The 72,089-nt window shown below is 38.0% G+C and overlaps 5 protein-coding genes across 6 annotated transcripts in view; 2 read left to right on the forward strand and 3 right to left on the reverse strand.

The window, feature by feature from the left end:
* Positions 1-9,435: 9,435 nt before the first annotated feature.
* Smp_146900 (putative dnaj (hsp40) homolog, subfamily C, member) lies at positions 9,436-14,209 on the reverse strand (the record flags this gene model as incomplete). Its single annotated transcript, XM_018789589.1, has 4 exons — positions 9,436-10,641; positions 10,770-10,985; positions 12,582-12,631; positions 13,822-14,209. 4 exons carry the CDS (start codon positions 14,207-14,209, stop codon positions 9,436-9,438), a joined length of 1,860 nt encoding a protein of 619 aa, XP_018655016.1.
* Positions 14,210-15,713: 1,504 nt separating this feature from the next.
* Smp_046090.1 (putative chaperonin containing t-complex protein 1, theta subunit, tcpq) lies at positions 15,714-29,671 on the reverse strand (the record flags this gene model as incomplete). Of its 2 annotated transcripts, XM_018789590.1 has the most annotated exons (10): positions 15,714-15,901; positions 16,555-16,749; positions 20,247-20,527; positions 20,620-20,881; positions 24,212-24,421; positions 28,837-28,898; positions 28,933-29,061; positions 29,098-29,167; positions 29,201-29,503; positions 29,539-29,598. In XM_018789590.1, 10 exons carry the CDS (start codon positions 29,596-29,598, stop codon positions 15,836-15,838), a joined length of 1,638 nt encoding a protein of 545 aa, XP_018655017.1. In that variant the 3' UTR covers positions 15,714-15,835. The 2 variants fall into 2 exon arrangements, with proteins under 2 accessions (XP_018655017.1, XP_018655018.1); XM_018789591.1 differs by lacking the exons at positions 15,714-15,901; positions 16,555-16,749 and having other exon boundaries at positions 19,876-20,527; positions 29,539-29,671.
* Positions 29,672-42,031: 12,360 nt separating this feature from the next.
* On the forward strand, positions 42,032-42,292 carry Smp_203740 (uncharacterized protein; the record flags this gene model as incomplete). Its single annotated transcript, XM_018789592.1, has 1 exon — positions 42,032-42,292. The coding sequence occupies one exon, from the start codon at positions 42,032-42,034 to the stop codon at positions 42,290-42,292; it is 261 nt and encodes an 86-aa protein (XP_018655019.1).
* Positions 42,293-49,805: 7,513 nt separating this feature from the next.
* Smp_046100 (hypothetical protein) lies at positions 49,806-59,143 on the forward strand. The gene is made up of 3 exons (XM_018789593.1): positions 49,806-49,993; positions 53,986-54,126; positions 59,001-59,143. The coding sequence occupies exons 1-3, from the start codon at positions 49,832-49,834 to the stop codon at positions 59,073-59,075; spliced, it is 378 nt and encodes a 125-aa protein (XP_018655020.1). The 5' UTR covers positions 49,806-49,831; the 3' UTR covers positions 59,076-59,143.
* Positions 59,144-65,697: 6,554 nt separating this feature from the next.
* The window catches only part of Smp_146910 (putative choline o-acyltransferase), a gene marked incomplete at both ends in the record, with an annotated part of 62,811 nt that continues 56,419 nt past the window's right edge, over positions 65,698-72,089 (reverse strand). Inside the window, 3 exons of the mRNA XM_018789594.1 lie at positions 65,698-65,988; positions 68,831-69,027; positions 71,152-71,294. Of these exons, the coding sequence (XP_018655021.1) occupies positions 65,698-65,988; positions 68,831-69,027; positions 71,152-71,294 (631 nt within the window). The remainder of the gene's footprint in view (positions 65,989-68,830; positions 69,028-71,151; positions 71,295-72,089) is intronic.

Consider the following 72,089-nt stretch of genomic DNA (forward strand, 5'->3'; position numbering starts at 1 on the left):
TAGTCGCAGACGCCTTGTCTCGAATAAGTTCCTTAGGAAGCGCGCGTTTCAAAAAGGGCAGTGACTTTCGTACTTGTGATTATCGTTGCTTTTGTGTATTTGTTGCATCAAAAGCATCCTTGGTCTACTTTAACTTGAATAATTTCAGTTTGAAATGTTGTTGAAAACTTTGTCTCGTGGTTCCTTTTGCATATACTCTGACGATTGTGTTATTATTGTGATCATATTGTGTTTTAAACGTAATCTGATTACAATGGTTGGCAGTGCATTCAAATGTGAACAGCCGAACTGTCTATTCCCCGTAGATGAAGGGATGCAGTATGATGAATACAAAAAGTGGTTCCACAAGATATGTACCCGTCTCAGTCCAGCTGCATACAAAAGATGCTCTAAGCCTAACTCGCACTGGCTTTGTATGTTCTGCTGTACTAACAAGACGATGTTAATCCAGGAGGCTATGAGCCTATTTGCTCTAGCCTGTAAAAAGAACGATAGTGGGTGCGCTAGTAACGCAAGTACTGACAGTGAAGACTGTGTCAGTGTTGTAAGTGCTGTTACAAAACGCACTAAACAACCTACTCTAATTAATGACAAAGTGAAACTTCCGTTACAACAAACGTTGAGTAAATCACCACCTGATATTGACATGAGTAATCATGCATCTTCAGTAGAAATTGAGGACCCAGATAAAACCATCACCGTCCCCAATAGTCCCGAAGCAGCTGTCTTGAATGACGAAAAATGGACCGCAGTAAGGGGGAAAAGAAAAGGAAAAAAAGCTAAAGACAAAACACACTTGGTTGACAAGTCATTGAGGAACTCGCAGTCTGAGTCACTCAATGCACTATCGCACTCTGATAGAACGGCAGAACATCATCTTAGTGCGACTGAGAGGAACTGAATATCATCGAATATTATTGTGAGTAAACTGCCAAAGTCTAACGATCCAGATCCTAAGGTTAGACACACCCATGACTTAGAGAGGCTCGGAGAATATATCCGTAACATACTACCAGATAACACTAAAGGTGTTCAGGTCCAAAAATTAGTTAGAATAGATAAAAGGGCCGATGACAGTATTCTACCCCGACCGTGTAGACTCCTTAAGGGAATCCTAGGGTCGAAGAAACAACGTGATCTTCTGTTAAGTAACGCTCGAAGTCACGACAACTCTGACATTCAAATTAGACCGGATGTGTCTCTTGAAGATAGAATAAAAAGGAAGACGGCACTAGCTGAACTAGAAACCCGTCGACAAAACGGTGAAGAAAATCTCCGATTAGCAGGTTTTCGAATAGTCAGGTCTTGGAAACGAATGCTACCAAGGCCTGTGTGGATAGGTCGTTCACCTTAGGAGTTTTATATGCCAACGCCCGTAGTCTAAGACATAAATTCTACGAGCTAGGAGCATTAGTGTACAAATTAAGGCCACTCATTGTAGCTGTGACGGAAACTTGATTAGTCCGTGACTTCGATATTACCCCAGAATTATCCGGATACCATTGATTAAGAAGTGATAGATATAGATGCAGGAAAATAGGTGGCGTTCTTCTGTACATAGCCAATAATATAAATATCCGTTCCTCCGTTTGCGAATCCCATGATAGTGGAACTAGTGAAGTCATTAGCTGTGAGCTCACTGTCGGATGTTGTACATTTGCACTCGGTGTCATCTATTGCAGCCCAATCTGCTTAGCTGACGACTTTATTTTAGAGCACATTCGGCTATGGAGTGCAAATAACAGATGCTTGATATTAGGAGACTTTAATGCACCTGACATTAGTTGGACTGAGATGACCACGAAATGCTCTGTAAACTCATTTGATAGCAGGCTCTTGGAAACAGTAATGGAACATGCATTAGTACAGCATGTATCCAAACCTACACGTTTTGGTGTAAACCAAGGTTCTTCTCTGTTGGACTTGGTAATTACCCATGAGACTGAGGATATTGCCAACCTAAATATTCTTCCCCCGTTAGTAAATAGCGATCACGCTGTTTTATCATTCACGTTTAGAGCTAGCGACATGATATACGATCAGATTAAGCCTCGCCCAAACATATGGAGAGCTAACATACCGGCCATTTAGGATTGTGCTACTAAGATAGATTGGTCAGTAGATACTAGCTCATCAGTTGACGAGGCGTGGCCTGTATTTAAAGGCAAGTTTAGTGCAGTCACGTCCCCGTTCATACCGTACTTGGTACCACGTAGACCGAACAATAGTCCACCGTGGATAAATAAAGAAGTTAAGAAACTTCTTAGGCGTAGGAAAAAACACTGGAACATGTTCATCTCTACTGGCTTAGAGCTGTACAGATCCAGTTATTGTAAGATTAGAAATACTTGTAAAGCGTTAATTAGTAGGACTAGACGGTCATACGAAAAACAATTGGTTAGGGATTGCAAACATAGTCCAAAACGGTTATTCTCGTATATAAAGAGGCGAACTCAAAGAAGTGATGGAATACCATCACTTTTGATACAAGAAAATCCGTTTAATTTTGACAAGAAATGATACTAAAAAAGCCGAAGCTTTATCGGAATATTTCAGTAAAGTTTTTCCTACCAATAATGAGGAACGACCACCTATTCATTGTGATTGTGGCGACTTGTTGATGGACCCTGTAGTTATTAAGAAAGAAACTGTTTTAAGGCTACTTCAGCATCTCAAACCTGATAAGTCTAGTGGTCCTGATGATATTCATCCTCGGATTATGAAAGCCCTCTCAGATGTTATTGCTAAACCCTTAGCGATACTGTTTGATGTGTCTCTGCAGCAGTCCAGATTGCCCAGAGACTGGAAAGACGCAATAATCAGTCCGGTGTATAAGGCTGGGAGTAGAGATTTAGTTAGTAACTATCGACCCGTCAGCTTAACTAGTGCAGCTGTAAATCTGATGGAAAAAATTATTGGGATGGCTGTTATAAACTACGTGGAAAGACATGATCTTTTGTCCAAGGAACAACATGGTTTTCGAAAAGGTCTATCATGTTTGACAAATCTTCTCATTGCAAGAGAAGATTGGGCTGAGGCAAAAGATAGCAATATTCCTGTAGATGTCATTTTCATAGATCTAAGTAAAGCCTTTGATAAGGTTTCCCATTCTGGTCTTAAATTAAAACTGGAAAGTTTTGGAATTCATTATGCAGTCATAGACTGGATAAGTGACTTTCTTCATGGAGGGAGACAAAGGGTAAGAGTAAATGGGGCTCTCTCATCGCGGGAACCAGTGAAAAGTGGAGTCCCCCAAGGCACAATTTTAGGTCCTCTTCTCTTTTTACTTTATGTAAATGAATTACCAGTTATAGCTAAGTCATCCGTCCTACTACTCGCCGATGACATAAAAATTTGGAGACCCATACATAGCATGTCAGACAGAATAGTATTACAGGAAGATCCTAACTCATTAGTGGCATGGATGAACGGATGGTCACTAGAAGTAAACCCTAATAAAAGTGTAGTTATGCAATTAAATAACTACGATGATTCGTATCACTACACAATATGTGGACTAGTGTTGCCCAAAGTAAGAAACTATAAAGATTTAGAAGTCATACTAAGTAATAATCTCAAAACAACCAGTCACTATAAGGCTGCTGCTGCAAAAGGCTATAGGGTATAATGGTCTATTCGTAGATCTTTCCGGTATCTGGATGGGGAAATGTTTAGATTATTATACCCAACTTTCGTACGGCCACATTTGGAATATGGGATTCAAGCAGCGAGTCCTTGTTTCAAATATGAGGCGGATATGTTGGAACGAGTCCAACGCCGCGGGACAAAAATGGTAGAAGGCCTATCTTATGAAGACAGACTGAGACACCTCAACTTATTTCCGTTATCTTACAGGCGAATACGGGGTGATCTAATATTGGCATATCGTATCCTGAACGATGACCTTGGTACTAACATGTCCTATCTTTTCCTCCCGTCTAGGGCTGGTCATTTGAGAGGACATCCGAAGAAAGTCCAAAAACCGAGATCAAATCGTCTACGTCTGGAGTTTCGTTTCTCGCGCCGAGTAGTGAATTACTGGAATTCTCTACCAGAACACGTAATATCAGCACCTTCTGTTGATATATTCAAGACGAGATTGGACCTCCACAGTGTAACAAACTGCAAAGATTAAAATAGGTCACTAGACCTCCTATCCTTATTACTGAAGACTGATTATGTATCGTCGCCAGTCACCACACTGCAAATCAGCGGGATGAAGATTTTGGAGTCGAAATGACATCACTCACGGTGGAGGACTAAATATATAAAATATAGTGAGGGAAAAACAGTCAAGACTAGGAGACAGATTGAAAAGTTTAGAATAATATTTAGTCTCAAGGTTTAGATAAGGCTAACTAATTAGAGCAGTTACGTCACTGCCCAATCTCCCTATTTTGGGGTGACCAATTTCAACCCATTCCAGTCAGGATCTCCAATCGCAGATCATACTAGTATTCCTAACTCTAATTAGGATATCTGTACTTGACCCTACTTATTTTAACAATCGAGAACCCATGTTATATTCTAATCGTATTCCTGAAACGACAATATGTGATTAGTCTGAGACAGTTACCGAAGACTGCAGATAGTTGGCATATATACCTTATATTTTCGAAACCTATTACCAAACCCTTGGTTATTCAATCAGTCTTTACTGGTCAATGTTAAAATCACGTTACTCATTTTTGAGAGGACATTCGAAGAAAGTCCAAAAACCGAGATCAAATCGTCTACGTCTGTAGTTTCGTTTCTCGCACCGAGTAGTGAATTATTGGAATTCTCTACCAGAACACCTAATATCAGCACCTTCTGTTGATATATTCAAGACGAGATTGGACCTCCACAGTGTAACAAACTGCAAGGATTAAAATAGGTCACTAGACCTCCTATCCTTATTACTGAAGACTGGACAGTTTCCAGGGAATCGACCTTCTTAAACTCGCTCAGCTTCAGAAAGAAGACATTGATCTTCAGCACGAGTTATCCTCGACAACTCTAAAACTACGTATTAAACAGATGAGAACAGGTAAGGAAACCTTACTATGTGGCACATCTACAGGTAGGGATCGTCTAATAGTACCAAAACATTATCGACGCAACGTCTTCAATACGTTGCACAATCTTTTTCATCCAGGTGTTCGTGCAACAATCAAGCTTATAGCCGAACGGTTTTGCTGGCCTGGTATGAATAAAGACGTGGGGGAGTGGGCACGCTCCTGTGTAAGCTGCCAGAAATCTAAGGTTATTCGACACAACAAATCTCCCTTAGGTTCTTTCAAAACCCATGAGGCTCGTTTCGATCATGTTCATCTAGATTTGGTAGGACCCTTACCTGATTCAAATGAATACTCATATCTCTTAACATGCGTAGACCGTTTCACTCGATCGCCAGAAGCAGTACCGATTAAGGACATTACTACTGAAACTGTGGCTCGCGCTTTCGTCGAACGATGGGTAGCTAATTTCAACCATCACTACAGACCGCGGACGCCAGTTCAAATCTGGACTTTTCCGTTGTCTGACCTCACTTTTAGGAATCACGCGTTTCCGAACGACCGCCTACCACCCACAAGCAAACGGGTTGGTAGAACGTTTTCATCGACAACTAAAAGCTCCGCCATCAGCTGCAAACGTTTCACAGTGAACAGACGCTCTTCCACTCGTCTTGCTAGGTATCCACCATGCAGTGAAAGCTGACATTGGATACACGGCATCTCAACTCGTTTATGGAACGACACTCCGACTCCCAGGAGAGTTCGTAGATCCTTCAGCTTCTTCATTGAACATGGGTCTAAACTCCTACACCAGCAGGATTACAAGCGCAATGCGTCCAGTTAAACCTGTTCACACTCGACCTCAATCAACTGATGTTTTCGCTCAACCTGACATACGACATAGTACACATGTCTTCGTTCGTCGAGACTGACATCGACGACCTCTCGAATCAGCATACGAAGGACTCTTCAAAGTTCTTCAACGTGAACCTTAGTACTATGTAGTCGATAAGAACGGCACTAACGATAGCATCAGTATCAATCGAATCAAAGCAGCGTATTTAGAAAGAAATCCTACCCACGTCGATTTTCCTTCGGTACATTCGAACGACACGGCTCCTACACTTGTAGTGCCTCATTCGACAGCCAACACACACATCGATACTTCGTCAGTATCTGAAAATAAACTTACAACAACGCGTTCTGGAAGAAGAGTAAGATTTCCAGAACATCTAAACGACTATTGCACGTAGGACACAAACTTAATCTCGAATTCCCTTTTCATTATTTATTAACAAAAATAATTTTTTTCAATATGCTCATTTTCTATATATTTATTTCAAAAAAAACAATTATTTTTTTGAGCGTATTTATATTTTTTTATATATAAAAAAAAAAACAAAAAAAAACATTTTATTTTTCTAATCGCTTTTACGCTGTCGCAAGCGTATTAGTTTTTTTTCCCGCTCATCTTGTGTCCTAACGCAAGTACGAGTGTATTTTCGACATGCACTCACACGTTCTGTTTTTTCTCTCTTCCAGGACGGCTGGAAAAGAATGACGAATTTTCACAAGGAACCGAAATTTTCATTGTACTTTATTACTATGTTGTACCTCATGGTCCCTTAGTGTAAGAAAGACGACCAGACGCTGCTAAACATAGCAAGCTATCAGAAGAAAGTTTTCCAACGACAAACTCGTTGGGTTTAAACTTCTGGCTGGTCACGTCTTAGGGGCATCACTACCTCACTAGGGGGGGAAGTGATCTGTAGCTGTAAATAATTCCGCAAAATCAATAGCTTTCTAAGTGTTCGACATTGGATGCTGAACACGTTGTTTAAGTGGACTTGTTTAACTGAAGGCTTTCGGTCATGCATCCGTACCAAAGCACGTTACAGAACGGCGTGGGAAGCACCTCCTACCATATTTAGGCAGATTAGATCAGTCACTTCTCGATATATTGATAACCCATCAAATACATCTTTCAACTTCCTCGCTTCGGACTTCAACTGAGTGTGCGCGATTCGATTATAGGCGTTACTGGCAAAGAGTTGTCAAACTACAATACCGGCGTCTTCAAGGTTACTGAGTGCCGATGCTTTAATTATGCCTACCAATGCTTCCATTTCGAGTTTTACTCGTCATAAATTTCCTATTCTTGAATGTTGTAATATACTTACCAAAGTTAGTAAATCTACAACAACAAATTATGAGCCTTCCATTGCTGAGCGTGGACTGTCTATAATAGGTCTAGAAGGTTTAAGAATGTTTCAAAGTCAGCCTCCTTCATTGACCACTGGAAACATTCCTAATTATGTGCCTGATAACTGTGTAGTTCACCAAAAACGTAGATGATTTATGTCGGATGATCAAGTGCCTACTCGAGTTAGACGGAAATGGTGTGACCGCGAGTCTATGATTTGTAGACGAACCAACCAGGTCTTTAATTTTGGCGCAAAATGAATTCACCAATGTGGATAAATAGAGTTTTGGCATTTTAGCTGATATGAGTTCATGATGAAAACCCCAAGTTTAATTCCTAACATTAACCATGAACTGTAAATCGTAATTCGAACTCCCTACGCAGGTTTATGACCCTAATTTGGTCCTAACTATTATGTGGATACTCTCAAAGTCATTCTAGCGTCTCTCAAAAGTCGTTCATAAACTATAGTCTCACCGAGGTGAAAAACAGCTAACTCCGAAGTCGCAACTCGCAGTCAACAGCTAACGAGGATTACCATTTGCCATATCAAGGTACTATGGCTGCTTTAAAGACCATATGACACAATGGACGTTACAACAGCAAAGGGACCAAGTCGTTTTTGGGCGCGTAATCTCATTGTGGTGGTGATCATAGTCAATCAAGACTCGATGCCATCGACATGCGTCGGCTGTCTTCGACCTCGACAGGGATGGACGACGTTTTTCGACCCAATTGCCGGATGATTTGTCTAGGGCTCAGTTACATTTCACTAGACCTACATCTTGCAAACTACGGAAGCGAACTGCAGAAAATCATCATAATGTGAAAACGAGGAGTTTCAAAACCTTGAAGATAAACGTCAGCCCCACTACTGCTGCAAAGTCCGAAGACCTGGGCAGAAGAGTGGATAAGGTCCCTCATTGCAGAATCATTAGACTGCACGCAAAATAAACCTTCTGCTGGGTGAAGCTTACATCTTGTAGTGAACTAAATCTTATGTTCCAGTTGTAGGACATATAGAAATAAAAACCATAATAAAACATTCAGCATGAACACTGAAATGTCAGCTTTCTGGTCAAATGACTTGAGTTCTACGCATGGGATTGATTGTATAGTTTGATTTCAACGAGGCTACACGGAAATATTGAACACTGTGACTATGTTGTTATGTGTAATAGATAAGTTGCGACGTATATCCACCTACAGAGAGAACTTATACTGACAAAAGAACAATGTACCACTTTAGAATTTGTGTCAGGTTTTTTTGATCAATTTCGGTTATAAAGCTATGGTGCCAAGTTTTAAAAAGAAAGGAACATCCTTGTTTCCACCTCGTAGTTTATATCGCCCATAATCAATATAACTGATTAAATTTATTCAAAAATAACGAATGTCGATGTATTTTTTAAACAATAAGATGAAAAGACTATGTCACACTGCATTGTCCAAGTTGGCTAATTATTTTGTATTCCACAAAGTTCTGCTTGTGATCAGATTATTTAACTGAACTACTAAACATCGGAACTGTTTAGCACATTTGGATACTTCATTTTTGACACATATTCCTTCGCGTCTCATTTTTACTGAGCTCTATTTATACAGTGAGTGTATATCTCGATTCTACTACGACTATTATGATACATTTGCCCCTCTCCCACAATTTAAAAATGAAATTGATCATGATTTGTATAAAAAGAGCCAATAAGTATGCTACAGGACTTTTGAGAGAGTCCTTCGGCCCTTAGAGACATTTTGTTAGAGAACACAGAGTATACTATCACTAGGTTATTTTTGACTAGTTTCCACTTTGAAACAAACATAGCAATTCATGAAGTAAATTTAAGAAATAATGAACAAGATTAAATGTTTTCATCTATGAACATTCTTTAATAACTGTACAGCTACCTGGCATAAAACATAAATCAAAATCAACAGATGTCCAATTTCATTACAATGAATTGTGAAAATATATTCAGAATAAAATTATTTTATCTACAAACAAAATCAACAGAGGTAATCACTGGGATTAAATGCTTTCATTTTAAGAGTGCAAGGTTCTAATAGACAGTGTTGAGCTCAATTTCCAAACAAAATGAAAAAACGGTAGGATTAAAATAGAGTAATGACAACAATGTGCAACAGTGAAATACTTCAAGGTTTCTACGAAATGTTGCACGGCGAACATAATATGTTAACTAATTTGAAAGACAACTCGGAGATATTTTACAGGAATTAAGGAATTTCAACTTTATGCTTGGACATTGGGATAGCTAGACCTTGATTTTCATTGACAGTGACCTCGTGAGAGGAATTATGGAAAGTATATGACAGATGAAGTTGACGTGGATTTTCTAACAGACCAACACAGGGGTCATAGAAACCTTGAATATCACACCATCGACCAGGTGGTAAGCGTAAGTGACTTTTTTCTATCATAGCCTGAAGGGGTATAGTCACATCAAATGCAAGCGGACCACCAACATCAGATAAAGTAGTGGGATCAGAGGTCGGTGAAAGACAACCATATATTGCTTGATCGATGACAAGACCAGAAATGGACATTTCATTTCGTTTACTTCGTGATGCAGCTCTCCTCATGAGTTCTTGAGTGGACAAGGCTTCACGACGTTTTCTGGCCAGTTCTTCGCGTAGCTTAGCTCTTCGGGACTTTTGTGCAAGTTTTAACTGACGAGATAGATAAGGTTCATAGACCAACATGCGAATAGCCGAAAATGCAAGTATAGGGAAAATCAAACCGTAACCCAGAGCAACTCTGTCAGGGCGATCAGATAAAATGAAAGGAAAAGAATATGTTTGGGTACCTCGTAAAAGACTAAGTTTAACAGTTACACCTTTTTGAATGCTTAGACGAATCTGACCAGAGATTCTAGAATGAGCGGAAATTTGACATTGTGCACCTAGAGTGAATTCACCAATGTCTGTTGTGTTAACACCGATGGTGCATGATATATTGCCTTTACTGCGTCGCTGTTGTTCCAAATCACAATTATCAGAATCAGCCCATTCACAATCAGGTTGAGGAACATTTTCCTTATCAATTACACCAGATCCTCGAGGTGGATTCAACCAAGTCCATGAGACGGACTTTTCCAGTATCAGGGAAAGGCTTGCATAACCAGATGCGTTAAGTTTACTTGAAATCCGTGCATTATACTCACCGTCAGCAGAAGCAAAGAACAATTCACTCGATATACCTGGGTTCATGAGACAACGTAACTCCAAGTGTGCATGTACATGAGATAACAACTGGATATTTACACCAGCAGAAATACCAGGGATTAGATTTATACTCGACTTGGGAGATCTTTCATATAAACTAGCTAGAGATAAGCCTAAACTACCATGGAAACGCTGTCCGAAATTTCGCCTTGCTCGTATACCAGTACTCAATCCACGACCAGCACGACCGTAAGAAAACTGTGAGAAAAACAAAAATGTAAATTTTTGAACAGTTGAAGTAGTAAATGTAAACCATATGAAAATTTATAGTTTATACAACCAATAGGATATAAAAATGTTTATTCAGTAACGAATTATCATCTCACCTCAGTATCGATTGTAGTTGGGCCGAAAATTGACTTTCTGGAGCAGTGATGCCGCCATATAGCAAGAAATGTCCCTATTCCTACTCCGTTGTGGGCTGTCACCTGACCAGCTAAACTTACTGAGTTTTTTATGCTGATACCAGCATTGATAGATTGAGCAACAGAAAGCTCATAAATTGATGGAATTGGAATCAATGAACGATCTTCTGGTGGCTCCTACAACAATAAATAACCAATAAGGTAAATCAGCTTTACACCAAGCATTATAGTTATGAGTTATCTAGTGATGAACATCACTTCACATGATTTACAGAATTTCTGAAGTACGATAGATAGTTAGGATGAATGGTTTAAATGATACTGTTCACGTTGAACTTGAAGATTCTAAATAGAAACAACTAACGTTTATATGTTTTTGTTTGGATAAAAGACAATTTTTCATTTATATTAATACAGAACTGGATTTAAAAGTTAGCGATAACCATTAGTGAAATCTTAATCCGTGCTATGCAAAAAGATTTAATAATTTAACAGAACTCGAAAATCTACGAATCAGACCAACAATAGTAATGTATATCACATTGAAAAAAATCAAGTCCACAGTAAAAATATTCAAAAATGCCTTCTCAGCAGTAAAGAAAAACAAGTAACCAAACTACTTAATGTGTTACTAAATCTTACTGTGCTGGACCAAGAATCTAATCAAACTGCAAAATTTGTAAAAGGACTCATATCGAACCCGTTCAACACCACACCATATACAAAAATACAAGTGAAGTTGGTGGATCAGAACACGAATTATACAATTATCTACGTCTACCCACATACAAGTGCATGTTATACAAAAAAAATCATCTTTGAACTAAATAATTGATCTTACTTGCATCTGCACAACTGTGGTCGATTCCAGGCAACACAGCCTAACAACTGATTCTAGTTATCTCATGGATTCAAACCAGGTAATCCGGATCTACTGATACAGTTAAGTCCAATAGTCAATAATTTTGTGAAATGATGTCATCTCTTAGTTAAGCTGAAGTCTAGAACTTTCTTCCAATCTCAGCAAACATTGTGCGTTGAGGTAGGTTGTTAGTTATATCCATAACTAACCTATCAAAACCATGCTTAAGCTTCCGCTACGTTAATCTGGTTTAATGTGTCTGTAAACTATCCCTGTTGCATGTGACCTACCAATTGAAAGACATTATTATCCTATTATATTAATGTGACTCATAAAATTTATTCATTTCGATAAGACACGCAATACTGGTCGGTATGTTTGTGCGTTTCACTTAATGACTGTAATTCTTTAACTACTGTACAAATCTAATTGTTTTTATGTTTAGAAACAGATAAAGTTAAAGCCAAGTTGTCCTTGTTCTGACTATAGCTTTCACATAGACTCTAGGATCGCCAGTATCGCGTTTACAGTTCTAGCAGTATATATGTAGGACAAATTAAATCCTACAAGGTGGTGTTTAGGTGTAGATAATACGTGTCTCAACAATTTCAGTTAATGAAGATTTACAGTACTCTCGACTGATTTAGCACATTTATTCATTACAATACGTTTAGCCTTGACACTAGTAACTTAGCAGTATCAACATACACGAGAAATGACCTAAAAGTATCTATGAATAAAAATTTGACGTCTACACAATCCTCCTGACTTTCACAACATGCTTCACGAATTCTCACAGATAAGTGAATAAAGTCATATGTTCTACACATTTATCCTAAGCAGTTTTAACATAATCAGCAAAGGATTGAAACATTTCTGGGACCAATCCAATGTCTATGATACTAACTAACCTTCAAATAACGAATCAAAACATCCGTTAAATCTAAGCCAAGAGAAAATTCTGAGGGTTGGTTGTGTCATTGAAGTTGCTTTGAAACTCGAGCTTTTTCTTTCAAAAGAAGATATTCCAGACGAAGTTCAGGTGCTGATTTTTGAGAACTCGTTATTTGCCACCCTTGCATTTGCAACCCTAGAAAGTGTTGTTAAATTAGTTGATTGTAGCGTTTCGATTCACATAGTCCATAACAATTAATGACTAAGAGGAAGGAAAAACACCTAGAAAATGTTGAAAACTTTCGATAATTCTTGATGAAAGACTGAGGAAAATACAGCGGTACATCAGACTGAGGTCTGAATAGAGATATGGATAATATTGTTAAGAAGATAATACAATAGGAGATTAAGAAATCCATATTTTGGGCATGACTGAAGGTAAATTTTTTGCAATAATAATTGGAAAACTTGCGTGTTGTGAATTTTTTTTACACAGAAAACAACTAAACCTTTGGGAAAATATCTACGGATGTGAGTTCATTCTGGCTAAAAGAAATAGATACTTTGGCATCAACATGATAAAATAGGGAGCTATTGGTAAATAGAAATGATTAAGAATACTGTGTACGATTTTCAATTCTACTTCGATATTTGTCTTGATAATTTTTTCGTGGTGTGCTGCTATGGGACGACTTGGGGTGACACATGTCCTGCGTTCTATTTTAATTATGATTAGCTTGCATTAATAAACTTGGACATTAAATACAATTTCTCATGGTGAAATATCATCAAATACACAGAGAAATTTCTAATCACAGCAATCGAAAAGTACTGAGATACTAAGCTAAGACTATCGTTGTGCGAATAACCCACCTTTTTGAAAGTCAGAAATATGGCTGAATATCAACAAAAGACTAGGCATAAAAGTTGAGCAATTTACATATCCAAAATAACTTCATCAGATTAAATTTCTCAGATCCTTAAGATTCTAAAAGATATGTATATATTTGAGTTTTGGAACAACTGGGAACCTAGATTAATCTTGTATCATTTACACACCATAAATATCGATCTTACTGAGAAAATTATCCTGGTAATTTACACATTATGAATGACGGTTAAAAACCTGTCAACATATATGTAAGGGGGACGAATATCTTAAACAACGTATGCTAAGGTAGTATAGTGAATTCTTTGATTTTTAATCATTCGTTTCATCGGTCAAAATAAAATCGGCACAAAATCCAGTTAACTAACCTTTATAACCAAAACTATCATAAATAGCACGTTGTTCAGGATTGCTTAAAATCGCATAAGCTGAAGCAATCTGACCGAATGCAGCCACCGCATCAGATGCACTTGAAGTAATTTTCTCATTATCTTCTGGTGTAGAGATAGAATGCTTATCCGGATGGAACAACAGAGAAAGACGTTTGTATGCCATGCGCAGATCAGCTGCCGATGCACTTTTGTCAACACCCAATACAGAGTACAGATCGATGTTCTCATGTTCATTACCTTCAATATCTTCTAAAAGATTAATAAATTCAGGATCGACTGCTTCATCCGAATCGTCTGCAGAATCAACAGCTTCATGTCCTTGATAAGAACTGTCATCAAAATTTGAGTTATGGTCTGCGTACATGTATGGGACAGAAGATTAACAAAATTAGTAATGTGATTCCCAACACAACAGCGTCAGTTTGAATCTTTAAACAAGAAAGAACCGAAGTATATGGGATACATAAAGATGAAGATTTACAAATGGCAATTGTTTGCAAGGCATCGTTTACTAGCATATCAACAACTTTAATTAAACATATAACTCACACTACTGTGAGAGGGGCTCACCGAATAATCTTGGAAAATGTTAGTTTGATGAGCACTAATGACCATTTAATCACAGCATTGATTCCCAAATATCAGTAATCTGTGATCAGATAACTATGAACTTAATAATTCTTCAATATCATAATGAACGTATCTCAAACCATTCATAAAAATAGTTTCGTGGGGGAGGAGGAATTCGAGAAATTTAAAATCCGGATTTCTCAAAAAGGGGAGGTGTTATATCCCCTGGTGAATTATGAATGGTAACTCTAAGGATTATTTATCGACCAATGTAATATGCCTATTTCCTATTGTACAATTATTACGTAACTAAACTATTCATATTCGTGTTTCTCTTATCATTAGCTTTATTTTGATCTTTGATTTATTATCATACGATTCTTGAGTTATAATCAGTTTATTGATTACTTTGGTTGTATAAAAACCCAGTATGTTTGTAAATAATGATTCATATTGCCGAGGCTGTATTTGTGTTCTGGACTTAACGGGCTGGGCTAGGCAGATAGGAAGGACCGGATTGCACCCAAGACTGCTCGTACGATTTCAAGTATCATTTGCGTCTGATCAACAAAATCCACTACCTCTCCAATTGCACATTCATATATATTACGAAGCCATACGTTATAACACAAATGTACAACCTTTTTTTAATGTAGTCATAACATGGAAAACAAAACAAATGGACTGATGATTCTGGGACAATTATCAAACACCAGCCGTCAAGCTGTTTTTGATACTATTTGTATACAAAAAATTCGGCTACGTAAGCGTAATCGGTAAAGCCAAAATCTGACCACTTGGACAAGGGTGGATACAACCACTTTTCGCAACGAACTATTTGCTTATAAAAAGTGCAGTAAAGACAGGAGCTTGTAAGACAACTCGTTGTGCTCATAAAGGTTTTCGTGTTGTTAAGGTGAAATACACGTATTTGGACGCGATGGCATTCGAAGAGAACGGTACTGGGTTTGAGTCCCGGATTGAACACCAACTCTGGGACACAGGCACATCCAGCTGATAAGTCCCAAATAGGACGAAGTGCATGCCCTGAACATCACTGCTAGCCACTATACATCTCTGCTCATAAAAATCCCATGTTACAAACGATCCTTCTAAACGAGACCCTCCGTTACACATATTCATCACACTGCCGATATTATTTCTTTGCTCCGTAACTTATTTTTAACTTAATTTCCGCATATGTAATACGAAACATCGTAATATGTTTATTTAAGTATTCAAACAATCAAACTTTAGGATGAAGCCAGGTAATGAACATGGCTGAAAACCAGGAAAAAAGTGCAGATTTTTCACAGTAATTTATTCGAAATATACATCACAATGAAACAATCGAGAAGCCAACCACAAAAATGCAGTTAGAAACCTATTATTGTTATCAATGGGCTTATTGTGTTTTTTATTAGTCTTCATCCATAGCTCCTGGTTGACGAGGTTTCGGTCCACCAGCTGGGCGTGCCATAATAATCTGAAAAGTTTTCCGAAACAACAAGTGAGTTAGAAAACAGGCATGAAGAGAGAGAGAATAATCTTTTGGAAATCTAAAATCAGATATACGTCAACTAATAGTGTCTCAGTGGTCTAATAACCATTACAGAATGTACCACACTACCCGCAAGAATAATCGAAGAGGGATATATAAATGATGGACGGTCCATCCTATACATTGAAAACGATGGTATAACAGAAGCATGAAATGTACTGCTTAAGGGATAATCCAACTGTGTACGTGGTTACTGAAATATTTCCGATATAAATATAGCAGTGGTGTGAAATTCGAATAAAGATAAAAAATGAATTCGTATATCAAAAGAAATATAACTAATTAGATATGAACACATTTCTAGCGACCAAAACTCGTAAATTTGACATTAATTTTTTATAATTTGCTTAGAACTTATTTTTACAATTACAAATAATAATGAGTCAAATCTCTATTCTAAACTCAAAGGGACAAATATTAAACGGAACAAAAACTACGTTTTGTAAGAGAATAGATTCTTTAAATAAAGGCATCGAAGCATTTGTAAATGTATTTACTATCAATCGAGTTAATATTTACTAGATTAATATATTTAAACGAACATACCTATATAAGACAATTTATTTTAAAATGCTTACCTGATCGACACGCAGTATAGTATTCGCAGCATTTGTTGCAAGTCGAATAGCCCAATGTTTTAAAAGATGGAGATCCAAAACCTCGAACTTGACAGAATCGTTCACAGATACTTCACCATTTGGTTGAGTGACTAAACCAGTATGTATTTGACCAGATTCATGTTTAGCGTACAAAACAGCGACTATTTCAGTGATCTTATAAAAAGAAGATAGGTGAAAAGAAATTAATTATTCTTTGCCAGCATGAGGTCAACTCCGCCGGTAGCTCTTCTAGAGTTACCGCCGGTCCCAAGCCCGGGTAAAGGAGGAGGGTTGTGCATGGGGTTAGTGACTCCATCCCGCAAAAAAACTAACTCGCTAAAAAACGCTAACCAGAAAAAATAATTCAAACCATTTAAACTCTGTCCTCCGAGTTGAAGAAAGAATTATGACGCCTGAGGATGAAAGCCGAGATTTTTCGGAAGTCACAAGGCCGATACCCCTTCTAACAACCAGAGCAACACATTTCATAGGTACATGGAACGTCCGGACAATGTGGGAGATAGGGAAGACCAGTCAAACAGTAATGGAAATGAGGAGATACAACTTGGCAGTACTCGGAATCGGCGAAACCTATTGTACACAAGTTGGACAACAAAGGCTAGGCACGGGAGAGTTGCTGCTGTACACCAGTCACGAAGGGGAAAATGCTCCACACACTCACGGAGTTGCTCTAATGCTGTTCAGAGAAGCACGAAGAACACTTGTAGGATGGGAAACTCATGGATCCAGAATTATCAAAGCATCATTCAAAACAAAGGAGGGGGTCACAATGAATGTTATCCAATGTTATGCACCCACCAATGATAGAAACGACGACAATAAAGATCAGTTCTATGAGAGGCTGCAATGATCATAGCTAAGTGTTCAAGAAAAGACCACACTATTTTGATGGGAGATCTAAATGCTAAAGTCGGAGTGGACAACACAGGATATGAAGATATAATGGGACGACATGGACTAGGAGAAATGAAAATGGGGAGAGATTCACAAATCTATGTGCATTCAACAAATTGATTATGGGCGGCACAATATTTCCACACAAACATACACAAAGCTACATGGATCTCGCCGGACTACACCACAAAGAATAAGATAGATCATATTTGTATCAACAAAAAATTCAGAAGGACAATGGAAGATATGAGAACAAGGAGAGGAGCTGACATATTTTTAGATCACCACCGCCTGATTGTGGCCAAGATGAAACTGAAGCTAAAGAAGCACTGGAAAACTAAAGAAACAGCATTACAAAGGTTCAATATAGCCTTCCTTCGAGATACTCACAAACTTAACTAATTCAAGATAACTCTCAACAACAGGTCCCGATTGTTACAGGATCCACTGAAAGAATAAGAAACTACAATGGTGGACCACTGGAAAGGGGTCAAAGAAGCATTAACTTCGTGTCAGGAGGTTCTCGGCCGCAAGAAGCATCATCATAAGGAATGGATCTCTATGGGAACGCTGGACAAGATTCAAGAAAGGAAGAACGAGAAGACAGCAATTAACAATCGTCGAACACGAACACAGAAAGTCAAGGCACAAGAAAACAAGGAAGTGAAGAAGAGCATTAAAGCCGACAAGCCGAAATACATGGGAAAACTAGCAGTGACGGCGGAAAAAGCTGCAAGAGAAGGAAATATCAAACAACTATATGATACAACGTTGAAACTGGCAGGGAGATATGGTAAACCGGAGAGACCAGTTAAGGACAAAGAACGAAAGACAATCACTGAGATTCAAGAACAGAGGAAAAGATGGACAGAATACTTCGAGGAACCGCTGAACAGGCCAGCTCCATTGGATCCATCGGGCATCGAAGCAGCACACACTGACCTTTCTATAGATGTCACTCCACCAACGATCGAAGAAGTCAAGATGGCCATCAGACAAATCAAGAGTGGGAAAGCGGCAGGACCTGACAATATAACAGTTGAAGCACTGAAGTCAGAGATTGAAGTAACTGCAAACATGCTTCACCTTCTATTCAAGAAGATTTAGGAGGAAGAACAAGTGCCAACGGACTGGGAAGAAGGATACCTCATCAAGATACCAAAGAAAGGAGATCTGAGCAAATGTGAGAACTACGGGGCATCATACTACTATCAGCACCAGGAATCGTTTTCAATAGTGTTGCTGAACCAGATGAAAGACGCAGTAGATACTCGACTTCAAGATCAACTGGCTGGATTCCGTAAAGATCGGTCGTGCACAGACCGAATAGCGACACTACTGATCATCGTCGAACAATCAGTTGAGTGGAACTCATCACTATACGTCAACTTCATTGACTATGAGAAGGCGTTTGACAGCGTGGACAGGAGAACATTATGGAAACTTCTTCGACATTATGATGTTCCTGGAAAGATTGTCAACATTATTCAAAACTCATACATTGGCTTCAGTGCAAAGTCGTGCATGAAGGACAGCTGACAGATGCATTTCCAGTAAGGACCGGAGTCAGACAAGGCTGTCTACTCTCCCTCTATCTTCCGGTGATTGACTGGATTATGAAGACTTCGACATCTGAGGGGAAACAGGGAATACAATGGACATCTCAGAGTCAATTAGAAGATTTGGACATCGCAGATCACTTAGCCCTCCTATCTCATACGCATGAACAAATACAGACGAAGACAACTAATGTAGCAGCAGCCTCTGCGTCAATAGGCTTCAACATACACAAAGGAAAAAGCAAGATTCTCAAATACAACACGGAGAACACCAACCCAATCACACTTGATGGTGAAACTCTGAAAGAGGTGGAAACATTCACGTACCTGGGAAGCGTCGTTGATAAACAAAAAGGATCGGATGCAGATGTAAAAGCGAGGATTGGCAAAGCAAGGGCAGCATTTCTACAATTGAAGAACACATGGAACTCAAAACAACTGTCAAGATAGCCAGTCCTACTGTATGGAGCTGAAACGTGGAGAACTACTACATCCATCGTCAAGAAGGTACAAGTTTTTATAAACAGTTGTCTACGCAAAATACTCAACATTCACTGGCCGGATACTAACAGCAACAGCGTTTTATGGGAGAGGACAAACCAGCAGGTTCCAGCTGAAGAGGAAATTAGGAAAAGATGTTGGAAGTGGATCGGACATACATTGTGGAAATCACCAAACTGCATCAAGAGGAAATCCTTAACTTGGAATCCGGAAGGGAAGCGGAAAAGAGGAAGGCCAAAGAACACATTACGCCGGGAAATAGAAGCAGATATGAAAAGGATGAATGTGACTTGGAAAGGATTGCCCAGGACAGGGTTGGACGGAGAGTGCTGGTGTGCGGCCTATGTTCCTCCATGAGGGGTAACAGGAGTAAGTAAGCATGAGGTTTTCGAGATTGTAGAAGGTTACTAATATTATGAACCGATCTAAATTGGACAATTATTGAAAACATGGAAGTACTGGAAAGCTGTTTCGTGCATGAATAAGTAACAGCACTCTCATTACAAATGGCTGTCTTGTTACAATGTTTACAGACTGGTTCAACACACTGGCAATTACTATCGTATGAAAATAGAGTTCCTTTATACACAAAGTACAGTTTTTGATGTGCCCGATAAAATTACAAAGCAGTCATTGTGACCCAGCTTTATATAGACTTGTGGTAAAAATTAGGCAAATATATTTAAGTTCACAAACCTTCTGTCCAGAGTTTTCGGCAAGTACTTTTACAGCAACCTCAAAAGCCCGGGCAAATTCTCTGATGGCATACTGTTCAAGACCAGGAACTGTACCAGCATACGATAAGAGACGGCGAGCCAGCTCTATTTCTGTTGCTCCGGCACCTGCAACCAATTTAGGACTACGTGTAAGGCACTTGAATGTGTTGACACCATCATCAATAGCACGTTCAACATCATCCATTATGTTTTCCGTACTTCCACGAATCAATAATGTGACAACAGTTCCTTCGTGTGTGTCTGTTATAAATCAGAAACAGAAATTTTTATCTGTAACCGTTGTAATTAGAACTTTTTAAAAATCAGGTGGAATGGTATCTCAGCGAACTAACCTTGTTCAAAAATAACTACACTTGCGTCAGCTATTTCGTCCGAATAAACATGACTAATGGTCCCAAGTTCCTCAGGAGTGGGGGTTACTAATTGAGGAAGAGCTGATGCGCCAGTTGCTTGACACAGACGTCGAACATCGAACTTGCTACTGAGCTTTACTACCATCATATTCAATTTGTTGGCGTAATGCAGTGCCAATTCACCAACTTTGCCTCCACTAACGATAACTTTCACTCCAGCATCCGAAAGAGAACGCATGTGCTGAAAAAATAGTATAAGTGACAAGTGAGTAAATTACAAATCATAAGAGTTATAGGTTGCGACAGTATCTACAGTTTATAATGTTAATAAGATGTGGAAGTTATGAAGATGTAAATAAAACAGAATCCTATAACGGAATAGTAAAAGTGTTATAATTGTATTTTTACTATATAAACGACCCAGCGATTCCTATTGCTTAGTATTCTTATACGATGACACTCGACAAGACCCCAAATCAGAACACGTTGAACAGGAATCAAATTGTATTCAAATAATAATGATAAGTGAACAGCAATCCGCAATCAGCAATCAATAGTTTAAATATCGTTCATATATTTATAGTATATGCATAAGAAGCTTATAGATTTTTCTGCAATAATATGCCCGGGCTGATCGGTTCAAAATTAACCAATCAGCGCGCAGTAACACCGTCATGCATAAAACATGCTTAGTCCAATCTATATCCCACTAACACCTCCCCCTTGAGCAGATTCGTAGGATCTGGTGTTAGGGTCCAACTGCAACCGCTTTACTGGTTTGCGCTTCCGGTTAGTCCACCTTCTAGGTAATAAGGACGTTGTATCATCCTTCGTTTGCACCTTGACTGTCCTGTCTGTTTCAGGTGTTTTGATCTCAAAGGTGTCTAGCAGAACATCAAGAGGTAATCTATGCTGAGTTTCGTTGTTGGAAATCGAGGTTGATTTCAGTTGGTTAGCATGACGCACCCAGATTTCTGAACCAACGGACACCTCGTAAACCACATTTCCTTTCTTATGCACGATCCGACCAGCTATCCATGTAGGATGTTTTCCTCGATAGTCCATAGCAAGTACCTTTTGACCCACACTGAACAATCGTTTTTGTGCCCCATGATGACTATTGTACTGTTTCTCCATCATCACGTTTCGTTGCGGCTTAAGAGCTGGAGTCGGACGAATGCTGTCAAAATGTGTACGTATTTTTCTGCCAAGTAACGCTTCTGCTGGGGAGACTCCATTTGTTGTCTGAGGGTTCGGTGTCGAACGGTAGATAAACAAGAACCTCTCTAAGATCTCTTCGGTGTCCCCCTCCCCTCTTGATTTTTTTTAGAGCATTTTTGAACGTACCAACAAAACGTTCTACCTGGCCATTCGATTGCGGATGGAATGAAGGTGTTCGGATGTGCCTGATTCCGTTCTGCTGACAAAATGCTGAAAAGTCTTTTCTGACTTCACCTGACAACACTGGAGTGTTTCGAATTGCCGCTGCTGCTACACTCCGTATTTCTGGAACCTTTTTACCTGTCTTTTTTGCATATGAAGTGGTGTCTAATGATGGACACGACACGTTACACACGCTGTTGATGGGTATATGCATTATTCCAAGCTTTTCTAACATATCTAGACCAAGTAGATCAAGGTTTGGTCGTTCTGTTAGATAGCATACTCCTTTACAGCTATTTCCATTGAAGGAAAATTCACATTGTAATTCACCAACTAGCTTCAGTACACCTCCAGATACGTTTTTAGCCGTTTTCTTGGATGGCTTCATTGGCGGTTTTCCCAGCAAGTTATAAGTCTCTCTAGACACTAGAGTAATATCGGATGCTGTGTCAATTTGAAGACGAACCGCTATACCATTAATCTGGATCGTAACATACTTTCTCCGAATGTCATAGTCTGTTTGAAAGGCTGCTACCAGAGAAAGTGATTTAGATTCGGCTGACTTTATGTGTCGAGGACGTTTGTGCTTCTGCTTAGGCTGGGACGTACGATTTGGAGGACAATGACCTTCTTTATGCCCACGTTTGTTACACATCTGACATTTATGTTTCTTGAATGGGCAGAATCGTACATAATGCCAATCACCACATAACCAACATGCAGTCGTTGGTTTGCTACCACTTGTTTTCGGTTTCTGAACTTTTAACCTCGTAATAGCATTGACACTACTGCAGGTTAAATTAGGATTTACCTGTTCAATCAACTGATTGTCGTGTCTGATGTTCTGTAGCCGCTTACACTCATCTGTTAACGTTCTGAGTGTGATGTTAGGATCTTGATCCAAACGAGTTAGAAGTCTGGTTCTAATCTCAGCATCTTGTGGTGACTGGAGAGCTTTGATGAATATAAGGCATTTAAATTGATCTGTCAACGAGCGTAACTTGAACTTTTCACAATCTCTGTTGACGATGTCTGCTAGAACACCATATTCATCGGCTTCTCGTTTCACCAAATTAAGACACTGGTAGCGAATACTAAACAATGAGGAAGATTCACCGAATATTTCTGACAGCTGAGATACTGTCTCCTCGAAACTGAGCTCTCGAGGTAGCTTTGGTAATATATGATCAGCATAGCGTGCATGTTCATGACTTCCCAACTTGCGCATCAACAGTCGAGTCTTCCATGCGTCGTCTTGATTACAGAACTCTATTCTAAATGTGTCTTCCCAACGCTTGAACCACGTGAGAAATATATTGCCACATTCGGGGTCATAATAGAATTCTGGGATGCTGCTGGCAACTGCATCACAAGAAGAAGTACTTGTAGTAGCATGTGAACTCGAGTAGTGTATGTTAAGCTGTTGCGTCAGAGTCTCTAACAGGCGCATTTGTGCGTCAAGTTGTGCTTGCTGTTGCTGTAGTATTCGGCTGAGCTGGTCATCTGATATAGGCATTTTGAATGAATTTTCCTTTTTCCCCGTCGCCAATGTTATAATTGTATTTTTACTATATAAACGACCCAGCGATTCCTATTGCTTAGTATTCTTATACGATGACACTCGACAAGACCCCAAATCAGAACACGTTGAACAGGAATCAAATTGTATTCAAATAATAATGATAAGTGAACAGCAATCCGCAATCAGCAATCAATAGTTTAAATATCGTTCATATATTTATAGTATATGCATAAGAAGCTTATAGATTTTTCTGCAATAATATGCCCGGGCTGATCGGTTCAAAATTAACCAATCAGAGCGCAGTAACACCGTCATGCATAAAACATGCTTAATCCAATCTATATCCCACTAACAAAATGTATGCTTTTTTGTTTGCAGTTGAAAGACAGCTCAGAATAAGTAACTTATTTGGTATACAGTATTCTGATTTTGCAAGAGAAACTTAAAAATTTTGTTGTAGACTAGTTAAGTGAAAACCCACATTCAGAGGACTCACATGAAGTAATTTGTCTTGTTGGTAATAAATAATATGGTTTGAATCAGTGAGACATTAAATAATAATAGCTATTAGACTAAGTAATATACTTTTCATATCTTAATTATAACTAATACTTTGAGTAAGCAGATACTAAAAACGAATTCAAGTAAACACACTCAAGAATTTACTTTTTCCATCAAGTCCTCCTCTCCTTTACTAAATTTTGTGAGTTCATCCGCAGATGTAAGTAAAACTGTTCCTTTTGTTTCTGTTTGAAGGGCATCAAGGGGACAGGAGAAAATTGCAACTTTTCCATTGAAAACCTCCTTGACCTCTCCTTCGGTTTCCCGTCGAAATACCATACCTTTAATCATTTTCGACTGATTGACACCAGCACCCTATGAAGTTGTTTGATAAAATAGGTAATTTAGATAAGGTTACATCAACTGAAATACAGTAACAATAAAAGATTTATTTCAAATAATAAAGCCGAGCATTTGAGGTGCAGTATATTTAGTATCAGAACAACACAATATTTATTGAAGTATTATAGTGGAACTAAAATGTGACAATTAAGGCAAAACAGTGTAAGAAACTTTGTAATCGTTGGCATTTGCGACCAACACGTATAAATCATACTCGCTGAGATTGATTTAATAGGAAGTCTGGAGTTATGCCAAATTATATCAACTATTTCACACATGTGAGAATGAGGAATTAGTGGCAAGAGCATTTACTGAAAAAACCCTCCACATACAACAATCTGGAAATATTAATTTACAAATCCGGACTCATATTAGTTTTATGTAACATTCGAGATAAAAAGTGGTTGTTAGAAATTATTTTGAGAATTAGGGCAACATTGTTGGATGACTTCATGTACACTTTCATCTCGATTCTCCAAACTACTCATAGGCGAGCAGACCCATTAGGAACGTGACTGATAGACAATCTTTCAATAATAATGATAGGACTGGCTAGTGTTTTAATTCACACGTGAATTATTTGGAGCGATTGCGATGAATGCTTGACGTTGACCGATCTAAGATGAAGATATTAAAACTCATGGATATTCAAGAAATAAGACTAATCTATGTCGACACTGAAGACTGTGCAATAGGTATTCGGAACAGCATTTTTTATTTATTTCAAACCGAGCTAGAGATATCATAAGACTGATAGACATTAAAATAGAGCTTCCTACAGATGTGTATTGCCGCGAGTTGGAATACCTGATTAGGACTATGATGTAAGTAACAAGGGATCAAACTAATGTAGTGTCAATGACAAAAAGGGTACGGTCAAACCTTAGGAATATGATTTAAAGACAGTGGAAATGTATGTAGGAAGGGATGCTCGAATTTGAGATAGAGGGGTGAAAGATTTCGACCGTCACCCGAAGTCATTAGTACAAAATCGGTCTGTTCTTAAACTTGGATATGTGGGATTATCTTTTCCCAATGTTTTAGTTTATTGAAAAACAATAATTAAAGATATGCTTGTTGTTGGGATGATCCTGAAAATTTTTTGCGATAGACATGACAATCTCAGGAAACATTAAGAAGCATTTTATCCAATCAGCGTTTGACTAGAAGTATTGCTAGAAACATCGCGAAAATGACATGTCACATGTAGAGGTTCTGATTGGCTGATTACTACATTGCTACTATGTATAGTGGTATTCTAGAATTTTCAGGAAAACCCAAGGACTTTAAAATACTATAAAAACCCCATATTTTCTGTACATAAATGAACCTTTGGAGTAAATTGCTTCCCGCATATTTTGTGCCTTTTCTTTTGTGTTTGAGTCGCTGTGTAGATCTAGCTTAGGGGGTTACGAGACCAGCTTAGGATCCGAGTATAGCGTTCAATTAGCAAGACTCATCACTTGTGTAACTTAACTGTCTCGTTAGGTATGGACTATATCTAGGTTCAATTATTTTAGACAGTGAAGTACAGACTTGACTATTCGAAATCATGGACATAAATTAGTCACGCTGAGTGTTGCTAAATGTTTATTTAATGCATTGGATTTTGGTACAGATGAAGAGTGAAAATAGTGTGCCACACAAACAGATAACATGGTGGAGAAAAAAGAAAGGGACTTTTCTGAAGCTACTCACAAAAATGTTGACACATCACAAACAGTCATCCCATGAGCTTTGTGGTCACGCCCTGAGGTGGCTAAGATTATTACTAATCTGACTTACTTTTCAGTTCCCTTGGAAGTATTCTTTTACAGTATGCTTAGCCCGGAAGTTATAATTACCCTCATACCTTTATCAGCAGGTGAGATCACCTGTAAGCGATATTCCTTAGTGTAGGAGCTGTGTGAAAGGAAGCTATAGGTAGCCAGATCAAAACGTTGCATCGGTTCATGAAGACTTTGACAATCAGACTGATCAATGTAGATTAAGCGCGAACTACCTGGTTGGGGTCCGCGCGATTATTGTAACCAGTGGTTTAAGACTGAGTGACATTGTTCAGAATAGTTCGCGATGGCACAGGTACATTTACTCTGTTTCATTACTCAGACTACATTTCTGGCTTTTCTTAATCGTTAATTCCATGAGCTCTTATTTTCCCAATGAATTATATTGTTTAACATTCTCACTACTTCTACCACTACGGGGTTACTCTTGATAATTTTATCCACCAGTGTAGTACGGCAAATCGGACTAGTGTATATGTGCGAGGTCCTACAATGGGTATAACTGACGTAATGTTGTCACCGGAGATGATTGAGCATTCTTCGTTTAGAAGTCAGATTTTACTAGCATAAGACAGAAACATTCTCATTGATATGTGACGAACATGAACCTTTACAGTCATTCACGAAGGCATCAACGATTGCCTAGATCAGAATAAACCGCCTCGGCTTTCACTACCTAGATTATTTATATCAGTTAAACCACTCTCAATATTCACAACTACTCAGATACTCGAACTTTTCGACTTCTAACGCCTCACCGCAAAGAGAAAACGCAAGAACAAGCTCTTGGCATTCCCGAGGGAGAACTTTGCATTTAGAGGGTGCAGAGTACACGCCATGCTTACGGACACTAATTCCCGAATGCCCTGGTACGGCCGAAAGTGGGGAGAGTCTGCTCTCCCTCCCGAAATGCTCTCACACGGCCACACGTATATAGCCCCTGCCGGTGAAGTCCTACTCACTGCCTTCTCGTGCCACGGGTGTTGTTTACGAAATTGAGAGGACGAAAAGCGAATGCCTGGCAATTTAACCGGGTTGGTGGGCACGGAAAGTCCACCTAGGGGAGTTGGAAAACCCTGATTCCAAACCAATGGGGCTCCAGTATCCTGAAGGAACAAATGGAATATGAATCAAGCGTTGCTCACCGGCTACCATGAGACTGCATCTGCTCACGATGCTCTACTGCCTTGTGGATCAGACCTTTAGGTCAAAGGCTCCGGGTGTGGTCCCCTAAGAAAACCACCTGCTTCAGTTTGGGCACCTGGACAGTATCACAGCCTCCCAACTGATCAAGTGAGTATACGCCTCAATACAAAGTAAAACATCCGTATACTTAATATCGAAAAGTCTCTCTCTAGGTAAAAGATTCACACTACTACCACCGACTTTCATCGAAACTGTTTCTAGAATGCTATTGCTGCAAAAATTAAAAAGAAATGATGAGATTGGTGACAATGTCCAGCCTCACTATTGAATCGGAATTGGTAAGATGGTAGCTCTTGTTGTCTGAATGTGTACAGACACTACAATAAACTTACATTCCTCGACAATCTTAGAGAACAGTTCTATCCAATGAATTGAAGGTTAGATGTGGATAGGTTGATGTTATGTTCAAAAGTTTACGTCCGCTCTGGATAGATTAGTTTTCAGTGGTAGAAAGATAATCCAACACTAATAAAAAACCCAGATGACTACTTAGCACATTGAAAACTGACGCATTAAATATAACCAAGAAGTTTGGAATTCCTTGACTATCGTCATGTGAGTTTAATTAGTGATCGCACAAACATATGGAGTCTGAGTATGGAAAACAAATGGTACAGGTAGTGCGTCAGTATTACGATTCGTGGAGAGACTTAGCCTAGGAGTTTGAGGTAAATTAAATTTCACGATGCCACATGCTTGCTAAGACTGAGACACCAGACACGCCACTTAATTACATATCCTTACTGGTCAAGGGCTTTACTTATGTCACAACAGATAACGGGAGACAGTAAGTTAGTCATTCCATTTAGATGTCTGAATCTTAACTAGTTCTGAAAAGCATGACAGCAATAGCTGGTATGATAACTTTTAATTACAAGTGATATTGCTTTCCCTAGAATAAGCGAAACTATTGCTGCACTAACTGTTAATAAGTGGATACCAATAACTCGACATCCTGGACGGATACTGGTGACTGAAAGTGATGACTTTTGCTGTCATCCGCAAATTACTTAAAAACCAGTATCTGAAGTTGCGTTTGTAAAATCACAGACAACATGAACACGTACGAGAAAATCAGTGAGAATATGGAGACGTTTAAAGTAGGACACAGAAAAGGTGCGTTGATTTGTCAACTACATTTTTAGCGAAATTCAGCAGTACTCACTAATAATACATACGAACCACACCATTATATCGTTATGTGCAGAACCTGTCAAGACTTCAGATTGTTTAGAAACAAATGAAACTGCACTTCTAGCTACGACTCATGACTGGTGAAAAGAAACTTTTCAGGCGCACTATGCAGCCGTAACTTGCACCATCTAAGCATCTTAGTGACTACTAACTCAAAAAATTTAGGAAGAAACAGAAAAGAATAAAAGTCAATCGACTTACCAAGATCTTTAAAACACGTATATTATCAACGTTGAAATATGATTTTTGTGGCAAAGTTTCGACTAAGAAAATAGCCTACATCAATTTCATACTTACTGCATGCTTTTGTGATAAGTTTGGATAAGAAGTCAGCAAGACCAACTTGTTTACTCATAACAGCTGTCTTTATAACACGTAGAACACTCTTATAACACCGTATATCAGACAAGTCCTCCACCACGAGTTCTATAATTAGAAACTAAACCGTTAAGCCGTTATTACCATTCAAGATTTCCAAGGCCTTTTTACATCCCATTTCGAATCCACTGGTGACTTGAGCGACTGAGAGACCCTGACTGAGTAACTAACTATGAATAGAACGTACCATTCTCAAAAGGTCTCGAGCCTGCTCGAGGAGCGCTCCGGCAAGCTGAAATACAACATTAGTTCCATCACCAGCTTCTTGTTCTTGTTGTTGAGAAGCCATAACAAGTATTTTAGCTGCGGGATGTGCAACTTCAAGTTCCTTGAGGATCGTAGCTGCATCATTAGTCACGAACAACCGGCCAACATGATTGATAACAATCTTGTTCTGTCCTGAAGGCCCAAATGTTGATCGGATGGACTTGGAGAGTGCCAGGCATGCTTCAATATTTCGATATACTGACTCCTCTAAGCCTTCAAAGTACTTAACGAAAATCTGTTAGGATATTGAAAAATTACCCTAGCGCCCTCCTTGAGCATCGACATGAAGCCCGGAGCCTTTGGAATGTGAAGAGCCATCGTTTAAGTTTAGACAGATCTAAGTAGTTGCTATGACACGGCGTGCTGTTCAGGTTATCGCGCTCTAACTTCCAAATTTAAAATAGCCGGCAACACACTATCCTAAATCCATTTTTAAAGCCCAGCCAAATGGTTTGGAATTGTTGAAGAAACCATAGAAAGCTTGCAATCAGTATGCTACTTTATCTATAAAAGATGATTTCCCGACATCTCCAAGAAGGTACTAACTCAAAAAATTAGTGTTGATGAATAAGAAGTATTTTCTACGTTTTCGTACAGACATTTTAAGAGACTAAGGTTTTTCGTTCAGATCAGTCTGTTGATGATTCTTAAACCCCTTCACAGAACAGTCGGCTTCAAACTTGACCGCTGTTACGGCGTCGGAATTTCGTATGCAATCTAGCCTGTTTTTTTTGGTTCAAATGGTTCGAATGGTTGAGGACGGAATAGAAGAAGCTTTCGCTTAACGGGCTTCCATGTCTGGTAGCAGTGGATCACCAATACCTCCAGGCAAGAACCTAGGTATATGAACGATAATAGACAAAAAAAAAGAATTTGGTAAATCAAAATAATATGTTATCCTTAGACCTTAAGAATAAGTCAAAGGACTCAAAGGACTCCTGGGAAGTCGCTTGAACAAGCTCAGTCGGCAGCGAATTCCAGCATTTGACAACTCTTACGGAGTAGAAGTTGTGTCTGCAGTCTGTTCTGCTATGTTGGGTCTCCAGTTTCTGGGTGTCACCTCTTAGGTTAGTGTTATGACTAAGCTTAAGGAGATGTTCAAGAGGATGACCGGAAGTGTTAAGGATACTGTATGCCATAAGCAAGTCACCTCTCAGACTTCTATAATCCCATGGTTAAAGGTTAAGTGATTGTAGGCGCTCTTCATAAGGTTTGAATTTGAGTCCCCGGACTGATTTCGTGGCTCGACGTTGGATACGTTCCAGAGTGTCCTTATCCTTTTGGAGGGAGGGAGGGAGGGAGGGAGGAAATACTATGTTTCCGTACTCTAAATGGGGATAAATAAAACTGTTGAAGATTATGTGGAAGGTTCTACCGTCAAACTGGCCAAAAATGCGCTTCAATGTTACCAGTGCAAGGTTTGCTCAAAAGGCGTTTTCGTTACAGTTGGCATAAGACTTCAAGTCGTAGGGTACCAACACTTTTAAATCTTTTTCGGCTTGGGATACTTCTAGAGAGGAGTTTCCTAAGTTGTAACTATAGTCTGCAACATGTCGCAGATGGACTACTTTGCACTTTGAAGTGTTGAAGGTAAGTCCGTTGTCGTCTGCCCAACTTCGAAGTCAAGTCAGATCCTCCTGAAGTGCTAGTATATCCTTATGGTTACGTATCTCTCTTCAAAGTTTCACATCATCAGCAAAAAGCAATTAGTCAGATGAAACTTGTTGAGGAAGATCGTTAATGTAAATTAAGAAGAGAAGAGGTCCTAGTATTGAGCCCTGGGGACCCCACTAGGACATTCCATAGCCTGAGAGAGAGTGAAGTTAACCCTGACCTTAAAATGTCGGTTTTCTAGATATGAAGTGAGGCAGTCAATCAAAGGGGATTTGATACCCAATCGTCTAAGCTTATTGATAAGACAAACGTGGTTGACCCTATCAAAAGCTTTTGGGAAATCCAGGCAAATGACGTCAACCTTCCCCTTGAGATCAAGGATGGTTGTCCATCTATCCACCGCAGTCAGCAGGTTGGTCATACAAGAATGACCTTTTCTGAAACCATGCTGTTGAGGTGAGAAGAACTTTAAGGATGATAAGTATTCTTGTATACCGTCGTATATTAAAGATTCCATAATTTTAGAAGGTATGGAGAGAAGGGCCACTGTTCGGTAGCTTGAGGGTTCACTGCGTCGACCTCCTTTGAAAATTGGTGTGATGTGAGCCAGCTTCCGAATTTCCGTTAGTTTGCCTCAGCCTAGCGAGTGTGTAAACATCACGCTAAGCGGTGTTGCCAGGATTGAAGCTGCTTCCCTTAATGTAGCAGAATGAACCATATCCAGGCCGGGAGAAGTGTCTTTTCTTAGGTGCTGCAGTTTACGGAGTACCAAGTCAGCACTCAGGTCCACTTCAGAAAGTCCTGTACAGGTGCAAGTGAAGCTTTCGTCAGTATGGTTGATGTGGGTCAGCTTGAATGTCTGAGAGTATTGTTCAGCCAATAGGTTGGCGGCATCACCGTCGTTGTTGGTCGGGCCATTAGGACCTAGCAGTTGGGAAACTCCAGTTTTGCCTTGTCGAAGAGAAGATGCGTAACTAAGTAAGCTTTTCGGATTGGAGACGAATTTATCGATAAGCTTGATCTGGTACCGAAGCCTGTCTTCTCTTATTGCCTTTGAACATATGTTCCTTATATGTTTGTATTGACTGTATGCGTCGTTATTGTCGGTTCGTTTATATTCGGCCCAACAGTGCTTTTTGCGGCTTAGCAAACGACGAGTGCGGTTCTTGATGATTGGAGGTTGTTTGTAGCTTTTTAGGACCATTTGAGGAACTGAATGCTCAGTAGCACATAAGATCGTGTGCAGTAAGAAATCCCAATGAGCATCCACTTCAATTTGAGGGTGAACATCCCAATCCACCTGTTGTAGATAGTCGTGTAAAGCTAACACATTCAGCAGTTTGAAATTCCAGCGTCTGTTGTTGGTGGGATATCTTAGCTCCGTTTTGCTGACAAAACTGAATGATAAGACGGGTGTTTTATTCTCTGAGCTTTTTGTGTGTAACCACGAGCCTTTTGCCGTCTACCTTGAAAACATGATTGTCACAAAGCTTAGTGAGATGGAGTAATTAGGATTTCACTACAACTGACCTCATCCTGAGCCACAACCATCTTTAACCATCTCAAAATCTAATCTGTAAACCAGCAATACGAATAATAAGCTTTGTAAGGAAAGTATTTATTTCCGAATAACGTCGAAGTCACACCTTTCATTTGTGACCTCATGAGCCGACACTGAAGTTCAAGCCTGTTGGTTTTCCCTTATGTTACATATTTAGACAAAAATAAGGTGATTGCTGAAAATTCGATCGTACTGATAATAATCTGGTCGCTATCATATCCTCCCTCCTACATAAGATAACAGTGGAGAATTTTTAACTGAGTTATAAAGTCATCTAAGTATATAGTAGTCAGTAATTGAGGTTATGTTTTCACTCAATTAGCCACTTAATTGTAAATATTCCACAACAATTGGAGTGTCATTTCATGTGCTGCGATTTTTCTTCCATCGTAACACACTTAAAATGTCCTTAACATGGTTACGTGTGGCTTCTCCTGCAGAAAACTCTACATTTTTTGTGGGTTTTTATGTGAGGACCCTTGGTGAATAATGTGAGTAGTGGAAGATTTTGCGGTATTCCAACAACAAGGAATACCAGCAAAGATGTCACCAACTAAAGTTAGGACTACTCTGGATAAGACGTTTTAAATTAAACCTTGTCTTTGTCTGCCTGCTCATAAACGGTATTTTTACTCTTCAGCATCTAACCTTTGTACTCTATCGTATCATCCCACAACCTGCGCAATAAAGTGAATATTCTATCGATTTCAAGAACCTATAAAGACGTACGCCCGAATTTCTTCGTTATTCGCTATTCAACCATATCGAACAGACTTCTAGTAAACTTCCGTTGCAGTGAAACTGTAACCTGGTTCAAAAGCCTCCTTGATGACTTTCTTTTCAGAAGTGGTTCATGTCACCTATTAAGTATCAGCGTGATTAGTGATGAGTTATGGAAACATGGTACAATATCTATCTAACTGACTGTGAAGCAAAGTAGAACCTTTGAAATTTTGTTCGTCTATTTTATTTCCGTTCTTCTGATCTTAGTATCTGAAGTACGCTTACGTCCATATTTATTATCATGATTGTAATTATTATCATGTTTGATTCCCTGACACATTAAAAATTCTTTTCTGCCTTTCTCTTTCTTCCATCCTTCTCCTTTCTACACAAATTTTATTCTTAAACATCCAAAGCTTGTCACTAAAAACACATAATCTTTTGTTACACCTAGGTAAGTTAACCTTTCGGAATCATTTTATCTTCACCACGTATATGTGACTGTGGTGTTGGTATGAACTAATGATTCTTTTGTACTTGATGAGTGTCTGAATTCGAATTCCAAATACGATACATTCGTTTGTGCTCATCTAGTTCTACCTGGCTTAAATTGCGATATTCTGGGGTTCATAGAAAGAATAATAATTCAAGTACTTCTAATCATCATATTGGCATCGTGATGGGGCCTGTGTTTGAACAGTTGGATATATATACGAGTTATGAAGCTTTCGACGATTACAGTGAAGGGTTTCAAATCTGGATTATGACCAGGAAAGATGTAAAGGACAACGAAATTGTGGCTTATTCCCTTGCATTCGTCAGAAAAGAAGCCTACAGCTTACTAAAAACGTTGGCATTCCCAGATAATTCTATTTCACTACCGTGCTTACCTTTCAAACAACTACTACTAAATTGTGTGAAGTGTAATGGTTTCGAAAGTCGTGAAAGACCGAAATTTCATAAAATTGTTCGTCAGGACAACCAAAATGTTAGGGAATTTATCCTTGAATTTCAGAAACAAGTCTGTCAAGGGTAATTTTGGTGATCAACTTCATGTGCAGTTAGGAGATCGATTGATTGCGGGAATTAACATACCAAATCCGGAAGGTGAGTTGTTACAAATGCTGAAGTGATCTTTTCCAGTTGCCAGAACTGTGCGTACGAATATGGGGGAGTGAATGAAATTTACTTTCAAGTCATCAAGAATTAAGCTACTCTGCATAAGTATCACAAACCGACCGTTGCTGCCACCTTGACGTGGTGGTCGGGCTTGCCTATCGTGATGAAGCAATCGAGCTAGATTGGCTGGAACAATCGTTCCTCAAGGTCCTACCATACCGGACAGGTCGGTTGAAGAGCGGTAAGACTAAAAGCAGCAAATCCAGGGTTCGAAGGCGAAGTCGTACTGCCGACTGTACAGAGGTGTGACAGCAGTAAGGTGTTTCCTTCAGACAACCAGCATGACAGCGATGCTGCCTTCCCACAAGGAGGGGTGGGGTTAGGAAAGGTCGACCCTAAATATGCACGCCTCGCCTTATCCCACGGATTTCCGTCTCCGGCGGTAAGGTCCTTTGAAGAATGGAGCTAGCACAAAACCTACCCACAAAAAGGTCGTATGTTACCAACCTCAAGCAGTTGTCCCTTGGGCATTGCGGTCACGCTCCCAGGTCGTTAAGACCAACACTAATCCGACTTCTTTTTCAGGTCCCTCAAGAAATACCCTTCCACGGTGTGGGTATCCGGGAAGTGATATTAGCCCTCATACCCGTAACTGCAGACGAAACCAAGTTGATCACTTTCAAATCCTTCCTACACCTAATAACTCTCTTATCTCCACGACTAACCCTTCCCACGTCCTTTTATCACCTCGCACCGCTAGGGCAAACGATTCAAGTACACGGAACGATATACCTGGTCTCCTGAAACCACGCTCTAAACTACATGTAGGAACTTTTAATGTCCGAACATTGTGCCAAATAGGACAATAGGCTTCTTTAGCTAGGACTTTAGAATCTAGCACCATCGATGTGTGCTGTGTCTCCGAAACGCGCATACAAGATCCGAGTAGCGTCATTCATTCGACCTCACCTTATCAAAATAAGGAACCATCTTGATACACACTCCGTGTATCTGGAAGCCCTGATGCTGCTTCCCGTGGCCTGGCTGGAGTAGGTATAGCATTAAGTCGTAGGGCAAAACTAGCTCTTTTAGACTGGATCCCAGAAGCCAGTCGTCTATGCGCTGCCCGACTAAACGGATCTGTAAGGACTTGGAAAGATAGGGAAACTCGTCGTTGCCTCTTCGTCGTCTCTCCTACTCTCCCACTGACTGCAGCTCAGACGATATAAAAGATGAGTTCTACAGGAAGCTTTCTGACCTTCTCTGAATAGCTGGGCGTTCTGATGTAGTAATAGCGGCAGGTGACTTCAATGCTCAAGTAGGTAAACTAAGTGAGAGGGAAAGACACCTGGGTGGATCTTATGGTGTCGTGGCTAAAATGACAGATAATGGCGACCGTCTATTGCAGCTGTGCTCAGATAACCGTCTGTTTCTTGCAAATACTAACTTTCAGCATAAGGAAAAACATCTTCTGACATGGCGACCCCCGAATTCGTCCCAACGTTGGGCCAAATTAGATCACGTCGCTATCAGCCACCGATGGAGGGGCTCAATAGAAGACTGTCGCCCATTCTGGAGTACATGTTTAGATTCAGGTCATGCTCTAGTGCGAGCACGTATCTGTCTGCGTCTTACGGGACGTAGGAAAGACACTGCAGGGAAGCCCATAAGGGTTCTACTCAATGATAAACAAGCTAAGAATATATTTCAGGAACCACTGGAAAAACAGTTAGACAGACATGTAAGTTGTGCCACCCCGAGGCAGCGTGGAATGACATCCGAAAAGCTGTGGAAACAGAAGTGATATCCGCTAGTAAACCATAAGGTTAGGGAGAAACAATGGATCTCGGCAGCATCTACCGCACTGATAGATGCTCGAAAACTCATCCCACCCGGCTCTGAACATAACGAAGAGTGGAGTCAACTTAAGCGAAGGCTAATAAGAAGCCTACGCAATGATCGTGAAAAGTGGTGGGTAGCGAAAGCAAGAGAGATGGAAAAGGCAGTGGCAATAGATAACAACAGACAGCTATTCAGACTTGTTAAAGAAACCGGTATCAGGAACCCAAATATTAATGAAACTATCTCAGATAAAGATGGAAATATCATTCATTCTCAATTCAGGAGATTGGATCGATGGGCAGAACACTTTAGGCATCAGTTCAACTGGCCTTCAGTCACACTTCAGTTACCCACGATCCCCAGTCGACCTGAGTGGCAAGTTAGTGTAAGTCCACCAACATTTTACGAGGTTGAAAAATCTATAGGAAATCTGAAACGAGGGGGAGCAGCAGGCCCTGACAGGTTTATCCCTGAGATTTTTAAGGATGGTGGTCCAGTATTGGAAATGAGATTGACTGAGGTCTTGGGTAGAATCTGGCAACTGGACGTTATCCCATCTGACTGGTCTCGATCACTGATTGTGCCAGTCTATAAGAAAGGACAAAAGTCCTCTTGTGACAATCACAGAGGAATCAGTTTGACTAATATAGTGTCTAAAATATTAGCTTCAATAATACTTTGACGACTAACTAAAGCTCGTGAAGAGCAGACTAGGAAAAACCAGGCTGGTTTCCGACCTGGACGTGGCTGTATAGACCAGATATTCACACTACGTCAGGTCCTAGAACATAGACATACATTCAGAAGCCCCACAATCGTAGTATTTCTCGACCTTAAGGCGGCATTTGACTCCGTTGATCGTGAGGTTCTATGGAAGTGTTTGTCACTGAAAGGAGTACCAAGGAAGTACATTAACCTTATAAAGGCTCTCCACCCGAACACGACTGGTGGAGTTAGAGCTTATGGCGAAATGTCATCAGAATCGATTACCTCAAGTAGTGTTAGTCAGGGCTGTCCACATTCTCCATTCCTGTTTAACTTTGTCGTTGACATGCTTTTAGAGATAACATTTTCATCATCTAAATCTCCAGGAGTTGAACTTTTGCCGGAAGACTCACTTGTTGCCCTGGTACTGCCGAGAGTGGGGAGAGTCCTCTCTCCCTCTCGAAATGCTCTCACATGGCCACGCGAATGTATAGCCCCTGCCAAGGAAGTCCTACTCACTGCCTTCTCGTGGCGGGGGTGTTCACGAATTTGAAAGGACGAAAAGCGAATGTCCGGCGCTTTAACCGGGTTGGTGGACACGGAGGGTCCACCTAGGGGAGTTGGAAAACCCTGATTCCAAACCATTGGTGCACAAAACAAAAAACCCTATGTTACACTTCAACAAATAAATTGCGAAATTTTTTTTATAATCCCCACAACATATATATATATAACATATAGAAATTTATATTTAAATTATCCTTTGCAATTAATTGTGACTAGCATAGCATCATTCTAAATTATTATTATTATTGCACTAATGTTTATACTAATACCCGGTTTCACTCTGAATACCGTTACATAAATCTACACGTATTTACCCGAGTGCAGTAAAGGTTTATTATTATTGTTACCATTGTTGTTAACAATAATATTATTATTTTTAAATTATTCCTTTATCTCAAAAGTCTATATCCATTACACTATTTTGATCATGGTTGGACCCTTTCACCATGTGTTCATTTCTTTTCTCTCTCCCTTTTTTTCCTTCTAAATAAATATTATTCTTAAGATTACGAAGCTTTGGATTAAGACAATAACTTGTGTTACGCTGAATTCAACTTATCAGACTCGTTTTATCTTCACTACGCATATACACCTCATACATATTGATTATCTTTTGTACTTAATTGAGACTTTCATAGCATCACCCAAAACTATGTCTGCACGAACAAACACTTGTTCTAACGTCATATCTTACAGCAATAATAAGTTATTTACTTATTAATTTACTGTTTTATTTTATTTTTATTACTCGTTTTGCTATACATACATAGTTGTTTATTCTTGTTCTGAGTTAAGATATTTACGTATTCCGCGTCTCCTTCATTTCTATTTCCTTAGTTTCTTCCTTTCCTTCTTCAAAATCAATTCAAAATTCTTGCCAAATACGCAGAACCTGATTTACTATTACTATTCTACTATTAATATTTTATTTTCCTTTTCCTTCCTTTCTCAAATATGGCAAATGTAATGCTAACATTATTGAAAATTGTGTATTATTGCATTTTTGAAGAAACCCGAAATAGTTTCTTCACAGCACTTATGTACCCATAAGGTATTTGTCGATAATAATAATGATGGGCTACAGTATCCTGAAGGAACAAATAGCGTATGAATCAAGCGTTGGTCACCGGCTACCATGGGACTGAATCTCCTCACGATGCTCCGCTGCCTTGTGGATCAGACCTTTAGGTCAAAGAGTCCGGGTGTGGCCCCCTAAGAAAAACACCTGCTTCGGTTTGGGCACCCGGGCAGTATCACAGCCCTCACACAAATCAAATGAGATTTGTGTGGCGTATATATATCTAGTCCCCCTTTGTACCAATATTTATGTGCTTAAATCAAATGTAAATAAATAACTTGTTGACTTTGAATACGCCGATGACATAGTCCTATTTGGTGAAGACGCTGACAAAATTCAGAGTCATCTGACCACTATAAGCAACAATGCAGGCATGTTCGGGATGTGATTCTCCCCGTCGAAGTGCGAAATGTTACTTCAGGATTAGGTTGCATCGATACCCTCACTGATGATAGGGAGTGAAGTAGTTGAGCGTGTTGACTGCTTCACTTATCTTGGGAGTCTCATCAGCCCTTGTGGTCTGGTGTGTGACGAAATCTCAGCACGGATACAAAAGGCTCGCCTAGCTTTCGCCAATTTGCGTCATTTATGGCGTAGGCGAGATATCCGTCTACCAACCAAAGGACGGTTTTACTGTGCAGCAGTTCGTTCCGTCCTACTTTGTGGCAGTGAAACATGGCCAGTAAGAGTAGAGGATATTCGTAGGCTACTAGTATTCGATCATAGGTGTCTTCGAAGCATTGCTCGTATATCCTGGGACCACCGGGTAAGTAATGCAGTTGTTAGGAAACGGGTACTAGGTAAGGATGACAAATCAATTGATGAAGTAGTGTTACGTATGCCCAACCACTAAACGCCCTGAAGTGCAATGTTTTATGGTGTAGGAGTAGGTTGCAAGAAAGCTAGGGACGGCCAGAACAAAACGTGGCACAAATCCATGAATTCACTGACAAGTGGACTGAGCCATATTGGTAGGTGTAGACTACCTGGTTGGGTTCTGCGAGACGATGGCAATCGATGGTTAGAGACCTTGAATGACATGGCTCAAAATCGTTTGCAATGGCGAAGGTGCATCCACTCTTTGTGTTCTCCCAAATTCTAATCTTCTGAATTTTTCATGCCCCCTTTTTCCCTCTCCAAATTTATTTCACTGGATTATACTCCTTGAATAACATCTTCAAATCCTAATCTTTCCGATTACTGCTTATACTCTTACTACCTCCACTATGGGCCTTGAATCGACAATTGTATTCTGTGCTAATGTGGTATGGCGGCTTGAACTGATGTACGTACGTACGAACGAAGTTCTACGTAAGGCTGTGTCCAATGTAGATAAATCCACTTTTGTCAACATTCAGTGACAGATTCCAAGACACAGTCCATTCGCATAACTTGTCTACGTCTTTATGGATTACCGCTGGAATATGGTTTTCTTTGGTAAGAGACGAGAAGGAATTACCCACTTTTAGATTATCGGCAAAAAGGAAAGGTTTACCGTGTTGAAAGAGTATACACGTGTCACTGATGAAAAGGAAAAAGGGTAATGAGCCAATGACATTTCCTTATATACCACCACTGGTTACGTTCATAGGCTTAGAGTAGCAAAACCCAAAGCGAACGAATTGGTTGCGTTCTGCCATAAATTTCTGAACCAGGATGAAAGGTGATTCCGTGTGTCAAATGAAGTAACTTTTAGAATTTTGTGTCAGACATTGTCTAAGTCATTACTATAATCGAAGTCCAGAATTGTCACTGACCGACGTACATATCTTATGTGTGTCGGAAACTTCCAAGTGAGATGTGGAGCATAAGTGTTCAATCATAAATCCATGTTCAGATGAGCTTTTCAGGCTTGCCGAAAGTAAGAGTGGCGATAGCTGTTTGAGGATCATTTTTCATCGTTATGATGGCGTGAATGTCAAGTTAATGGACCGATAGTTAAAAATATCGCTACGTGATCCCGTTTTTATCACCGCAATATTACTGAGATCATAATACTTTTCATGTAATTGATCGTTCCTCCTGATTTTATTACGCAGTTAACTTGAAAACGAAATATAGCGTGTCTAATGGTACATATCGCGATCTATCTCCCTTAAGTTGAACCAATCTAAGAATTCTTAGCTAGTGTATCCATTTAGAAATTCCTACTTATCATTGATCTGTTCATGTATCTGAAAACAGCAGTAAATTATTCTAGCAGTGCTAAATATGCTATTGGTGGTGCAAAACTACATCTTATACAAATGACTAAGTGTTCTTTTCCAGATGCTAGAACTGCGCGTATGAATAATGAGGGAGTGAACCAAATTTACTTTCAGGTCATCAAGAATTCAGCTACTCTGCATAAGTATCACAATCCGACGACTACCTAAAGTCATACAGGTTGGCATTGAATTAACGATGATGCCTGTTCTCGTGAAAACGTAGGAAAGAAATCATTAGAGAAATGCAAAGCACTAAACAAAGGTAAGTACAAGTTCAGTAAATATTTGTCATACAGTAAACTTTATTCACGTAACTCATGCGTATTTCATCATGCTAAATGCTTTACTTTTGATAAATTTGGACACGTCAATTTGGTTTGTAAAAATGCTGTTCATTTCACCGACAGTAGTACCCAACACAGTCTTGATCTACTGATCATACATACAGAGATCTACGACAATATGTTAAACCTTATTCATCTTACGATGATGATTGTGAACCACTGGAATTAGAATCGAGTCTAGAACTAGCTGATCGAATTGTAGGAAGTACTGCTACAACGTCAAATAGTACTAACCCAATAACTTCTAGTTTTTGATGCGCATACGAGTTAATGAATTAATTTTAATTTGTTCAGGCATATTTCTAAGAAAAACATTTCATCTATTTGATTGCTTAGAATTCATATGGAATAATTGTTACTTAATGTTACATACGTATATATTTTTTTTCCAACGAAAATTGAAGGCAGCTTGAATGAACCTCGAAATTTATCTGTTATGAATTTTTATCAATCCGATCTTTTCTTATTGTATTACCTTAAGATAACTGATTCAGAACTTATTTTATTTACTCACTGGTCGTCTTTTTTTACACGGTTGATACAGCCTTCTGTATCTCTGTTTTTGTGGTGTTCGATTCTGAACTGCACCTCTGTTACTAATATCATAATTGAAACAGTATGTCGACTTAACTTGCCAGTTCATAACCAGTTGTCTTTCCAAGTTAGTGCGTGTAAACACAATAACTTGTCTCATGTGCTTTCTCTTGCCTAACTGGTAACTATTCAGGTATATATATATATATTATAGCACCTATCATCATTACTGGATAACTAGGTTCAAGCTATTTTGATGCTTGTTTGTCACTCTTTTTGTATGGAAGTACACACCCCAACAGTTTGAATATTACGGAAAGGTTATTCACTATTCAGGTATTTATACAAAATTTGGTTTGTTTTGTGCTTGTATAACGTAAGTCAGGGCCATTCATATTACTTACTACCTTTATCCCAATCCGGGTTTTCTCCGTATTTTCTCTTGTCAAGTCAGGTAATGTTTTTTAACCTCTTTGTTTTGCTTTGGGTATTGTTTTTATGCTGTTTTTTTATTTATTTGTTTATTTCTTATTGGGTTTTCTTGATTATTGCCACCATTATTCATCTATTTATTAATATGCTTCAAAAAAATCAGCAAACAGCTGCTCTATTTTTAACGCTTATTAATTATTTCCCCGACCTGTGTGGATATGACGTTTATTCTCTCGTTTTTATTTATTTTCTTGCAAAGCTTTCTCCTATTATATCTTCACATTAATGCTTATTAAAGTACGTATGTAATCTATGTAATCACCAGGCTCATTATAATAAACTGTTGTCTGCATTGATTATTAAACAAGAAAGATAGTCATTAATTAACATTATCCGTCACCGGTTGACAAGTTATATATATATATATATATATATATATATAATCTGTTTATTATTATGAATCTGTGTATACGCATATTATCGGCGATTTGATTTCTTAGTATATCTGCTATATAGTATTTGGTTGTAATACACTTCTTGGTTCTATTTTCCTTCACGTTAACGCCTATATATACACATATAGAGATTTCGATTCCCCGGCATCTACACATTTAAAATTACATGGATGATAATTTAGAAAGCAGCAATAATAATGTAGTGGGTTGCATTGCTAGCAAGCCATAATTTCAAACTGAAATCAGAGGATTAACATGAAAAAGCTCGTTTTTCTTTGATTCTCAATTTATGTTTATGAATTTTGTATTTTTAATTCATCTTTTCTAAATAATCTCTTGTTTGTACTAATGGTTTTGACATTTCCTTTTTCCGATTTTTCACATCATCACTAAATGTTGTACATTCGTTGTATTAGTGCTGCTGTTGTTTATGTTGGTTTATCCCAAAACAGCCTAATGAAATGAAAGATAACAGTATTATGTTCTTTTTTTACACCTAAACAACAAATCCGGCATTTTCTGTTGTTATCACACATCAATTTTTATTACTATTCATTCTTCTGCTCTTTTTACGTCGTTTTTTTCAGTAAGCATTCTCTTGTGCGCGTTAACCTAGGTGTTTTTTCCTGTTTTTAATTTCCTTCTACATTTTTCATTGATGCTTTATTTGTTCACCCACACTTTTTCTGATGATATTTATAAGTATTGAAAGTTTACGTCCCTTTCCTTGACTCGTTCATATTTTTGACGTCTTTTCTGAATAATTTCTCACAAAATTAAACATTATTCTCATTTAAAGGTTTTTCTGTGTTTTTTTTACTTCATGTATCTCATCTTTATTTTTCAATTTTTATAATTAAAACATCAGCATTACACCCGTAGCTCCTTTGTTCGAGTAGCAACGTCGTCTATAGTATTTTTGAAAGCAAGTTGTGGAGTGGTTTTCACATACGTACATTTTTGTTCCCACTAATTCACTACATACACAATTAAGTAGTTATAATAATATATATTTAGGAAAGAATTATCTATCAGTTTGTCCGTTTGTCTCTTACTCAACGTCCATCATCATTTAAAACAATTTCGGTGTGATTATTATTAAGCTGTTCAAAAATAAATTTTGCGTCGAAACATACGCAGTTACTTGTACCCGGATCTATTAATCAGGACCTTCAATGTGATGATGCTTCCTAAATTCGTTTTTTGCGAGGTTTGTTGCATCTTGTTTTCATTGTTTTTTGGTTTAGTTAGTTTTATTCTGATTTCTTTGGAACTCCTGTTTTCGACTTATCTTTTCGATAATTTTCGCTTTCTTAAGGTGTTTTTCTATTTAACTTTGTTTACTTATATCTGATTTGTCGTTTACTGTATATTGCTTCTATTTAAATTATTTTTAATTCCATCGAATGTATTCACTGTACTATTTCTTCTCTTTATCTTCCTGTTTTGTGCAAACACATACATATTGACAAGTCGATAGATTACGTTTTATATTAAAGGGTACTCTGTTGATTTTAACCTTAATTTCATCACTTACGATTGACATATATTTACTTGAGAACATACTAAATGCACTTCCCAATGCTTTTATTCAATAATTATTATTACTATCATGTTAAAAAGATAATGATACAGCGTTTAATGCGTAAAATTCAGGAATGTCATTTCAATTTAGTTATCCTTCCTAATCGACGTGTAATGTGTTCATAAATTCAAAAACAATCTCGAGAAATATGTGAGATTCTCACAATGGATCACCTAAAAAGGTTTGGGACCTTTCAGCTCGAACTCATCGTAAGCTTCAGTCATATTATCCTTTTGTTCGGCAACGGAACCCTAAAATTGCAAGTTAGGGAGGCAGTGTTCAAAGGTAATGATTCAGGGGATATTCCGTAATTTAAGATGGAGTAAAATGCTTCGTTAAGAAACAAGGAGAAGAATTAGATCAACTCAACTATTCGGTTCTTGCTTGGATTAATTGCTAGCTCATGTGCATTTACGTTGATTAAGCGTTAAGAAACACTGAGGCTTAGCGTAAGTATTGTCGATTAGTTATCTGTATTGATCGAGATAGTAAGCTAAATGTAAATACTAATCAATATAACAATACAACGAGCCTCACAATGCTAAGATTCCTAGGAGTTTTGTTCATGTAAATCTGCTTTTCCATGTAGAGCCCATTCCAAAAATTCTGAGGGATATGCAGATCTATCTTATTCCCTCTTGACAACACTTTCGACCAGTTCTTTGTCTATTGCCATCTGGCGAGAAAATGGGGGTAGTAACACTGTAGTGAGTTGAACTATCTGTTGCCAGTTTCGATTTTAAAGTTGACTGAATCTGGGGCTTGCGTTATCGTTGATTGTAGCTTATTACTTTCTGTGGTAAATGTAAGTGCACTACGTGAGCTTGATGGGTCGTACACTTATCTTTTCATTTGTTCTCCATCCCAGCTCGCCGCACTCACGCTTCTCTGTAAACATAGGACCCACTGGCTAGACATGAGTCGCGAAAAAAACCGTAGACAAAGGTGGAAGTAAAGAAATGGTGAATAGACGATCAATAATTTGCTGATAAAATGAAACCCGGCATTACCAGGAGTTACTTATGTGGGAGGTGAGTTTCCCATTTCAGTCTTTTGAGCGTTGAAATGCTTGTGTGTTAATCTTCAGTCGTCCCCTGTGTTGTGTAGCTAGCGTTACGACCATAATCTCAAGGTCTTTTTATGACCTCATTACCTATTAAGAGTGAGATTTATTATAACAGTGGATCACAGTGACAGCTTCCCATTATTTACTGATTTTAGTGCTCCTCTCAGATCCCAAAGCCTTGATGAGAGCTTTTAAGAACCTTGTTGCACACTAATACTAGCATGGTTTTGTACCAGGTAGACCTAGTAATAAAAAACCGTTGGCTGATTAAAATACCTGAACCTTGTCACTGAAACGTAACCACCTATTTAGGTAGAACTCCTAGGCTTCTCTATTGAATTCGATATAGTTGACCGCCGAATATTCTGCCCCTAGCGTAAACCAACAGACGATAATAGATGCATGGCAAGTTTCCTTCAACTGTTCGTTTTTGTGATCTATCCTACATGGTCACATAAGAGAGACCAAGAAAAGCCCATCATATTTGCATTACCTCCTTGCTGTAATATAGACATTCGATCCACTATATATACCCAGTGCGCCAGTTTAATTGGACGGATATTTGCATTCTAACCAGTATGTTTTCTTATTGGTGGCAAACACAGACAATCAATAACTTTACTCATTTATTGATTACGACTCATAAAAAGCACATTCATTCCCGCCATCACCTGCTCCCTAGTGTGCTTACTCATCATGTGCCTATGAATTCAATTAATTATTCATAATACACGTCTTCCCAAAGCAACTAGCATCTCGGTTTCTGAATATTCTAAAATGAATTCATAGCTATATAAAGAGATTTAGGCTGCCAAGAAATACTCAATCGATTAGAAGATCGAGATCCACTGCAGTTGGCGATACCTGGTCTAGTTCGATCTTGAAGATAAAAAAAGTGTCATAAGGTTTAATACCTGGCTCACTCGTATTCTTATTGTCGATTAACGATTTACAAGATGCCTTGGACTTCCATACTCTGCTTCACGCAAAGGATTTTAGAAGTTTGAGACAAATGCCAGATCTATCTGAAACCTCATCTCTTCACGAAACCTTGGATAGGGTATACGGTTGTACTAATAAGAACTCACTCCATTACAATGCCAACAAATAGAGGGTCCTAATAGTGGACGGTGATGACACTCCATTATCCTATTACTTCCAATGCATATGTGTGACTGGTCCTACATTGTAGCTGATTGGCTGACTGGCTCTTTCAACACGGTAAACCTTTCCTTTTTGCCGATAATCTAAAAGTGGGTAATTCCTTCTCGTCTCTTACCAAAGAAAACCATATTCCAGCGGTAATCCATAAAGACGTAGACAAGTTATGCGAATGGACTGTGTCTTGGAATCTGTCACTGAATGTTGACAAAAGTGGATTTATCTACATCGTATCTAGTAGCAATGGATCACCGATGCTTCTAGGTAGGGACTTTAGTATATTTTACGATAAAAGAGAAAAAAATGTTAGTAAATCATACCAAGATACTGTCCTTTGTCTCTAAGATTATGTCAAGTTTTAGCCTAAAAGCACATGGAAAATAGCTTGGACTAGCTCAGACTGCAGCGGTTTCCAGCATTTGACTGTTCTTGAGGAGTAGGTGTGCCTACAGTTCCTTCCGCTATCCATTGTCTTCAGTTTCTGGGCGTCACCCTTGCGTTTTGCGTTGGGAACGGGCTTAAATAGGTATTTAAGTGGATGTTCTGAAGTGTTTAGAATGTTGCATGTCATTAGGTCTCCTCTAAGATGCCCATAGAACCGCTCTTGGTGCTTATCCAAATCCTTTTCTGGAAAACATCTACGTTGCGCCTCCTAGCTTTAAGAAAGACATGGTTACCTTACGACTAGAGCGGAGGATAGAAACCGTGAAGGTTCGTGGAGTGGAAGATTGACCCTGCTAAGCCTGTTTGGTGGCTCTAAACTAGCAACCTGCGTAGTACAGAAGATTGGTGGCTATATGATGCTGATGTATGAAATTGCCCATGATCCTTTTTTATCACGTATTTGATTCAGTGCTACAACACATTTAAGAAGGCATAAATTTAGTATAGAACATAGAGAATTTCATATATAAATTCAGATTCAGACTTATATTTCAGATTCGTATGGTGAAGATCGACGACCTACGGCTTATGTTAGTTCTTTTCTAGTAAGCTTCTGAGAGTGCCTAGTCTTCTTTTGAATGAGTCAATTGAAGGCTCGGGTACCACTGCTTCGGGTAACAGGTTCAGAAAATAGATGACTCGGTGTGAAAACCTGCATGTCATGGGTTTTCTGTTCATTCTTGGCCTTTCTAATTGCCTACCATATCCTCTGAGTTGTCCTAACCTGATAGGAAGAGAAAGAAAGCATATATCAGGTCCAAAATCATTTTTTAATATTCTATACATCAAAACAGATCACCTTAAGTAGAGTTCCAGCTTCTCAAGACTCTCCTTATATGGTAAACTCCGGAGTCCTGGAAGTGCACGTATAGCTGCCCTTTGCACTTTTTCCGGGATATCCGAGTCACATTTTAATCTGGGGCTAGCAGCCTGAATTCAGCTTTCAAGCTTCGTTCCCACTAAGGTTGTGTATACCGTAGTGAGCATAGTAGTATCTAACTTGGTGAATGTCTGTCTCAAAGCCCATTGGGTTCAAAACCCCTAAGCTGCGAACTCTCGACAGTGGGCCTTGATTTTACGATCATGGCTCGCTGTCACCCCAAGATTCTTGTGAGACCGGACTACGAGTACTGACACTTCCCCTATGTTGTGCCTGTTTAACTTTTTATCTCCAAAGTGTACGTAGATACACTTGAGTAGGTTGATAGACACCAGCCATTTCTCACATCAGCTAATTAGAATATGTATGTCTGTTCGAAGTGCACAAGCATCTGCGTCCCTTGTGATTTCTAGCCAAATTTTTCGATTATTCTTTCCAGTATTTTAAATGCTAAACTGGTGAGGCTGACAGGTCTGTAGTTTGATGGGAGTTGTCTTGATCCTGTTTTATGTATTTGAGTGGCAACTGCATTCCTCCAGTCCGTCGGTAACTCACATTGGCCAATTGACATATTGAATGTTGTAGTCCATGGGCAGCAATATTTTGTGCAGTTTGTCTCAAGATTTCACGATGCAGTTCATTCGGTCCTGTTGACTTTCCCGTGTGTAAGGTGCTAAGAACCTTAAGTACATCGTCTTGATCGAAGTCTGCAATGAGCAGACGACATTTTGACTCTGCATTTGGGTCTGGTTCCTCATCAAGGGAAGGCTTCTGAGTGAAAACTGTCCCGAAATAGTTTGCCATAGCCTCTGCTTTTTCCTTATCATCCCCTATCATTTGAGATCCACTCCCTTCAGTAATTAGGTTGAGAATCCAATGGTGCGTCCCTGTTCTGTAATTTACGTACGAAAATAGTCTCTTAGGCTGCTTGATTACAGATTTTGCCAACTGCTTTCCATATTTCCGAGATTGTAATTACACATTTACCTCGTACCGACCTGCAGAGTTCCATCGTCCTTTCTGTGCCAATGCTGATGACGGTGTCCCACCATTACTTCTTTTGTTTTAGGAAATGTCGAATATCCAGGTCTATCCAGAGATGACTGTGCCTCTTCTACTTTAGGACTGTTTAGGACACAAAAGGTTGAAATACTTGACTGTATAACTGCCTAAAATGAGTCCATGCCTATTCTATCGATGCCCCAGAGTCAGTTATTCAGTTTTCAGCCGAGGCTGCGGAGTTAATCGCCTTTATGTTTGCCTTCCATCTGTTAGGACGAGTAGGCGCAACCGCTTGAAAGGCCATCTCAGCCATGAACTTGAATGGAATGACCTCATGATCTCTCCTCCCTAAAGATGGGAAGAAAGTTATTTGACTGACACCACCGTGTTTGAAGATTGTAGGTCATATATAGTGGGATCCTCAATGTGTTGGAATAAAGCTAGGATGATTGTGGTTTCCAACAACTTAAGATAGAATGATGTTGATGACTCTACTTCTAAGTTACCCCAATTTATAGACGGTGCATTTAAGTCACCCACCGTAAGGCTTTTACCCCTCTTGCACCAGGATTTGAGTTCGCTTAGTGAAAAGCCATCCATCACATTTCGGATTGCGGTTTACTACAACTAACCAAATATATTGTGGCTTACACTTCATCCTGCAGAGCACCAGTTCACATGTCTCAGAGTCGAATGCCACTGTTTCGACAGCTTGTATGGTCAAGGTACTTTTCTTGCACAGGACAACCCCCCACCTCCACATTATAGTCTACCAGCCCTACTAAGTAAGAAACCAAGCAAATAAACTTCATTATCATACAGCATTAACACTAACCATGTTTCTGAGGTGGTAATAACTTCATGGTTCTCTGTGTGTTTTCTGTGCAATCTTCTTTGCGATTTAAATGAGTGTTATGAAATCCCCTTCTAGAAGAAAGAGTGAGGGGATGTTCAGATGGATCTTTTAAAAGAAGGCTGGACTTTTACTTTGGTTCTGTCGATATTGAAGATTACTTCAGGTGTTACACTTGAAAATATTATCAGTAATTACCATTACTTTTAACCTTCGCTTTCAGGTGAGATATATACCAATAATACTAAGTATCAATACGTAGGAATGCTTGTAACTACCCAGACACAGGTCCGAAAGGATACATAATTCGCAAATTTTACTAAGCAATGTTTGAGTTTGAATTTCGCTTTTGTGGTACTTTCAGTCGTGCGTTACACTGATGGCCAAAAGCAGTAATTCTGTTTTCAACCCGTGGAATACTTTTTATGAAACCCCAGAAGAGCAGGCTGCCATAAAAGAAAGAGCGAAAATAAGAGATGCAATGAAGGCTGAGTACAGGAAACGATATACAAATCCATTCAACCCCCCAATCGGTCATTTGGTAAGCATTTTAGTATTATGACAATATTAAGCGTTAACTCCTCAAATTCTGAGGTCTTTAAAGTTTTTGTGTTACTTTTTCACTATCAAATATGAGTGGGTTATGAACCTAGTAGTGACCGAATGATGTGTAGATATGTATCAGTCTTCAGTAATAAGGATAGTAGGTTAGTTGACCTGTGGTAATTCTGACAGTTTGCTTTCCAGTGAAGTACAGCTTTTCCTTGAAAATGTTCACTGATGGGGCTGACACCACTTGTTCAGGTAAGGCGTTTTAGTGATTGATCACTCGGTGAGAAAAATGGAACCTCACTTCAAGTTTATTAGGTTGCGGTTTGTGAACCTTCTTGCTATGACCTCGGAGATTCTTAGTGTTGGAGAAAGCGAAATGATAGGACATTGTAATACCCAAATCGTAATCAAAGATATAAGATGCCAGTACAAGGTCACCTCGTGTTTTACGATACGACAAGGGGAAAAGGTTTAAGCGTTTTAGGTGCTCATCGTAAGGGGTTTAGAAAGACCCTTCACTAATTTTGTTCCCACACGGTGAGCACGCTCAAGTGAGTTAGTATCCTTAGTCAGACATGAGCTAGCTTCTTGGACTTATTGTTGCTTCTAAGTCTATGTTCTTGAACGCGGGGAAGAGATGTACCATCAATAGTATAATGGTAACTATTACCGTGTCCCATGTACATTAACACTCTTCGTAGAATTAACTTCTAGGCCCCAGCCTCGAGCATATCTAACTAATTCGTCTAAGTCAGCTTGTCCATCAAAATGATCAGTCTCACTTCTTATTGTTCACCAGATTTTGACATCATCCGCGGATAATAATGTCGACGACTTAAGCATTGGCGCTAATTCATTAATGTAGAGAAGGAAAAGTAGAGGGCCTAAGGTGATGCCTTGTGGTACACCACCTCTGACTGGCTTTCATTCGGATAGCGTTCCATTGACTCACACTTTGTCTGCGGTCACATAAGAAGTTTCCTTTCAATTCCTGTACTGCGCCTGTTATTCCGAAGTTCGAGAGCTTCGTAAGACCCAAGTGTGAAACCTTATCAAACGCTTTGCTAAAGTCTATGAATATCACATTGACAGACAGACCGTTATTTAGGGCTGCTGTCTAATCCTTTCTCTCAGTAAGTCAAGCACGAATGCTTGTTAGGAAACCCATGTTGCTCCAGAGCTAACAGATTGTACGAATCTGTGTGACTTAGTAACTTAACCCGAATTATCTTTTCAAGTAACTTAACGACCATACTGGTTAGACTGACGGGTCGGTAGTTAGATACGACCTGTCTCTGATCATCCTTAAATATAGGACTGATTATAACATCTTTGCAATATCTACGGAGTTGAGCTAGTGAAGGGGACGTGTTGAAGAGCGTCGCGAGCAGTCTTGAAATAATGTCCGCAAGAGATGACAGTCGGAAGGCAATGACCCTCCTAGAAGACACGCACACGATCTGGAGTTAGTGGAATCTGTCATCGGAAATGTACTGCCCGAAGAGGTTCCAGGGGTACATATCACGAGAGTAATAAGACTCGGTAAATGGGTTGGAGGCGAGACCCAACCAAGAAGGGTCTTGAAGTTGGTACTCGAGAGTTTTGATGAAAGAGACGTAATATTAAATAATGTATACATCAGATCACTGAATGATATGACATATGTGGGTTAGGAGCGGTAAGGATATACATAATTCGTTTCTCATCCTTCATTGGGTGTTCACAGTGTGCATTTGATGGTCATTGGTTTCGACGGAATACTGGAGGTTCATGCTACGTTTTTAACTCCAGTAGAGAATCAATTATCTTGAAGTTTAGTAATGTATTAATACTTATATCTTAAGGATTATTCTGAGTACCACTTGGTGGCCATTTCTTATCGTTAAGAGATTTGTAATTTGCAATGTAGTGCAAAATCCTTTCGTTTCGCTCATAGGACTCAGTGCTAACTTTCGCTTCTTACCTAGTTAGTTCTGGGTCCCGTTTAAGCCTTTCTCATACCTACCTACTTGCGTTTGCTTACTTCTATGCTGAGTTCCTGCTCAAGCATGCTTCAGAGATCTCGTCCTGTTTGAGAGGAGTCTGCAAAGGAGCGCCTCATCACATGCATGCTCTCATATATTTTGTTTAAAACACACAAGCTTTCCACCTTTGATCGTCAGTAAGAAAGTTCGGATGAAAAGTGGTCCATGTTAATGCTTAGAGTTTTTAGTACTATGGAGATATAGTCTCGACTTAAGTCACCAACATGTGCCTAAAATAGCTGGTTTTACAGAGAATTACAGCAGTTCATTACTCAGTGCAAAACAGACAAACTTCTATGCATAAACGACTTGGTGCAGGTTTTTGAACCTCCTTAAGATTTCGTCTCTATTGAGAGGTTGGTGCCAAAGTATCCTTCATCCTACGATACCCTAATATAATATTAGATCCTATAGTAAGATGGTATGGAGAGATTAAAATATTTTATGGTTGATTCAGGTTACAACACATTTACTTGTACCCCCGCTAAGGGTCATCGATCTATCTAGCCAATTGGTGTGTTTGATCTGACTTGTAACGATATCTTGTTGTTGTTATGGTTTTCTAGTGGAAGTGTGGCATATGGACAACCTTAAACCAGTTTCTGGCCAGTGAAGAAATTGTTTATTTATGAAATCGTGAGGGCTTTCATTACGAACTGCTATTAGCTATAGTGTAAGAATAGATTTTCATAACGAAATATGATTGGTTCATTCATTCACTGCTCCTGGTTTTTAATATGTGCAAACATTAATATGAATGAGTCTATGAACGCTGGTAGGTCCCAGAAATAGAAAAGGATATGAAGTTCTCCCTTGAGGTATATCATTCTTCGCTGGATTCCATCACGATAGATTGTTATTTGCTACCATTTCGATGTGTATTTATAAAGAAGTTGTCCACTCACCTAATTTTACTTTTAATTCCAAAATTTTCCAGCCTAATTTTAAGCGTTATATGAGAGACTTTATCAACAGCTAAATTAAGATTCATAGATTCTATATCTATGGATGTATTTATATTCCTAGCTGCAGCTCAATCTGTTGCAATAAAGTCTGTCACATAAGTAACCTGCTCTAAATTAATGTCCCACGGTTAAATCATTATTACTTCTTACACGACGCTGAGTAGCAGCGCGAATTATCATTCCCCGTACTTTGAGGACTATACTAATAGAATCAACTTCATTTTACAAATAGCCATATTTAAAGTCGTATGGTTGTGTATTTATTGATGGAGACAAGACAGTAAACTACGGACATGTGGTTGAAAATGAGTCTATTACTAATTAGGATGCTGACTACATACTGAGCAAAAACTATTACAAAATAAAAACTTTGTAGATGGAGTAATTAAGTTTCCACAATTCGCAGATGATAGATTTTTGTGTTTAATATTAAGATTGCCCTTATTTTGTTTGATAGGACCAATGCTTGTAAATATTTGATGTCAGACACAGCGTTAATCTATGTTTGTTGTCTAGTCATGGGAATATATGTAGTAAGTACTATACTACATGCCTTCATAACGTCAGACTTTTGACACATCATTCAGTATTACTGATTGAAATTACTACTCAAAGGTAGTTACATATTTTGGAATTTTAGTTTCAACTTGTTGTTATAGGTTTTTTAACTCTCATACTCAAACCTTCAAGCTTTCTATTAAGATTTGTGTTTTATGGTGTTTGACACCGTCAGTTTATCATTTATTTCTAAGAAAATATTTGTTGGTCTTCGAACTGAAAAAAAGTGGAAATGTAAGGTTTCAGGGTTGGGTTGACAATTTTTCTTATTCACTTTCAAGATATTCGGGATTTTTCACCGTAAGTACTTTTGTAGGAATGGTATTCACTTAAGGCAGTTATCTTTAAGATATCATGTATCATAACTTAATGAGTGTATGAAGGTTGTTCGATTTTTTTTTGATTTTATTTTCTACGTTTGTTATATTTTTCAGCACGATCCTGCATTGCAACACCAGTTTTCAGCCCAGGTTTCGTATGCAGAATATTTACGTCCATCCCCAAAATTGGGATTAATCGCCTTAGGAGTTTTAGGCACAGCGGGTCTAGCAATGGTAATACGAGGAAGGTTAAAGGTATGGTCAAAACCAGTACCAGTGTTTTTGTATTTTTATCGTCCTTCGTTGTTTTCCTTCTAGTGCCATCTAAATTGTTCAAATACTTTTTCACTTTAATCGTTTTCTAGTGCAGTTACATCCCGATTTTAGTTGATACCTACATTGTTGTAGTGTTCGGGCTTGTCTATCGCAATAGTTTAATCGAGCTGTGCTGACCTAAAATGGTTATTTCTGTAGGTCGTACCACGTCAGAGAGTTCGGTCGGAGAACCATAAGACTGAAAGCAGCGACTTGAGGTCCTATAGTGATTGCTTGCTGCTGTCTGTACTGAAGTGTAGCGGTACTAAGGTGTTTCTCTCAAACCACGTCAAAACGAAAGAAACGGGTTAGGAAGGGTTCACTCTAAAACTGTTGCACGGGTTTCCACCCATGGCTGAAAGACTTTCAAAGTAAGGGATCCCACTTCTCACAGGCCAAACACCAAAAGGCTATTTGATCGGTCTGATGCAGTCGTTTTTTAGGTTTTATGGTTTTACTTTTAGTATGCTAAGACCACGACTAGTCCAGTCTTCTTTTCAGACATCAAGAGCAACTATTGTTTTACAGTGCGAGAAACCGAGAAGTGCCAATCTCTCTCACACCTCCAACAGAGCCCGTGACCACCTTGTTCACAACGAAATTCCGTCGACACATCCTAATATTTCTCTTGTCCCCACGATCAACTCCTATAGTATGACTGTCTATATCTCCAGAGAAGTTTATTCCCTCTTCTTGATTGGGTTCCGAGTTGGTTGCGTTAATTTATTTTTTTCAGGGTATAATCACTTCTCTTAATAGAAACACTTTTCTTAGCAAGTAAATAGTCCATATTTCTTATCTACTTAAGTACTCCTTGTTCTGCTGTTTGATTCTATGAAATATTGGTAAAGAGTGCTGTCTGTGTTGTTTGAAAAGTGCATTATTGATATGTTTTTGTATATTTCGTTTATTTTGTACTTGTATGCACCTGAACAGCATCACTTTTATACACGTATTATCGTGTTTTGGCTTATTTAAAAAATCTAATTACATAGAACTACTGAAATTCCAAAACTTCTGCTATTCACAACTTCCAATGTTTGGGTCTTATGTCAAATCGAACAACAGGCTTCTTTAACAAGGACTTTGGCATCTCGCACTATCGCTGTACGTCGTGTCTCCCGAACATCCATGCAGGATAGAAGCACAGTTATTCACTTGACCTCACCTAGTCAGTATAAGGGACCAGCTCAGTTTGTCCCCCATGTATCTGGGAGCTCGACAGCTACTTCTTGTGACCTTGTGGTATAGCACTTAGTTCAAAGGCAGAACATGTTCTCTTAAACAGGGTTATGATAAACAGTCGCTTGTGCGCTGTCCGATTAAACAGGAAAGTAACAAATGGAAAAGATAGGGACATGTCACTACCTTTTCGTTCAGCCCCCTTCATACAGTCCCACTCAATGCAGCTCAGATAAAGTGAAATACAAATTTCATAGAAAGCTTCCCATCTTCCGGAAGCTAAACGCTTAGATGTAGTAATCACAGGTGGTTTTAATGTCCAGTTAAGTGGTCTAAAGCAGACTGAAAGGCATCTGTATGGGTCTCACAGTATCGTAGCTCACTGATAGGTAGTGGCGACCGACTACTGCAATTATGCTCAGAAAACCTTTTATTTCTAACAGGCACCAGCTCTAAGCATAAGGAAAAACATCGTCTAACATGGCGGCTCGCAAAATAGACAAATTAGAAGTAGATTTTTAAGAAACTAACTCAGTAACTGTGAGTAGTGATAGTAGCGAAAGCAAAAGAGATGGAGAAGGGATGTAGATAGTTGTAGACGACCGACAGACAGACAGACGGTAACAACGTAGAACTTCGTACGTACGTACATCAGTTCAAGCCGCCATACCACATTAGCACAGAGATACAATTGTCGATTCAAGGCCCATAGTGGAGGTAGTAAGAGTATAAGCAGTAATCGGAAAGATTAGGATTTGAAGATGTTATTCAAGGAGTATAATCCAGTGAAATAAATTTGAAGAGGGAAAAAGGGGGCATGAAAAATTCAGAAGATTAGAATTTGGGAGAACACAAAGAGTGGATGCACCTTCGCCATTGCAAACGATTTTGAGCCATGTCATTCAAGGTCTCTAACCATCGATTGCCATCGTCTCGCAGAACCCAACCAGGTAGTCTACACCTACCAATATGGCTCAGTCCACTTGTCAGTGAATTCATGGATTTGTGCCACGTTTTGTTCTGGCCGTCCCTAGCTTTCTTGCAACCTACTCCTACACCATAAAACATTGCACTTCAGGGCGTTTAGTGGTTGGGCATACGTAACACTACTTCATCAATTGATTTGTCATCCTTACCTAGTACCCGTTTCCTAACAACTGCATTACTTACCCGGTGGTCCCAGGATATACGAGCAATGCTTCGAAGACACCTATGATCGAATACTAGTAGCCTACGAATATCCTCTACTCTTACTGGCCATGTTTCACTGCCACAAAGTAGGACGGAACGAACTGCTGCACAGTAAAACCGTCCTTTGGTTGGTAGACGGATATCTCGCCTACGCCATAAATGACGCAAATTGGCGAAAGCTAGGCGAGCCTTTTGTATCCGTGCTGAGATTTCGTCACACACCAGACCACAAGGGCTGATGAGACTCCCAAGATAAGTGAAGCAGTCAACACGCTCAACTACTTCACTCCCTATCATCAGTGAGGGTATCGATGCAACCTAATCCTGAAGTAACATTTCGCACTTCGACGGGGAGAATCACATCCCGAACATGCCTGCATTGTTGCTTATAGTGGTCAGATGACTCTGAATTTTGTCAGCGTCTTCACCAAATAGGACTATGTCATCGGCGTATTCAAAGTCAACAAGTTATTTATTTACATTTGATTTAAGCACATAAATATTGGTACAAAGGGGGACTAGATATATATACGCCACACAAATCTCATTTGATTTGTGTGAGGGCTGTGATACTGCCCGGGTGCCCAAACCGAAGCAGGTGTTTTTCTTAGGGGGCCACACCCGGACTCTTTGACCTAAAGGTCTGATCCACAAGGCAGCGGAGCATCGTGAGGAGATTCAGTCCCATGGTAGCCGGTGACCAACGCTTGATTCATACGCTATTTGTTCCTTCAGGATACTGTAGCCCATGTGCACTATTGGTTTGGAATCAGGGTTTTCCAACTCCCCTAGGTGGACCCTCCGTGTCCACCAACCCGGTTAAAGCGCCGGACATTCGCTTTTCGTCCTTTCAAATTCGTGAACACCCCCGCCACGAGAAGGCAGTGAGTAGGACTTCCTTGGCAGGGGCTATATATTCGCGTGGCCATGTGAGAGCATTTCGAGAGGGAGAGAGGACTCTCCCCACTCTCGGCAGTACCAGGGCAACAAGTGAGTCTTCCGGCAAAAGTTCAACTCCTGGAGATTTAGATGATGAAAATGTTATCTCTAAAAGCATGTCAACGACAAAGTTAAACAGGAATGGAGAATGTGGACAGCCCTGACTAACACTACTTGAGGTAATCAATTCTGATGACATTTCGCCATAAGCTCTAACTCCACCAGTCGTGTTCGGGTGGAGAGCCTTTATAAGGTTAATGTACTTCCTTGGTACTCCTTTCAGGGACAAACACTTCCATAGAACCTCACTATCAACGGAGTCAAATGCCGCCTTAAGGTCGAGAAATACTACGATTGTGGGGCTTCTGAATGTATGTCTATGTTCTAGGACCTGACGTAGTGTGAATATCTGGTCTATACAGCCACGTCCAGGTCGGAAACCAGCCTGGTTTTTCCTAGTCTGCTCTTCACGAGCTTTAGTTAGTCGTCAAAGTATTATTGAAGCTAATATTTTAGACACTATATTAGTCAAACTGATTCCTCTGTGATTGTCACAAGAGGACTTTTGTCCTTTCTTATAGACTGGCACAATCAGTGATCGAGACCAGTCAGATGGGATAACGTCCAGTTGCCAGATTCTACCCAAGACCTCAGTCAATCTCATTTCCAATACTGGACCACCATCCTTAAAAATCTCAGGGATAAACCTGTCAGGGCCTGCTGCTCCCCCTCGTTTCAGATTTCCTATAGATTTTTCAACCTCGTAAAATGTTGGTGGACTTACACTAACTTGCCACTCAGGTCGACTGGGGATCGTGGGTAACTGAAGTGTGACTGAAGGCCAGTTGAACTGATGCCTAAAGTGTTCTGCCCATCGATCCAATCTCCTGAATTGAGAATGAATGATATTTCCATCTTTATCTGAGATAGTTTCACTAATATTTGGGTTCCTGATACCGGTTTCTTTAACAAGTCTGAATAGCTGTCTGTTGTTATCTATTGCCACTGCCTTTTCCATCTCTCTTGCTTTCGCTACCCACCACTTTTCACGATCATTGCGTAGGCTTCTTATTAGCCTTCGCTTAAGTTGACTCCACTCTTCGTTATGTTCAGAGCCAGGTGGGATGAGTTTTCGAGCATCTATCAGTGCGGTAGATGCTGCTGAGATCCAGTGTTTTAGCCACGTAATCTTACTCTCAAATGGAGAGACCATTAATAATTAAGTGCACAAATGCGGCAATCGAAAAATGTGATAGTAATGATTCATAGGATTATTGATTTTATGTATTTCACGTCGTTGTGTGTATTTATTCTCTGTGACCGTAATCCTGATTTAGGAAGGAAAGCAGTATTGTTCTTTTTAGTTAAAGTTCAAACAATAATGCAATATAGACTGTTTTAAAAAACTTTTAGATTGCTTTACACTATTATTAGTTTTCACATAGGTTTATTGGATTTGATTCAATATCATATGATTATTTGACTTTTATTTTTCTTGATAGAAACGCCGGTTACAAGAATATGGTGGTGGCGAATTGACTTATCGAGAAAGATGGGGAGGAAATACATGGTTGTAAAACTCTATGATTTCTTTTAACTTTGTAACCAATTCATTAGTTAATTGAAATAAATTAGATCACCTTGTAACTATACTTGTTTCAACCCTATGTTATAGGGATATTTAATATAAAAAAATATAACACTAAATAATGGACTCTACTATTCGTTGGGAAAAGTGAATGTTTTCAATTAGGTTTAAACTGTGAACCTATCCAGCGTACAAAACTTAAAACCAATAAAAATTTGTAACTCATTTCATTTTCGTAAAACTAAGATTTTGGTTGTCGTTCAGTTTTTAGTTACGGTGTAAATTATACTTCTAATTTTGACTTGATCATCTTAACCTAAAATTAGTCAAAATACTTCTTTCTACTATTTTAATATTGCATTTCAATGTTTTTCAAACAACTTGATTTTTGTGATATAAGATTTCTGCATGCGAATGTATAAACGTATTTGTCAATTTTCACAATTAGTACAGATTGTGAAACTGTTCAGCATGCGATTCTCCCCGTCGAAGTGCGAAATGTTACTTCAGGATTAGGTTGCATCGATACCCTCACTGATGATAGGGAGTGAAGTAGTTGAGCGTGTTGACTGCTTCACTTATCTTGGGAGTCTCATCAGCCCTTGTGGTCTGGTGTGTGACGAAATCTCAGCACGGATACAAAAGGCTCGCCTAGCTTTCGCCAATTTGCGTCATTTATGGCGTAGGCGAGATATCCGTCTACCAACCAAAGGACGGTTTTACTGTGCAGCAGTTCGTTCCGTCCTACTTTGTGGCAGTGAAACATGGCCAGTAAGAGTAGAGGATATTCGTAGGCTACTAGTATTCGATCATAGGTGTCTTCGAAGCATTGCTCGTATATCCTGGGACCACCGGGTAAGTAATGCAGTTGTTAGGAAACGGGTACTAGGTAAGGATGACAAATCAATTGATGAAGTAGTGTTACGTATGCCCAACCACTAAACGCCCTGAAGTGCAATGTTTTATGGTGTAGGAGTAGGTTGCAAGAAAGCTAGGGACGGCCAGAACAAAACGTGGCACAAATCCATGAATTCACTGACAAGTGGACTGAGCCATATTGGTAGGTGTAGACTACCTGGTTGGGTTCTGCGAGACGATGGCAATCGATGGTTAGAGACCTTGAATGACATGGCTCAAAATCGTTTGCAATGGCGAAGGTGCATCCACTCTTTGTGTTCTCCCAAATTCTAATCTTCTGAATTTTTCATGCCCCCTTTTTCCCTCTCCAAATTTATTTCACTGGATTATACTCCTTGAATAACATCTTCAAATCCTAATCTTTCCGATTACTGCTTATACTCTTACTACCTCCACTATGGGCCTTGAATCGACAATTGTATCTCTGTGCTAATGTGGTATGGCGGCTTGAACTGATGTACGTACGTACGAAGTTCTACGTTGTTACTGACTGACTGACAATTAGTACAACGTGAAATAAGTTATATTTGTCTGCGTTTTTCGATGATTTTTCACTACACCTCTATACTATATTACGCCGCCGACCACCATTCTCCAACTCCCTTTGTCCTGGGCCTTTGTTTCTAGTTTTATCCTGTTGTTGTTTATTCTTTTATCTGTCTCCATTTCTCGGCGTAATGTGTTCTTTGGTCTTCCTATTCTCCCTTGGCCTTGAGGATTCCATGTAAGAGCTTTTCTTGTGACGCGGTTGGCTGCTTTCCTCAATGTGTGTCCTATCCACTTCCAGCGTTTCTTCCTGATTTCTTATTCCACTGGAATCTGGTTTGTTTTCTCCCACAGTAGGTTGTTGCTGATAGTGTCTGGCCAATGGATCCGAAGCATATTGCGTAGACGATTGTTGATAAACACCTGTATCTTCTGGATCATAGATTTCGTAGTTCTCCAGGTTTTCGTCTCATATAGGTGCACTGTCTTAACATTTGTATCGAAAATTCTGATCTTGGTGTTGGTTAACAGTTGTTTTGAGTTCCAGATGTTCTTCATTTGTAGATATGATGCTCTTGCTTTGCCGATCCGCACCTTCACATCTGCATCAGATCCACCGTGTTCATCAATCATGCTGCTCCGATATATAAAGGTTTTCACATCTTCCAAAGCTTCCCCGTCAAGTGTAATTCCATTGGTGCTTGCTGTTTTGTTTCGGATAATCTTGCTTTTCCCTTTGTGTAAATTGAGACCTAATGCTGCTGAGGCTGCTACTACACTGGTCGTTTTCCCCTGCATTGGTTCTTGAGTGTGTAATAGGAGAACCAGATCATCTGCGAAGTCTAGATCGTCCAGCTGCATCCTAGCTGTCCACTGTGTCTCATGCTTTCCTCCAGATGTTGACGTCTTCATGATCCAGTCGATTACCAGGAGAAAGAGAAAGGGTGAGAGTAAGTAACCCTGCCTGACACCGGTCTTTACTTCGAATGAGTCGGTGAGCTGTCCTCCATGGACGATTTGGCAATTTAATCCATCATAGGAATTCCGTTTCAATCTGACTATCTTCTCAGGCACACACTCCGTAGTGTCGAAGAAGCCTCCATAGTGTTGTCCTGTTCACGCTATCAAATGCCTTCTTGTAGTCAATGAAGTTGGTGTAGAGTGATGAATCTCATTCTACTGATTATTCCACAATGATCCGTAGTGTAGCGATTCAGCCAGCCTTACGGAATCCAGCCTGTCGGTCTCGAAGTCGGGCGTCTACAGAGTCCTTTATTCTGTCTGATAACACCCTGTTGAAGACTTTCCCTGGTATTGAGAGTCTATACTATATCGGTGTAGATTATTTCTTAACTTCTTTCTTGGAAGTATTTATTCGAATTAATGAGTTTGTTATGTAAGTTTGTTCTCACTAAAATGAGTCTATTTTCTTCTCATTATAACATGGCCGAGTTATTCGGAAGTTGCAGTTTTCTGTATGGACTAGATGCTTTTAAGTTGTAAATGGTTAGGAATTTTTTAGTACTATGGTCAGGAGTTAAATTATCAGCATAGGGTTTTGGAGATTGTTGAGTTTAATTGAAACCATGAACTGATCAGTGTGTTAGACCACCGCCTGTACCGAAGGTCTCATGTCGATCTCAGCGTACGGGGTTGTGGATGCCTACTTTTGAGGAGTTCCATATTAGGATAAAACAGCTGTCCAATACTTCCAGGTCTTCACTGGCGGTCTAACATTGATCGGTTCATGATTTCAATTAAATTGAATGTTGTGGAGGTTTTCTTGTTGTAAATATATGTGTATAGTTTTGATACTTTCTGGGCATTTCTGGATTGAACATTCAGACAGTCAGAAAAAACTTGAAAAGGACATGGTTACTTCGTGCCCATCACTTCCAAACATTCAATACTCAATTGATTTTTCATATATTTGTTTGAATAATATAAGACGTAAGAAAGAGATGTCTGCATACTATGATGCTGTATTTATTAATTTCTACATGTGTACATGTCAACGTAATATTTGGACTACGAAGCTATTAACTTGGATAATAACTATCTTTATGAAACTAGTGTTGGCTTGCTTCAAAAATATATTGATTTATCACCTAATATCGTATTCTCATTTGCATCTAAACTTCTGTATAACTATATTTCGTAAATTTATGAGTAAATTCAACGTTTGTTGAATATCTCAGCATAAATGGTTAGCAAAAAAACAGAAACTTCCATTTCAACTATCAATACAGAAATATTTTAAGTTATTCTTAAGTAATTTGAAGAATTCTTGGCGATGGTAAGAAACAATCCGGTTTCCCATGATTTCTTATCATTTGTGCCTATCAAAAGGCAAATATACTGTGCAACATTTAGGTTTGAGCTATCCTACAATTGTAGAAAATATTCCTTAAAAGTAGAAGAGATGGTTAAATTGCATGTGTTGGATTATATGTATCCTTGAAACATTGCTTTTAGTGTGTTACTTACCATATAAATAAGTTGCAAAGTGATTAAGTTAAACTAAACAGTTTAACTACTAGCCAGTAGAGCCATTGATTTTGATCTGAGTTATATCGAGGGGTCTATCTGTTTTTGGTTGAGTTTTGTGACATGACCATAATCTTTAGTTGATTACTTGAGATATTGTAGTTCAAAATCAGTCACAATAGGACGTTCATTTATTCTTTCTTTTCCCCTAAATGTTAACCCTAGTATTTGAACAGCATTTTCATTATTTAGTTTGGCAATACCATGAAAATGGCTGTTCTTACTTTGCATTTCATCTTGCCTATTCTTTTTCTCGCCCATATAAAACGTAATAATTGAAACTGATCTAAATGTGTTTCAATTCTTACATTGTTAATATCTGTGTTATAGGAAGAGAGCAGTTCTGCACCATATTCCTGTAGATACAATGAAAGGGTTATTTAAGTAATTTATATGGTTATTGAAAGTTTATTGGAGTTGATCAAGTAAATTTGTCTGAAAGTAGGAATTTTGACAATTATACTATGTATGAATATACTTTTTGATGTGGAAAGTAAGAAATTAGTATTGTTGAACAATAGAAATGATTGAATTATAACTCTGACTATATTAGCTTAGTTATTTAAAAACTTTCTGTTTTAGTGAATGGATTCATTTGATGTAGTATCTCATGGACCAGTTATTGATTAACAGTATATTCTGAAATAACAGAAACCTCACATCCAAACTTTATAAGAAGCCTTATAATTTACGAAATACTTATAGAATAAATGTCTCTTCATATTTTGTTAAACTTTATTATAATCTCAATATTCATTTATTCAGCACAAATTTTATAAGCAGAGATAAATGATGGCTAGCAGTAGAATCCTTGCTTAAAAATGCCCATGACTTAATAGTAATATTTAAGTTATCCGAACAGGATGGTCATATGTCGAAAGGGATTGATTAGTTGGATTCCTAAACATCAATGAGAAGAATCAAATGATCAATACATGTAAAATAAATTGTATACTTTTGATTCTTAAATCACAAAACAAAAAGAAATACTAATTATTTTTGATTATATTGTAGCTATTAAATGTTATACATCCTTATCGTATCAGATAAGAGTGACATACCTGATTCATCATTACACACATCTAACTATCAAGTAATTCATTATTTTATTTCAATTTAAGAAAACAAATAAGTTGCTGATAGGCATGATCATCATCATCACATACAAATGATAAATAAATATCACTGAGGATTTTGACTAACTGTTAAATTCAAATGATCAATTAAGCTTATGTTGTATTTTATTATTCCTTTGAAACTTTTCATGCCTATTTTATTTCACTTTTATTCATCTTAATATATGAAGCCTGCTTATGTTCGTATTTATAATTATTACTGTTATTATTATCATTATTGGTCTCTCGACACATTAGATATTCTTTTCGTATTTCATATGAATACATATACATATATATGTAAGATATATATCATGTATGTCTAATAGTAATATAATAATAATTATGATGATGATAACAATATATTAAGTAAAAGATGATATACAAACTGATTGTTTACTAATCTAATTTGTTCAAAATATGGAAATCATTTGTTTGTTTGTTTATTAATTGTTGAAGTATCAATAATCCATGCCGATGACATTGTTGATTAAAACTAATTCAATATAAGAAATTTAAGTTCAATGTTAAATAAGTCCATGATCAAATGATCAAAGAACATATAGAGATAATATTCATTTCTTATTAGACTTCTGTTTTTGTAAAGTCAAAATGATCAGATTATAAATAAATAACAATTTTAATACAATATAGATATATGATTATTGGGATATAATTTGTACATTTCACAACCTGAGGAATATACATGATTGAAGGGAATTTTGAGATTAATTAAAATCTCATTTGATAAACACATGATTACATGTTTTAATTGTATCATAATGTATCTATTAGGTATATATATATATATATATATATATATATATATATAATTATAATAATTGATTAATGAATTCATTATAGACAAAATGTAAGCAGATTTAGTAGTATAAAATGAACCAAAAAAAAAAATAAAGTACGTATAAATTCTTATTTGAAAGTTCAATAATACTGTGAGCAATTTCGGGAGAGAAGAGTATATATATATATACTCTTATATTTATTTCTTGCAGAAATGTACACTAACATGATTACTAACTTCTTATCCTAATATGTTTGAAGATAAAGTTAATGATGTATTACTTTTATTCTACTTACTAATTTATAAGTAGTATTCTGATGAATCAATTAGATTTTGAAATTTATGAGGAAGTATTTGATCCATTTATTTTTCGTCTTAACATAAATATGTAACTGAATGTGAATGAATAATGTAGATAGACAATAAATAATAGAAATCTTTTATTATATTACCATAAAACTAAATGGGATATGAGAAAAACGGTTTCGAGAATTTTTTTGTAATGAATAAATAAAATTTCGGTATCTTGATTTTAACAATCATTTTGTATATAAGTAACCCAACATAATCAGGAAAAGAAAGTCATGAGCAAAAAACTTACTAGAGAATCATAAAAAGGGAAAAAAGTCAATGTAAATATAATTCTGCTTTTTAATGAATGAAAAAATATAGGGTGGCGCTAAAAATAGATCTATAAATTTTGTTTAAATTTCCTTTCTATTTGTTTTAACGTTTTTTACTGGTTAGCCAGTCACATTTAGACCTACATCAGCACCAAGTGATTTAGCTATACTCCATTCAACAGGTTCATTTGATGGTTGTTTAGCCAATTGAGGATTGGAAAGGACTAGTTCACGCATTTCTGTAAATGCTGAATCAAGCATTTCTGCAAATTTTGATGCATTATTATTAGGATTAGTACGCCAACAAGAAATTACGACAACAATATTGTCAGGATGTGGATTGTATGCAGCACCGTATCCATTAGGTACAACTGCTCCATAACACATGAAAGCATCCATTGTTGTTGGTACCTGAGTAAAATATAGATAGTAGAAGTAAATAAATTGATAATAATTTGTCGATTTTTATAATTTGCATCACTTACTACCTTTAACCAGAAAACCTTTGAAGAAATAGGAACACTGGGTGACTCTGTCGATCTAGTATTTGGTTTATCAGCAGTGCACATCCAAAATCTACCCAAACATCAAACACAAGACCTTCTGTTTCATGCTGGCACTTAACCTTTAGACCACTGAGTCGCCACCTGAGATCATTTCGTAATGTAGGTTATAAAATTCAGCAATCTCTACAGACCGTGATACTAATTTATTAATTGTCAACAAATAACCCTAATTTATTAGCACTCCACTTGATCTGATTAAATAAATCACTAACGATAAACACCTTCATTATAAATTAATATCTGAATCCCTTTTAATCAAAATAAACAGGTTGCAAATAGCTGCTTTTATATGTTGCATATTTATTTCACTAGTTTTTAAAACAGCAACCTGTTTTTATCACTCTGTGTTCATGAAACAACAATGTGAAAAGTGTATAACATGAAAATGATCGAAACTTATTGTCTGTTTTTGCTTAAAACGTTTATTAAGCAATTTCAAAAGTTTAGGAAAGTTGCTTGTTAAATTATAAATCCTTATTTTGTTGAAATGGTTTTTGCATACATGTTTTGTCCTGTTACTAAATTAACATGCTCATTTAATGTAGATTAGTGGTAGTGTAGAAAAACCTCTGAGTAGTTAGATATTGATCAGACTCTGATCTGCGAGTTCATCTATGAGTATCGTATTTCATATAGCGAACTGGACAACTGTGAATTATTGGTTATAAATGCTTGAAGAAAACTGTTGACACAAATTATCATTACTTTCAGGAATTAAGGTGTACTCAACCTTGAATCTTTTGTAACTCTATCAGTATATCTTGTCTCTTCTTATTTACAACCATTTCGTTTGTTAAATATTGACTTATTTTTATCGTTTGTACAACGTATACTAACCTAAAAATACAAGCCATTATATCTATTAATATATGTTTCCCAATTTCTGTAAGTCACTTTGAAATGAAAATTGTACGACAACCGGGATGCCGCAAATACTTTCAGGTTTTCCACGGTGATCTAGCTTCAATTGATTCATGATCTCAACTATTAAAATTACTAAAAATCTCCACAAAATTCCTTCTGATATTAATTCATTGTTTAAAGATTTATCAACATGGTTTAGTTATACATTTAAATTGTGTTATTATATGTTTTACGGAAACAAATTTGCGTCACCTTTTTTTTCTCTTATCGAAAATAATTTTTTGTTTTTTACTTCGACTCAACGAGTATTTTTTTGTTAACCATTTGCTTATTTATTATTTTTTTTTCTATATCAAATGATGAGTTTTAAATACCCCTTCATCTTATTTACTCATCTTAATTCTATAAGAATTTTGTATGTGAATAAAGTTAAAAAGAAAAAAAAGACGAAAAAGAGACTGTTAGTTGTCTATTCGTGCATATACTTCTTTTTTTCATTATTCTTATGCTTTCAATTAATGTATACATGAACTTAGAAGAGTTTCTTTCTTTGTGTATGCACGTTTAAACATTATTATAATATATAAATATATGCCTTATTTGCTCAAGTGACAATCCATGGAAATATTTTTTGTATTATTCATTCCAAAGAAGATGGAAAAAAAGAGAAGTAATATATTTCATTAACATGAAATGATCTCACTAGGAAATTTTATTCTTCTTTTTTATGAAGGAAAAAAAATCAAAATTTTAATCTCTTGAACATTTCAAGAACAAGATTGAAGAAAAAAAAGAACTTTTGTTTTCGTGGGTGCGCACTGCTGAGGAGTCCTACAATAGGACGAAACGGCTATCCAGTGCTTCCAGGTTTTCCATGGTGGTTTAGCTTCAATTGATTCATGATTTAAACTATGCAAATACTGAAGTCTTCACAAAAACCCCTTCTGACTTATGTTTTACTAAAGAAAATTAGTTTGCCTACAATCGATATGATTTCTTTTCTTTTCTTTGTAGTGATTGTTTTCATGATATGGAGTTGTAGTTTACAATTGATTACTTAAGTCATACCTTATTGTTCAGTGCAAAGAAAAGTGATCAGTTTGTAGAAAAAGAATAATTGTTTTCTACTAATTTTTCATTAAATATCTACTTTTTCCTAATGTTTAATTAGTAATTGGCATCAATTGATTCTCTAGTTGGGGAAATGAATTATAATTAAACATCTTTTGAGTGGTTCATGGTTTCCAACTGATATTAGCTCGTGATGAATATTAATGAAAATCAATTTAAAATCTATCCAGCTCAGAAATAATCATATACTTCAAGACCGATATTCTGAAACATTAGTGAGGAGGCATATGCTGTACAATTAAATACATCAAGAATAAGAAAGTAATTTGCTACTATTTCTAAATGAGTATGACATTATATCAAGAATTGATTAACTTTGGGAAATACAGATCTCTGGGCTTCCATTTAATGACTTAGGAAAACTATATATCTTTCGTAAGTTAGAAGTCTTGAGTAGTTTTCTTTATGGGTGAGCAATATTGAGCTCCTCAAGGCTCGGGTGAAACAGTTGTCTATTTTTCCTCGATTTCCGATAGTTGTATAACGAACGACAGATTGTGAGGAAAGCCGCTTTTAGGATTCATCAAAACTGCACAACATAACCATTTTATTTAGGTAACAGTATTTTTTTTCAGTGCCACTTACTGGATCTAAAATATAGCAAGTTAGTAATGATGAGAACAACAGCAACTGGAAATAGATGAAATCAGATGTAAACTGTTAGTTAATTTCATAATAATTTTATAACTTACTTGACTTGTAGATAAACGAAATCTATTTGATTCCATATAACTTGGATCTTTGAAAATATTTGGTAATTCTTTATTATGAGTTAATGCTATTTGTCTTAAACCAAGTAAATGATTATCTACACCATGACCAAGAATAGTTTCAAGCATAATTTCTGTTTGCCATTCCATTGCTTTACGTAATAAACGAATTTTTTCATCTGTCTATAAAAGTTATCAGTTAAAACCATAATTAAATTCAGTGAATAATAATAATTCAATGAAGTCGTCATGGTAAAACGACTAAACATATTTCATTTTGTTTGAAATGAACTTCGTTTGGTATATATGAATGACAGCCAGTGGTAAAATCCAAAATGATTGTTTTGTCCTTTTCAGTTCTCATGAGTGAGCTGTACACGGATCCAACTGTTTAAGCGTTGAACTCTGTTCCTATCACTTCAAGCACCAACGTCTTATTTAGTGACTAACTTGTTTAAAACTACAGACTTTTGAAAAGCAACTCAATTTATTTCAATAAAGATATCTTATTTTAGTAAGAGAACAGTCTGGTTGTTATAATTACGTCCGTCTTCTCAATGACGATTGTCACTTGTCTACAGAGTTTATTACAGAAAACTTTAAAGTTATTTCCTACTAAGCATGGAATTTATTTATACAGGTATGTAAATTCACGGGATGCTAGACAGTAGTATCGCAAATCGATTCAATTTGGAAATGGGATTCTTCGTATACCAATTCAGCAGTTTGAAGGTAAAAACCCCAATATGAATTCGTAGTGTACATGATTTAATCCGTCTAAGCTATGGGTGTATACTGATTGAAAATCCTGTACTAGAATGAAAATGCTACCCAAAATTCTCTAGTTTTCACTACTTACCTGGATGAAATCAGTCCACTATCTCGATTATCTTTGAATTGTACTGATATCTACCAAATCATTCATCCTAATACCATAAAAAATTCAGAACTAATTGCAATGGTTGTAATAAATCACAAATAGATGAATAAGCTCCAACCTGAAGATCTAGTCATTAAGGTTTATGTTAGTATGATTAATTAGGTATTAGTTCAACTGTTGAATGATTGTTTAACTGAAAAGATGGTAGACTTTTGATTTACACTAATAGTTGAACAATTTTCTTCTACCTATTTACTCATAATATAGTTTTGTACTTGAATCTATCATCACTCATCGGCAGTTTTCTTTTTAACCATTAGTTTAACTAGGATTTTTTTCACTAGAAACGATTTCATTAGTGTGTCCCAGTCAATCTGCTTGAATTATGTCATTCGAACATTTTTCTAAACTAGAGTAAATCATGCTATGGCACAGGATTGGCAAAGTTAATCTCATTTAGGTTGAAACAGCCACTGATAACTAGCATAAGTAACTGAATTTTTTCAAAAATATATTTAGATTTTTCGCGCTTGATAATCAGTTGCTATTAATGCCTTCCAATTTTTAGTGATTGTTGGTTGTTTGTTATTATCGCACTGAAGCTTTCGGTTTCTTTTTTACCTTCATATTTTTCTAAGGGATAATTATCTCAGCATGGGGATGTGAAGATTGTTAAGTCTCAACGAAATTAAGAAACGATCAATGTTAGATCACTACTGGAAGCACTGGATGGTCGTTTCATCCTAGTATGGAAATCCTCGAACTGCGCTTTCACAACCCAGGACGCGGGAATCGGACCCAGAACCTTCAGTTCAGTGCTCCCAGGTTTTCAATAGTGGTCTGAAATTGATCGGCACATGATTTCAATGGATGATTCTCCTAACAATTTTCATCTTACTGTTTTTAACAGCCATCTAGATCATGACATAATCTTCCAACGCTTATAGTTCCCGTGCATTTTATATTTCAATCTTGTTCTACCTTTTAGTTGTTCATTACATATGTTAAATGGCTAATAATTTTACTGTACAGCTTCAGTAAATGATACTCCATAAAAGGAAATTTTCACTGAATTGTCTGTAATTTTCCACCCAATAACTTTAAAAATTGTTTGAGAATATTAAAATTTTTTATTGGGTGTTTGCGACTGATACCTCAAGTGCCGTAACACCACAAGTTTGAAGGAATCCTACATCACAGTAATGCTTATGAATGATGTATGTAAAACATAAATTTAGTCCATAAATTTCGAAAAGATTGGATAGAATCAAACCGAAATAAATTTAATCCTTGCATTTTCTGGGAATTTTATGATTACCTTGATGTTATTACTCAATAATGTAATTTTCCTTCAAACAAATAAAATAATTTTATGAGATAACATTTTAGTATACAATATTGAAATAATAAAGAATAAAATTACTTACTGAACATTTTGCCTGACCTGTCATTGCTTTGCACCATTCCAAAGCTGGCATTGAACAAGCTCTAATATTATCAACTCGAGCTAAAGCAAATCGTCTTGTTGAAGCACTTTCATAAGTTGGCACTAAATATTTATGCAATCTGTTAAATATGGAAAACAAACGTAGCCAGATAAGTTAAGAGATTAATTAATCTTCTACCATAGCTGTAAAGCAACTTAATCAGTTAGTGTTACAAAGTGGTATTCTAGAGAAAATTTCGGATAATCTTGAGATGGATACTTCCTGATATTTGTTAATTGTTACTGTTAGATAATTGAAGATAGTCTTTTTTAAAAATCTTAACCTAGATTTTAAGCCAGTTTGCATTTATCAAGACGGCGTATCTATAATTTCGAAGAATTTGATGCTCCTCGCGATATTTGAATTTTTAACAGTAGTTGTATAAGAAAATTAAACCCATTGAAATTAATGGATATGAGGCATAATCTGGTTATTGTTTACAAATTCCTTTTGAAAACTCATGTGAATTGAAAATCAGTCTTTGTCTCAATGACTCCAATTTTACTGGCCGATATCTTATATCAGAAGAATTTACAACTTTTGATATTTTATATTTCAGAAAATGTTATGAAGAAGATGGACAGCGGCTAGCAGTGGAATCCAGGACGCGCGTTTCGTTTTATTTGGGACTCGTCAGCTGGATGTACCTGCATCTCAGAGTCGATGTTCACTCTGGGACTCTAACTCAGTACCTTTCGCTTCAAACGCCATCGCTTTATCCACTCACCTACTGAGTCCCAAATAGGACGAAGCACGCGTCCTGGATTCCACTGCTAGCCACTGTCCATCTTTGCTTATAATGCTTGTGAATCAAGGCTATATCGAGGCAATACGCACAGTATGCACATATGCCAATAAGAGACTGACCAGTTGC

This window comes from Schistosoma mansoni, chromosome W (genome assembly GCF_000237925.1).
Source record: "Schistosoma mansoni strain Puerto Rico chromosome W, complete genome".
NCBI classification, from domain to species: domain Eukaryota; kingdom Metazoa; phylum Platyhelminthes; class Trematoda; order Strigeidida; family Schistosomatidae; genus Schistosoma; species Schistosoma mansoni.

Bases quoted from the DNA above. Each gene is read 5' to 3' on its own strand.
- Smp_046100 (XM_018789593.1), top strand. From the start codon at position 49,832: ATGGCCAAAAGCAGTAATTCTGTTTTCAACCCGTGGAATACTTTTTAT. The intron at 49,994-53,985 runs GTAAGCATTTTA...TATATTTTTCAG, and splicing joins ACCCCCCAATCGGTCATTTG to CACGATCCTGCATTGCAACA. The intron at 54,127-59,000 runs GTATGGTCAAAA...TTTTCTTGATAG, and splicing joins TAATACGAGGAAGGTTAAAG to AAACGCCGGTTACAAGAATA.